Here is a 68,888-nt window from a genome sequence, read left to right as displayed (position 1 = left end):
GAGGACAGGGGACACTATGGGGGCATAGGACAGGGCACACTATGGGGGCAGAGGACAGGGGACACTATGGGGGCAGAGGACAGGGGACACTATGGGGGCAGAGGACAGGCGGCACTATGGGGGCAGAGGACAGGCGGCACTATGGGGGCAGAGGACAGAGGGCACTATGGGGGCAGAGGAAAGAAGACACTATGGGAGCAGAAGACAGGGGACACTATGGGGGCAGAGGACAGGGGACACTATGGGGGCAGAGGACAGGCAGCACTATGGGGGCAGAGGACAGAGGGCACTATGGGGCAGAGGAAAGAGGACACTATGGGAGCAGAGGACAGGGGACACTATGGGAGCAGAGGACAGGGGACACTATGGGGGCAGAGGACAGGGGACACTATGGGGGTAGAGGACAGGGGACACTATGGGGGCAGAGGACAGGGGACACTATGTGGACAGAGGACACTATGGGGGCAGAGGAAAGAGGACACTATGGGAGCAGAGGACAGGGGACACTATGGGGGCAGAGGACAGGGGACACTATGGGGGAAAGGGAACACTATGGGGGTAGAAAAATGGGGACACTATGGGGAAAGAGGACACTATGGGAGCAGAGGACAGAGGACACTATAGGGGCAAAGGACAGGGGACACTATGGGGGCAGAGGAAAGAGGACACTATGGGAGCAGAGGACAGGGAACACTATGGGGGCAGAGGACAGGGGACACTATCGGGGCAAAGGAAAGAGGACACTATGGGAGCAGAGGAAAGAGGACACTATGGGAGCAGAGGAAAGAGGACACTATGGGAGCAGAGGACAGGGGACACTATGGGGGTAGAGGACAGGGGACACTATGGGGGTAGAGGACAGGGGACACTATCGGGGCAAAGGAAAGAGGACACTATGGGAGCAGAGGAAAGAGGACACTATGGGAGCAGAGGAAAGAGGACACTATGGGAGCAGAGGACAGGGGACACTATGGGGGTAGAGGACAGGGGAAACTATGGGGGTAGAGGACAGGGGACACTATGGGGGCAGAGGACACTATGGGAGCACAGGACAGGGGACACTATGGGGACAGGGGACACTATGGGAGCAAAGGACAGGGGACACTATGGGGACAGGGGACACTATGGGAGCAGAGGAAAGAGGACACTATGGGAGCAGAGGACAGGGGACACTATGGGGGCAGAGGACAGGGGACACTATGGGGGCAGAGGACAGGGGACACTATGGGGGCAGAGGACAGGGGACACTATGGGGGCAGAGGACCGAGGACACTATGGGGGCAGAGGACCGAGGACACTATGGGGGCTGAGGGCAGGGGACACTATGGGAGAAGAGGACAGAGAACACTATGGGGGGCAGAGGACACTATGGGAGCAGAGGACAGGGGACACTATGGGGACAGAGGAAACTATGGGAGTAGAGGACAGGGGACACTATGGGGACATGGGACACTATGGGGGTAGAGAAATGGGGAAACTATGGGGACAGGGGACACTATGGGAGCAGAGGACAGGCGGCACTATGGGGGCAGAGGACAGAGGGCACTATGGGGGCAGAGGAAAGAAGACACTATGGGAGCAGAGGACAGGGGACACTATGGGGGCAGAGGACAGGGGACACTATGGGGGCAGAGGACAGGCAGCACTATGGGGGCAGAGGACAGAGGGCACTATGGGAGCAGAGGACAGGGGACACTATGGGGGCAGAGGACAGGGGACACTATGGGGGTAGAGGACAGGGGACACTATGGGGGCAGAGGACAGGGGACACTATGGGGACAGAGGACAGGGGACACTATGGGGACAGAGGACACTATGGGGGCAGAGGAAAGAGGACACTATGGGAGCAGAGGACAGGGGACACTATGGGGGCAGAGGACAGGGGACACTATGGGGGACAGGGAACACTATGGGGGTAGAGAAATGGGGACACTATGGGGAAAGAGGACACTATGGGAGCAGAGGACAGAGGACACTATAGGGGCAAAGGACAGGGGACACTATGGGGGCAGAGGACAGGGGACACTATGGGGGCAGAGGACAGGGGACACTATCGGTGCAAAGGACAGGGGACACTATGGGGGCAGAGGAAAGAGGACACTATGGGAGCAGAGGAAAGAGGACACTATGGGAGCAGAGGAAAGAGGACACTATGGGAGCAGAGGACAGGGGACACTATGGGGGTAGAGGACAGGGGACACTATGGGGGTAGAGGACAGGGGACACTATCGGGGCAAAGGAAAGAGGACACTATGGGAGCAGAGGAAAGAGGACACTATGGGAGCAGAGGAAAGAGGACACTATGGGAGCAGAGGAAAGAGGACACTATGGGAGCAGAGGACAGGGGACACTATGGGGGTAGAGGACAGGGGAAACTATGGGGGTAGAGGACAGGGGACACTATGGGGGCAGAGGACACTATGGGAGCACAGGACAGGGGACACTATGGGGACAGGGGACACTATGGGAGCAAAGGACAGGGGACACTATGGGGACAGGGGACACTATGGGAGCAGAGGAAAGAGGACACTATGGGAGCAGAGGACAGGGGACACTATGGGGGCAGAGGACAGGGGACACTATGGGGGCAGAGGACAGGGGACACTATGGGGGCAGAGGACAGGGGACACTATGGGGGCAGAGGACCGAGGACACTATGGGGGCAGAGGACCGAGGACACTATGGGGGCTGAGGGCAGGGGACACTATGGGAGAAGAGGACAGAGAACACTATGGGGGGCAGAGGACACTATGGGAGCAGAGGACAGGGGACACTATGGGGACAGAGGAAACTATGGGAGTAGAGGACAGGGGACACTATGGGGACATGGGACACTATGGGGGTAGAGAAATGGGGAAACTATGGGGACAGGGGACACTATGGGAGCAGAGGACAGGCGGCACTATGGGGGCAGAGGACAGAGGGCACTATGGGGGCAGAGGAAAGAAGACACTATGGGAGCAGAGGACAGGGGACACTATGGGGGCAGAGGACAGGGGACACTATGGGGGCAGAGGACAGGCAGCACTATGGGGGCAGAGGACAGAGGGCACTATGGGAGCAGAGGACAGGGGACACTATGGGGGCAGAGGACAGGGGACACTATGGGGGTAGAGGACAGGGGACACTATGGGGGCAGAGGACAGGGGACACTATGGGGACAGAGGACAGGGGACACTATGGGGACAGAGGACACTATGGGGGCAGAGGAAAGAGGACACTATGGGAGCAGAGGACAGGGGACACTATGGGGGCAGAGGACAGGGGACACTATGGGGGACAGGGAACACTATGGGGGTAGAGAAATGGGGACACTATGGGGAAAGAGGACACTATGGGAGCAGAGGACAGAGGACACTATAGGGGCAAAGGACAGGGGACACTATGGGGGCAGAGGAAAGAGGACACTATGGGAGCAGAGGACAGGGGACACTATGGGGGCAGAGGACAGGGGACACTATCGGTGCAAAGGACAGGGGACACTATGGGGGCAGAGGAAAGAGGACACTATGGGAGCAGAGGAAAGAGGACACTATGGGAGCAGAGGACAGGGGACACTATGGGGGTAGAGGACAGGGGACACTATGGGGGTAGAGGACAGGGGACACTATGGGGGCAGAGGACACTATGGGAGCACAGGACAGGGGACACTATGGGAGCAAAGGACAGGGGACACTATGGGGACAGGGGACACTATGGGAGCAGAGGACAGGGGACACTATGGGGGCAGAGGAAAGAGGACACTATGGGAGCAGAGGACAGGGGACACTATGGGGGCAGAGGACAGGGGACACTATCGGTGCAAAGGACAGGGGACACTATGGGGGCAGAGGAAAGAGGACACTATGGGAGCAGAGGAAAGAGGACACTATGGGAGCAGAGGAAAGAGGACACTATGGGAGCAGAGGACAGGGGACACTATGGGGGTAGAGGACAGGGGACACTATGGGGGTAGAGGACAGGGGACACTATCGGGGCAAAGGAAAGAGGACACTATGGGAGCAGAGGAAAGAGGACACTATGGGAGCAGAGGAAAGAGGACACTATGGGAGCAGAGGAAAGAGGACACTATGGGAGCAGAGGACAGGGGACACTATGGGGGTAGAGGACAGGGGAAACTATGGGGGTAGAGGACAGGGGACACTATGGGGGCAGAGGACACTATGGGAGCACAGGACAGGGGACACTATGGGGACAGGGGACACTATGGGAGCAAAGGACAGGGGACACTATGGGGACAGGGGACACTATGGGAGCAGAGGAAAGAGGACACTATGGGAGCAGAGGACAGGGGACACTATGGGGGCAGAGGACAGGGGACACTATGGGGGCAGAGGACAGGGGACACTATGGGGGCAGAGGACAGGGGACACTATGGGGGCAGAGGACCGAGGACACTATGGGGGCAGAGGACCGAGGACACTATGGGGGCTGAGGGCAGGGGACACTATGGGAGAAGAGGACAGAGAACACTATGGGGGGCAGAGGACACTATGGGAGCAGAGGACAGGGGACACTATGGGGACAGAGGAAACTATGGGAGTAGAGGACAGGGGACACTATGGGGACATGGGACACTATGGGGGTAGAGAAATGGGGAAACTATGGGGACAGGGGACACTATGGGAGCAGAGGACAGGCGGCACTATGGGGGCAGAGGACAGAGGGCACTATGGGGGCAGAGGAAAGAAGACACTATGGGAGCAGAGGACAGGGGACACAATGGGGGCAGAGGACAGGGGACACTATGGGGGCAGAGGACAGGCAGCACTATGGGGGCAGAGGACAGAGGGCACTATGGGAGCAGAGGACAGGGGACACTATGGGGGCAGAGGACAGGGGACACTATGGGGGTAGAGGACAGGGGACACTATGGGGGCAGAGGACAGGGGACACTATGGGGACAGAGGACAGGGGACACTATGGGGACAGAGGACACTATGGGGGCAGAGGAAAGAGGACACTATGGGAGCAGAGGACAGGGGACACTATGGGGGCAGAGGACAGGGGACACTATGGGGGACAGGGAACACTATGGGGGTAGAGAAATGGGGACACTATGGGGAAAGAGGACACTATGGGAGCAGAGGACAGAGGACACTATAGGGGCAAAGGACAGGGGACACTATGGGGGCAGAGGAAAGAGGACACTATGGGAGCAGAGGACAGGGGACACTATGGGGGCAGAGGACAGGGGACACTATCGGTGCAAAGGACAGGGGACACTATGGGGGCAGAGGAAAGAGGACACTATGGGAGCAGAGGAAAGAGGACACTATGGGAGCAGAGGACAGGGGACACTATGGGGGTAGAGGACAGGGGACACTATGGGGGTAGAGGACAGGGGACACTATGGGGGCAGAGGACACTATGGGAGCACAGGACAGGGGACACTATGGGAGCAAAGGACAGGGGACACTATGGGGACAGGGGACACTATGGGAGCAGAGGACAGGGGACACTATGGGGGCAGAGGACAGGGGACACTATGGGGGAAGAGGACAGGGGACACTATGGGGGCAGAGGACCGAGGACACTATGGGGGCAGAGGGCAGGGGACACTATGGGAGAAGAGGACAGAGAACACTATGGGGGGCAGAGGACACTATGGGAGCAGAGGACAGGGGACACTATGGGGACAGAGGAAACTATGGGAGTAGAGGACAGGGGACACTATGGGGGTAGAGAAATGGGGAAACTATGGGGACAGGGGACACTATGGGAGCAGAGGACAGGGGACACTATGGGGGTAGAGGACAGGGGACACTATGGTGGCAGAGGACAGGGGACACTATGGGGACAGGGGACACTATGGGGGTAGAGAAATGGGGACACTATGGGGACAGAGGACACTATGGGAGCAGAGGAAAGAGGACACTATGGGGGCAGAGGACAGTGGACACTATGGGGGCAGAGGAAAGAGGACACTATGGGAGCAGAGGACAGGGGACACTATGGGAGCAGAGGACAGGGGACACCATGGGGGCAGAGGACAAAGAACACTATGGGGGCAGAGGACAGGGGACACTTTGGGGGCAGAGGACAGGGGACACTATGGGGGCAGAGGACAGGGGACACTATGGGGGCAGAGGACAGGGGACACTATGGGGGCAGAGGAAAGAGGACACTATGGGAGCAGAGGACAGGGGACACTATGGGAGCAGAGGACAGGGGACACCATGGGGGCAGAGGACAAAGAACACTATGGGGGCAGAGGACAAAGAACACTATGGGGGCAGAGGACAGGGGACACTATGGGGGCAGAGGACAGGGGACACTATGGGGGCAGAGGACAGGGGACACTATGGGGGCAGAGGACAGGGGACACTATGGGGGCAGAGGACAGAGGACACTATAGGGACAGAGGTCACTATATGGACAGAAGACACTATGGGGGCAGAGGACAGAGGACACTATGGGGGCAGAGGAAAGAGGGCACTATGGGGGCAGAGGACAGGGGACACTATGGGGGTAGAGGACAGGGGACACTATGGGGGCAGAGGACAGAGGACACTATAGGGACAGAGGTCACTATATGGACAGAAGACACTATGGGGGCAGAGGACAGAGGACACTATGGGGGCAGAGGAAAGAGGGCACTATGGGGGCAGAGGAAAGAGGGCACTATGGGGGTAGAGGACAGGGGACACTATGGGGGCAGAGGACAGGGGACACTATGGGGGCAGAGGACACTATGGGGGCAGAGGACAGGGGACACTATGGGGGCAGAGGACAGGGGACACTATGGGGGTAGAGGACAGGGGACACTATGGGGGCAGAGGACAGAGAACACTATGGGGGCAGAGGACAGGGGACACTATGGGAGCAGAGGACAGGCGGCACTATGGGGGCAGAGGACAGAGGGCACTATGGGGGCAGAGGACAGGGGACACTATGGGGGCAGAGGACAGAGGGCATTATGGGGGCAGAGGACAGGGGACACTATGGGGTTAGAGGACAGGGGACACTATGGGGGCAGAGGACAGAGAACACTATGGGGGCAGAGGACAGAGGACACTATGGGGGCAGAGGACAGGGGACACTATGGGGGCAGAGGACAGGGGACACTATGGGGGCAGAGGACAGAGAACACTATGGGGGCAGAGGACAGAGGACACTATGGGGGCAGAGGACAGGGGACACTATGGGGGCAGAGGACAGGGGACACTATGGGGGCAGAGGACAGGGGACACTATGGGGGTAGAGGACAGGGGACACTATGGAGGCAAAGGACAGAGAACACTATGGGGGCAGAGGACCGAGGACACTATGGGGGTAGAGGACAGGGGACACTATGGGGGCAGAGGACAGAGAACACTATGGGGGCAGAGGACAGAGGACACTATGGGGGCAGAGGACACTATGGGGGCAGAGGACAGGCTTGTTGACCCACCATCTCAGAGCAAGACGTGGCGGGCCACATCAGAGCGTGCTGCGGGCCACATGTGGCCTGCAGGAGGCCAGCGGTTAGGCACTCCTGGCCTAGAGCAAGGAGCAATAACAGGAGGATGGGGGAGCGAGGTTGTGATCTCCCACAGAGATTGGGACACTGAGAGATTTTTCTTCTTTTCCTTCTTCTTCATTTCCTTCTCCTTCTCATTCTTCTCCTTCTCATTCTACTCCTCCTTTTTCTCCTTCGTCTTCATTTCTGTCTCCTTCTCATTCTTCTTCGTTTCCTTCTCCTTCTCCTCCTTCTCCTCCTTCTCCTCCTCCTCCTCCTTCTTCTCCTTCTTGTTCTTCTTCTTTTCCTTCTCCTTCTTCTCCTTCTCCTTTTTCTTCTTTTCCTTCTTCTTCATTTCCTTCTCCTTCTCATTCTTCTCCTTCTTCTCCTTCTCCTTCCTCTTTCTGTAAGTATGGTGGTCCTGTGGTGGACATGGACTCCTCTGTAGTAGATTGAATTTTCCTGCTGGACACACACAACCCGTCTTCCCCTCCATCCCATTCACCTGAGGCTCAGGATTCTCTTGCCGAGACCCAGAAGACCGATTTTCTTCTCTCTCCAACTCCACACTGTCTTTAGGTCTATCGCCGCGTACGCACGACCGGACTTTCTGGCAGACTAGGTCCGACTGACTTTCGGCGGAGTTCTGACGGACTTTCCGAACTAATGGATTTGGCCACACGCGACTAAGTTTGTTCGAACGTCCGGTCGTATTGAACGTGATGACGTAAGATGGGACTAAACAAGGAAGTTCATAGCCAGTAGCCAATAGCTGCCCTTGCGTCATATTTGGGCCGTTGGACCAGCATACAGACGAACGGTTTTCCATGATTTTAGTCCGTCGGAATTGAGTGCGTCAGATAGATTTGAAACATCTTCTATTTCTAGGCCCGTCTGATTTTTTTTTTCAAAAAACGATCGGACTAGCCCACATGCGATCGGATTGTCCGACGGACTAATCCCTTCGGACCTAGTCTACCAGAAAAGTCTGGTCGTGTGTACGCGGCATATGACTTCACTTGCCAATGATCCACCACAGCCGCTTCACTTCCTAGAATTTGTTATTATTAGTGGTGAGCCAAACGTACCCAGGTTCAGTTCAAGCAGGGTTCAGTAAACGTTGGTTGCCAGAGGTTACAGTGTATCATTACCGCTCACTGACTGGTTGCTAGAGGTTACAGTGTATCATTACCGCTCACTGACTGGTTGCTAGATGTTACAGTGTATCAGTACCGCTTCACAGTGTATCAGTACCGCTCACTGACTGGTTGCTAGAGGTTACAGTGTATCAGTGCCACTCAATGACTGGTTGCTAGAGGTTACAACACACATTAACAGCTCACTGATTAGTTGCTAGAGGTTACAGCACACAATTTCCGCTTGTTGATTGGTTGCTAGAGATTACCGTGGATACTGTGGGTACAACCTCAGGGGGGCATGATATAGATAGCTATGTCGATGGCTGCCGTAATTTACATGTAAACACAGGGACTGCAGGTGAGTCATCTGTACACAATAGGGCAGAGCTGGGCAGCATTAGTAGCAGCACTTCACACCGAGATATCGGGACACAGCACGGGACTAAAACCTCAAGGGACAGGGGGAATTTAAAGCAGGATAGTTGAAAGTATGAGGCAGCTGCTTTGGGCCCCACAAAAATGACAGCGCCCAGGGCAGCTGCCCCTTTTGACCTGCCTTAAAAACGGCCCTGGGTCCAGCAGTGCACCAACACCTTTGCTGCCATTATGCTCTCCCTGGGTGTTTGATGTGCTCCTGTACCTTTAAGGAGGGGTGGGCTCCCCTTCAGTCCACCCGCTCTCATCTATCCATCAGAATGCATGTGCCTCCACTGCGGGGGGGGGGGGGGACACTCATATTTTAGTGTTAGGACCACAGATACCAGGGTGCCTTGACGTGGCTCTGTGGCTCACGCAACCGGACTTTGCAGCAAATTTCATGTGGAATTATCTTTTGCTAAATGATTGTATAAACCCCCACAACTTCCCCAAAGGAGTGCTACACAAACAAGCTCCTAAATATCCCTGATGTCCGGCTTCTACCACTCCCATCGCTCTACCATCAGGATGAAAAAAAAGTTACAGAAGAAAATCCTAATCTGTTACAAATTCCAATAAAATAAATGTAGAATGTGGGAAGATTTGAGAGGGGGAGGGGGAGGGATACAAAGAAACTGCTATGAGCGCTGTGAAGGGAAGGGCCAGGAAGAGGGGAAGGGTGGGGGCCACACATTGTACAACGTCTTTCTGTCGTGTTGCTGTAGTGAGGATCGGGCTGAGGGTCAGTGATGAGGACTCTGGTGATCTTGGGGGTTCTCGTGGTCTGCGTTCTGCTGGTGACCCCATCTAATGGTGACCGGACGGGGGCTGGAAATAATCCCCACGATGGAGGAGGGGAGGTGAGCTCCAAGGGGGGATTGTACTGTGTGAGGGTTTTATACATTTAGGAACTTTCCGTCCACATCATAAGACCTTCTATGGACACGGCCAGAAATGTCCATACATAACAATTAATAGTTATTACCGAGCAATACAATGTATCAATACTTATCTGTCATTTATATATAATCATTACAATGCTCTACAGATCTCAGTACAGGAATAATGAGGACAATGTAGCAATATGTATCTGTCATGTATATAAAATGCCTCAGGCCACCACCAATAATCATTGTAGTCTGTCTAATGCCGCGTACACAGGAGCGGACTGTATGGCGTACTTAGTCCGTCACACAATCCGACGGACAGTCCGTCGTACTTTCCACTGAACGGACTTGACCACACACGGATACACAAACAGTCCGTCGAAAGCTTGCGCGATGACGTGTACGGCACGTACGACGGGACTAGAAATAGGAAGTCCAATACACAGCAATGCACCCTTCCGCCGTGTAAATCCTTTCTGAGCATGCGCCATTCTTAGTCCGTCGAACTAGCCTACTGATGACCGAATTGTCCGCTGAAACCAAAGTACGACGGACAGAATTTCGAAAAAACCGAAATACTTAGTACTCCGGACTGCGCGCTGAAAAAGTCCGCTGAAGCCCACACACGAGCAGATTGTTCGCTGAAATGTGTTTCGACAGACTAAGTACGCCATACAGTCCGCTCGTGTGTACGCGGCATAATATTTGTGTTTCCTTTGAACAGCAGCTCCATCTAATGGCCAAAATTCCATATCTTCCTGATTGAGGCATTTCAGGAAAATACTGCATTATGACCACTAGAGGGAGCAAACTTGTTAAATTGTTTTCTAGCAGATGCTCTCGTGTGGGGTAATTTTTCTGAGTTTCTACATACAAATTATATGATGTCTCTGGCACCGTCTATGGAAATCCTACTGTCTCCCGTCATTGAAAGGAGTGCAGTTTTTTAAAATGTGGCATAAAAATGGAGGACCCTCTACACGCTGTATGATAGTTTTAAAGAAATATTTGGCAATCCGTTGCCTAATAGCCTTAGAAATTACGAGAACGGATTATCAATATTCACCCCGGTGACTTCAATAGGGTCCCGAATGAACATTTGCAATTTCTGGAATTTATGATGACGTCAATGAACAGCGAGGCACTGACGCTCACCTCTCATTGTAAGACTGCTGTGCGTTTTGTATAATCTTGGATGGTTGTTGATGTTGTTGAGTAGTGTGGAAGCACAGGGTGCTCTTTAACCTGTTCCTGCGCAAACCCAGGGTTAGTGTTCTTGTCTTCATAGTGTACAATAGGCACGGAGACCCCCCCAGGAAAACTATCCTTCTTTCCCTTGTCCTGCGGGGCAACTCACCCTGACTTAACTGGTACCTGTTGACACATTCCTCTGCACACTTGCTTCAAGCCTTACACCAATGGATCTGACGCTGCACCTTGGGCGCACGTTTAATTTTTAGGAGACATCCCCATATAAAAACTAGGAGAAGCCTGCTAGGAGACGTCCCTATATATATATATAGAGACTAGGAGAAACCTCCTAGGAGATATCCCCAAATAGAGACTAGGATAAGTCGTCTAGGAGACTTCCCCATATAGAGATTAGAAGAAGTCTATTAGGAGATATTCCAATATAGAGGAGAGGAGTAGCCTCCTAGCAGACATCCTTATATAGAGACTAGGAGAAGCCTCCTAAGAGACGTTCCTATATACAGACTAAGAAAAGCCTCCTAGGAGACATCACTAGATAGAGACTAGGAGAAGCCTACTAGGAGACACCCCCATACAGTATAGAGCAGTGGTCATCAACCCTGTCCTCAGGGCCCACTAACAGGCCAGGTTTTATGTATTACCTTGGGGGAAATGCAGACTAGAATACTGCAATCACTGAGCAGCAAATGATATCACCTGTGATGTTTTTCAGTTATCTTTCAAACCTGGCCTGTTAGTGGGTCCTGAGGACAGCGTTGATGACCACTGGTATAGAGACTAGGAGAAGCCTACTAGGAGACATCCCCAGATAGAGACTAGGAGAAGCCTACTAGGAGACATCCCCAGATAGAGACTAGGAGAAGCCTACTAGGAGACATCCCCAGATAGAGACTAGGAGAAGCCTACTAGGAGACATCCCCAGATAGAGACTAGGAGAAGCCTACTGGGAGACATCTCTACATAGAGATGTAGATTCCTTCCTCATGGAACGGAGTCCGCTCCAATCAGCAGAGTAATTGGACTCCATTGTCTGTTTACATCTGTTCACTGACAGTGAAAATGAGGTGGGAAGTGGACGTAGGCCCACTAGATGAGGACTGGTGGGAGGAGGCCCTACAGGCAGCGACTATTTGCTCCCTAAATGTGACTCAATGGCTGACACAGCTATACACTCTCCTGGTGTGATAGGGGGGACCTCTGGTGTGATGGAGAGGATTCTTTGATGTGATGGAAGGGACCTCTGATGTGATGGAGGGACCTCTGATGTGATGGAGGGACCTCTGATGTGATGGAGGGACCTCTGATGTGATGGAAGGGACCTCTGATGTGATGGAGGGACCTCAGATGTGATGGAGGGACCTCTGATGTGATGGAAGGGACCTCTGATGTGATGGAAGGGACCTCAGATGTGATGGAGAGACCTCTGATGTGATGTAAGGGACCTCTGATGTGATGGAGAGGATTCTTTGATGTGATGGAGGGACCTCTGATGTGATGGAGGGACCTCTGATGTGATGGAAGGAACCTCTGATGTGATGGAAGGACCTCTGATGTGATGGGGGGGACCTCTGATGTGATGGAAGGGACCTCTGATGTGATGGAGAGACCTCTGATGTGATGGAAGGGACCTCTGATGTGATGGAAGGGACCTCTGATGTGATGGAGAGGATTCTTTGATGTGATGGAAGGGACTTCTGTTGTGATGGAGGGACCTCTGATGTGATGGAGAGGACCTCTGATGTGATGGAGTGACTTCTGATGCGATGGAGAGGATTCTTTGATGTGATAGAGGGACCTCTGGTATGATGGAGAGGATTCTTTGATGTGATGGAGAGGACCTCTGATGTGATGGAGGGACCTCTGATGCGATGGAGAGGATTCTTTGATGTGATAGGGGGACCTCTGGTGTGATGGAGGGGACCTCGGATGTGATGGAGAGGACCCCTCATGTGATAAAGGGACCTCTGATGTGATGTAGAGGATCTCTGATCTGATAGAGGGGACATCTGATGTGATGGAGAGGACCCCTCATGTGATGGAGAGGGCCCCTCATGTGATAGAGGGACCTCTGATGTGATGGAGAGGACCTCTGATGTGATGGAGAGGACCCCTCATGTAATAGAGGGACCACTGATGTGATGGAGTGGATCTCTGATGTGATGGAGGTACCTCTAGTGTAATGGAGAGGACCTCTGATGTGATGGAGGGACCTCTGATGTGATGGAGGGACCTCTGATGTGATGGAGGGACCTCTGATGTGATGGAGGGACCTCTGATGTAATGGAGGGGACCTCTGATGTAATGGAGGGGACCTCTGATGTGATGGAGGGACCTCTGATGTGATGGATGGACCTCTGATGTGATGGATGGTCCTCTGATGTGATGGAGAGGACCTCTGATGTGATGGAGGGACCTCTGATGTGATGGATGGACCTCTGATGTGATGGATGGACCTCTGATGTGATGGAGAGGACCTCTGATGTGATGGATGGACCTCTGATGTGATGGAGGGGACCTCTGATGTGATGGGGGGACCTCTGATGTGATGGAGAGGACCTCTGATGTGATGGATGGACCTCTGATGTGATGGAGAGGACCTCTGATGTGATGGAGGGACCTCTGATGTGATGGAGGGACCTCTGATGTAATGGAGGGGACCTCTGATGTGATGGAGGGATCTCTGATGTGATGGAGAGGATCTCTGATGTGATGGAGGGGACCTCTGATGTGATGGAGGGGACCTCTGATGTGATGGAGGGACCTCTGATGTGATGGATGGACCTCTGATGTGATGGATGGACCTCTGATGTGATGGAGGGACCTCTGATGTGATGGAGGGACCTCTGATGTGATGGAGAGGACCTCTGATGTGATGGATGGACCTCTGATGTGATGGAGGGACCTCTGATGTGATGGAGAGGACCTCTGATGTGATGGAGGGACCTCTGATGTGATGGAGAGGACCTCTGATGTGATGGAGAGGACCTCTGATGTGATGGAGAGGACCTCTGATGTGATGGAGAGGACCTCTGATGTGATGGAAGGGACCTCTGATGTGATGGATGGACCTCTGATGTGATGGATGGACCTCTGATGTGATGGGGGGACCTCTGATGTGATGGAGAGGACCTCTGATGAGATGGATGGACCTCTGATGTGATGGAGAGGACCTCTGATGTGATGGAGGGACCTCTGATGTGATGGATGGACCTCTGATGTGATGGAGGGACCTCTGATGTGATGGAGAGGACCTCTGATGTGATGGATGGACCTCTGATGTGATGGAGGGGACCTCTGATGTGATGGAGAGGACCTCTGATGTGATGGATGGATCTCTGATGTGATGGAGAGGACCTCTGATGTGATGGAGGGACCTCTGATGTGATGGAGGGACCTCTGATGTGATGGAGAGGACCTCTGATGTGATGGAGAGGACCTCTGATGTGATGGAGAGGACCTCTGATGTGATGGAGAGGACCTCTGATGTGATGGAGGGATCTCTGATGTGATGGAGAGACCTCTGATGTGATGGAGAGGATCTCTGATGTGATGGAGGGATCTCTGATGTGATGGAGGGATCTCTGATGGGATAGGGATATTATGATGTAAAGGATGTAAAAATAAAACAAAATAATGAAATAAAACATAGAGAAGTGCACACCTTGTGGCGGGGGTGGGTAGTGTACAGTGACATGAACATGAATCACACACCACAGACTGGAGATGATAACGGTGGTTTACCTACAATCATTCGTTTTTATAACTTTCTATTTTCTTAAGAATTATATTTGTGAAATATTTCTATGTCAATAACAAAAAAAGAGGAAGTTCATTCACAGAAAAGTGACAAAGAATCAGCAGGAAAGCGATTACTCTTCTAACTCTAATCTATTAAATCTTGATATATTTTGTAATTCTGTGTGACCTCATAGTGGATCACCGCCCCTTTAACCACCTCAGTACAGTGCAGTTACACCCCCTTCCTGACCAGACCAATTTTCAGCTTTCAGCGCTCTCACAGTTTGAATGACAATTACTCAGTCATCCAACACTGTATCCATATGAAACTTGCGTCCTTTTTTCCACACAAATAGAGCTTTCTTTTAGTGGTATTTAATCACTAATGGGGTTTTTTATTTTTTGTGCTATAAATAAAATAAAACGTAAATTTTGTGAAAAAAATGCCTTTTTCTTAGTTTCTGTCATAAATTATTGCTAATTAGTAATTTTTCTTCATAAGTTTTGGCCAAAATTTATACTGCTACATATCTTTGGTAAAAATAACCCACATTAGTATATATTATTTGGTCTTTGTGAAAGTTATAGAGTCTACAAACTATGGTGCCAATCACTGAAAATTCATCACTTCTGATCAGGCCTTCAGTGCATCAGGTGTACCTCATTTCTTGAGACACTAACAAGTCAGGAAAGTAGAAATACCCCCCAAATGACCCCTTTTTACAAAGTAGACATTCCAAGGTATTAAGTAAGTAGCATGGTGAGTTTTTTTAAGTTGTCATTTTTTCCCACAATTCTTTGCAAAATGAAGATTTTTTATTTTTTTTAATTTTTTTTTACTAAATTGTCATATTATCAGGTTATTTCTCACACACAGCATATGCATACAACAAATTACACCCCAAAATACATTCTGCTCCTCCTCCTGAGTATGGCGATACCACATGTGTGAGACTTTTACACAGCCTGGCCACATACAGAGCACTAACATTGATGTAGTACCTTCAGACGTTCTACAAGCAAAAATGACGCATCTCATTTCTCAACCACCTATTACACTTCTGAAGGCCCTGGAGTACCAGGACAATGGAATTTCCCATAAAATTACCCCATTTTGGAAAGCAAACACCCCAACGTATAATCTGTGAGGCATAATGAGTCTTTTGAATGGTTAATTTTTTTCCAGAAGTTTTTGGAATATGTGGAAAAAAATTAAAACGCATTTTTTTTTACACAAAATTGTCAATTTATAAGATATTTCTAACACATAGCATGTATATAGCAAAAATTACACCCCAAAATACATTCTGCTACTCCTCCCGAGTATGGCGATACCACATGTGTAGGACTTTTACACAGCCTGGCCACATAGAGAGGCCGAACATTGAAGTAGTACGTTCAGGCGTTCTAGGAGCATAAATGACACATCTCATTTCATTCCTACCCATCACACTTCTGAAGGTCCTGGACCACCAGGACAGTGCAATTACCCACAAAATGACCCCATTTTGGAAAGCAAACACCCCAACGTATATTCTATGAGACATGGGCTGCAAATAGGTACTCGGGTACTCTGATGGGCTGGAGATAGGTACTCGGGTACTCTGATGGCCTGGTGACAGGTACTCAGGAACTCTGATGGCCTGGTGACAGGTACTCGGGTACTATGATGGCCTGGTGACAGGTACTCGGGTACTCTGATGGCCTGGTGACAGGTACTCGGGTACTCTGATGGCCTGGTGATAGGTACTCAGGTACTCTGATGGCCTGGTGACAGGTACTCGGGTACTCTGATGGCCTGGTGACAAGTACTCAGGTACTCTGATGGCCTGGTGACAGGTACACGGGTACTCTGATGGCCCGGTGACAGGTACTCGGGTACTCTGATGGCCCGGTGACAGGTACTCGGGTACTGCGATGGCCTGGTGACAGGTACTCGCGTACTCTGATGGCCTGGTGACAGGTACTCGGGTACTCTGATGGCCTGGTGACAGGTACTCGAGTACTCTGATGGCCTGGTGACAGGTACTCAGGTACTCTGATGGCCTGGTGACAGGTACTCGGGTACTCTGATGGCCTGGTGACAAGTACTCGGGTACTCTGATGGCCTGGTGACAAGTACTCTGATGGTTTGGTGACTGGTATTTGGGTACTCTGAAGGGCGGTGACAGGTACTCATATGGACTGTGACAGGTACTCGGGTACTCAGATGAACTGTGACAGATACTCGGGTACTCAGATGAACTGTGACAGGTACTCGGGTACTCAGATGGACTGTGACAGGTACTCGGGTACTCAGATGAACTGTGACAGGTACTCGGGTACTCAGATGGACTGTGACAGGTACTCGGGTACTCAGATGGACTGTGACAGGTACTCTGGTATACAGATGGACTGGAACAGGTACTCGGGTACTCTGATGGACTGTGACAGGTACTCGGGTACTCTGATGGACTGTGACAGGTACTCGGTACTCTAATGGACTGTGACAGGTACTCGGTACTCTAATGGACTGTGACAGGTACTCGGTACTCTAATGGACTGTGACAGGTACTCGGGTACCCTGATGGACTGACAGGTACTCGGTACTCTAATGGACTGTGACAGGTACTCGGGTACCCTGATGGACTGTGACAGGTACTCGGGTACCCTGATGGACTGTGACAGGTACTTGGTACTCTAATGGACTGTGACAGGTACTCGGGTACCCTGATGGGCCGTGACAGGTACTCGGGTACCCTGATGTGCCGTGACAGGTACTCGGGTACCCTGATGTGCCGTGACAGGTACTCGGGTACCCTGATGTGCCGTGACAGGTACTCGGGTACCCTGATGTGCCGTGACAGGTACTCGGGTACCCTGATGTGCCGTGACAGGTACTCGGGTACCCTGATGTGCCGTGACAGGTACTCGGGTACTCTGATGTGCCATGACAGGTACTCGGGTACTCTGATGGGCCGGGACAGGTACTCGGGTACTCTGATGGGCCGGGACAGGTACTCGGGTACTCTGATGGGCCGGGACAGGTACTCGGGTACTCTGATGGGCCGGGACAGGTACTCGGGTACTCTGATGGGCCTGGACAGGTACTCGGGTACTCTGATGAGCCAGGACAGGTACTCGGGTACTCTGATGAGCCGGGACAGGTACTCGGGTACTCTGATAGGCCGGGACAGGTACTCGGGTACTCTGATGGGCCGGGAGAGGTACTCGGGTACTCTGATGAGCCGGGACAGGTACTCGGGTACTCTGATGAGCCGGGACAGGTACTCGGGTACTCTGATGGGCCGGGACCGGTACTCGGGTACTCTGATGGGCCTGGACAGGTACTCGGGTACTCTGATGGGCCTGGACAGGTACTCGGGTACTCTGATGAGCCGGGACAGGTACTCGGGTACCCTGATGTGCCGTGACAGGTACTCGGGTACCCTGATGTGCCGTGACAGGTACTCGGGTACTCTGATGTGCAGTGACAGGTACTCGGGTACTCTGATGGGCCGTGACAGGTACTCTGATGGGCCGGGACAGGTACTCGGGTACTCTGATGGGCCGGGACAGGTACTCGGGTACTCTGATGGGCCGGGACAGGTACTCGGGTACTCTGATGGGCCGTGACGGGTACTCGGGTACTCTGATGGGCCGTGACGGGTACTCGGGTACTCTGATGGGCCGGGACAGGTACTCGGGTACTCTGATGGGCTGTGACAGCTACTCAAATACTCAGATGGGCTGTGACAGGTACTCTGATGGACTGTGATTGACAGGTACTAAGAGGGGTGGTGACAGGTCCTCTTTATTGGGGGGGGGGGGGGCAATCAGTATGTTTGGTGTACACTGTATGCGGTAACGAGATGTTACCGCAATCTCCTCCTCACACACGATCGGTGTGTGAGGAGGAGAACCCGGTAACATCCCGTTACCGCGGTTTGTTTACATTTGAGTGATCGGCTGTGAAAGGATCACAGCCGATCACGTGGGTAAACAGCCGGCCAATGGCTGTTTACCAGCGTCGGTGACGAGCAGTGTTCCCGGGGAACACGCCGCCACCGACGTGCACGCGCAGCGCGCTCGCGATCGCGCGCATGCGCCGTGCACGTTCGGGGTGTTACCATCTGTGATCGGCCGTGACTTCATCACGGCCGATCACGTGGTAAACAGCCATAACGAATGGCTGTTCACCCCCTTCGGTGACGAGCGGTGTCTCCGTGACACGCCGCCACCGAAGAAACAGGGATGCGCGCGCACGATCGCGCGCATTCCTGTTTAAACGGGAGGCCGTCATATGATGGCCTCCTGCCACGATAGGTGCGCCGCCTGGCCGTCATTTGACGGCCGGTGGTCTGCAACTGGTTAAAGTCCCACCCGGAGGAAAAGTGCCTTTAGGCTCCCCCTGCTGATGGGAGTTGGTAGTGCACTGAAGTCTACCTGGCCTGTTTGCTCCCACTGTATGGGTGGCTCCTGGTGACGTCACGCCTTAGTTCTTGGCTCCACACTCATATCATATTTTAACAAGATATTTATTGTCCTGGAAGCTTTAAGGGGCGGAGTTTTAGAAAAGCGAATTCTTTTTGGTTGCATAAAAGTGGGGTTGGATTTCCATTGTGGAAGAACTCCCGATCCCTCTCGTTACGTCACGTCGCTGGGAAATATATTTGTGTTTGGTTTTGTAGATGGAGATGATGGATGATGGACACCAAGATCTGACCGTACGAAGACTCGCCAAGCGGAATACGTCCAAACCGAGATGCTGTCCGTGCCACGGCAAAGGACCAAAGGGATGCCGGGTACGGTATAAGAGCTTACACTTTATTTCTGGGCTGCCTATCTGCAGTGTCTCTGAAGGCCACCTACTCACACCTCCAACCCTTCAATAAACTCCACCCCTTCTCTCTCCACAGTATTGCCCGGGAGTGTGTAGACTAGCAAAATCATCTCCAGTCATGGAGTCCCACAAAGAAGAATAGGTAACCTGAATGTCTCCATCATTATTTCCTGGAACGTATTCAGATCATTTAACCATTTGTTTACTGGGCACTTAAACCCCCCTCCTGCCCAGACCAATTTTCAGCTTTCAGTGCTGATGCACTTTGAATGACAATTACGCGGGCATACAACACTGTACCCAAATGAAATTTTTATCATTTTCTTCCCACAAATAGAGCTTTCTTTCGGTGGTATTTAATCACAGCTCGGAGTTTTATTTTTTGCTAAACAAACAAAAAAAGATGCAAAATAAAAAATCAAAAAATAAAATCATGTTTAATAGTTTGTTATAAAATTTTGCAAACAGGTCATTTTTCTCCTTCATTGAAATGCGCTGATGAGGCGGCACTGGTGGGCACTGATAGGCTGCACTGGTGGGCACTGATAGGCACAGTTAAGGTGGCACCGATAGGCACAGATAAGGCAGTACTGATGGGCACAGATAAGGCGGCACTGATGGGCAAAGATGGGCACAGATAAGATGACACTGATGGGTGGCATGGATGGGTGGCACTAATGGGCACTGATAGGTACCACTGATAGATGGGACTGATGAGCACTGATAGGTGGCACTGATCGGTGGCTCTTATAGGTGGCACTGTTGGGCACTGGTAGATGACACTGATGGGCACAGATATGTGGCACTGAGGTGCAGCACTGTTTGTTGAGGCAGATTGTGGGCACTGATAGGTGGCACTATGGGCACTGATGGGTGGCACTATGGGCACTAATGGGTGGCACTCATGGGTGGCACTTTTTCCTATACTTAGGTGGCACTGGCAGGGGGCAGGTGGGCACTGATGAGCTGGCCCCAGCTCGCCATCATTGGGACTGAAGACCCTCTCACGGCCGCCGGTGATTTTTTTTTTCTCCTCGGAGGAAAAATAGCCGATTACCGGCTCTGTTGTGATCACATGATCAGCTGTCATTGGCTGAGAGCTGATCACGTGGTAAGGGGTCGGGATCGCTCCCTTGCTCCGATCCGTGATCATGCGAGAGTCTCATAGACTCGCTGATCACAGAGCGTGCGGCGCGCTCCCCTCATGGGGCACGCAGGCGGCTCGTGAAAAGCAGGGATCTCAAGCAGTAAAGGGATCTTCTTCGCCTCAAAATGGCGATTCTGCGTGAACGAGGCCTACAGGCTCTTTCTTTTGGGTTAATTTCCTCATAAAATAGTCACTTAAAGACCCGGCCTTTTCTGATACTTTTTATTTACACGTAAAATTACTTACAACCCCCAACCATTATGGATTTTTTTTTTTTGCAGAAACCCTAGAGAGTAAAAATGGCGATTGTTACAATTTTTTTATGTCACGCGGTATTTGCGCAGCGTTTTTTCAAGCGCAATTTTTTGGGAAAAAAATATATTTGAATGAGTTTTAATGAAGAAAAAAAAAAAAAGAAAAACACAATATATAGCCCAATTTTTGGGGGGTAAAACATAAAAAGATAATGTTACGGTGAGTAAATAGATACCTAAAATGTCACGCTTTAAAATTGCGCACACGCTCGATGTCCGATGTCCGGTGGCCCGCAACCGTGACACGGAGAGGCAGAACGTGGAGACAAGGCATTTCCCTGTTCTGCCTAGCAACATGACAGGGATCTACTGCTCCCAGAGATCTCAGCTCCCCCCCCCCCACAGTTAGAACACACTGAGGGAACACACTTAACCCCTTGATCGCCCCCCTAATGTTTAACTCCCTTCCCTGCCAGTGTCGTTTACACAGTAATCAGTGCATTTTTACAGCACTGATCGCTGTATAAATGTCAATGGTCCCAAAATAGTGTCAAAAGTGTCCGATGTGTCACAATGTCGCAGTCCCGATTAAAAAGGTAAAAAGATTTTAACATTTGCATTAGTGTCTGTAATTCTACCTCTATCTATATTTGTTTTGTGTCTTGTTTTATGTAGAGTGCTTGAGACGTGGAAGGATAACCATCAGCAGCGACAAAGAATACTACCTATGTAGTGTTATACTACTCATCCAGCTTCCTCTACCTATTTTTATACATTTAAACACAGACTCGTTTTGGCTCTCTAATGCAGGCCATACACGGTCGAATATCGAACGAATTTTCTTTTCAAAATCAGAAAATTCGTTTTTTTTGTGATCCGATGATGCCACCATTGATTTTCGAAATTCGGCCGACCAAGCCTTCAATTTCACCTCATGTTGCTACAGAAAAGAATTTTCTTGGCTGGGAATTTTCTTTTCTCTCCGTACATTTTCTTTTATCTCCGTACATTTTCTTTTATCTCCGTACATTTTCTTTTCTTATTACGTTTCTCGCACGATTCTCCCATCATTGATTAGAAAATCGTTTGTTTTTCTAAAAATTTCCAACATGTCCGATTCCTCAAATTTTATTTCCGCACGAAAATCGGCTGTTGCTGCAGCCCACTAATGGTGCGATATTCATACGAAAATTCTTAGATACGATTTTCGAAAGAAAATTCTTTCGAAATTCGAACCGTGTATGGCCGGCATAAGGCTCTGATGAAGAGGAAAACCCTCGAAACGCGTTATCCAACCATTCAAGTATCCCTTCTGTGTATAACATCACATATCAATCTACTAAATGTCTAACATCACTTTTATTCACATGTACGAATACGTAGTATTTCTTTGTATATACCCATTTTGTTTATAATAAACTCCTTTTCATGCAACAAGCCACGCCCCTTTATTTTCCTTCCTTACATAATACTTCAGACTTCCCCTAGTTGGCATAGGCAGCGAGGCTTGCATGATCTCTTCACACATGCACCATTAAGAAATACTACCACCCCTACCAAGGCCCTCTGCACCCAGCGCAGGAGAATATCTTTTCTGCTGACACTTTTACACCGACCACCAATGTTAGGGGGGATTTACACTGACCACCAATGTAAAGACTGATTTACACTGATCACCAGTGTAAGGGAAATTCTGCACTTACCACCAATGTAATGAAATATTTACACTGAAAACCAATGTGATGGGGGATTTTATATTAACAACCAATAAAGGGGTATTTCTACACTGACCACCAGTGTAAGGGCAATTCTGCACTTAGCACCAATGTAATGAAGAATTTACACTGAAAACCAATGTGATGGGGGATTTTACATTAACAACCAAAAGGGGATTTCTACATCGACCATCAATGTAAGGGAGGATTCAAAACTGACCACAAAGACAAGTTTGGATTTTTTTTCAGATTACTAATATAAAGAGGAGTTTCTACACTGACCACTAATGTAATTGGGATTTACACTGACCACTAATGTAATAGGAGCATTCACAGTAACCACCAATGTAAGGAGGGATTTACAGTGACCACCAATGTAAGGGGGACCTTCACACTGGCCACTAGTGTGAATGAAAGGATTGTACACCAAGCTCCAATATAATGAGAAGTTTTCCACTGACCACCAATGTAACTGGACATTTAGCCTGCGTTCGCATTTGTGTGTGTCGGGCAGCGGCAATGGGGCAGAGCTGGGCAGCATTAGTAACAGAACTTCACATTGAGATATGGGGACACAGCACAGGACTAAAACTTCAAGGGACAAGGGAATTTATACTAGTTCCCTGCTTCTCTCTGTATGCTGTATTGTCGATTATATATCTCGGCTGCCTTATTCTGCATGCTGTGCTGTGCATCACATACTTTGGACTTCTTCTTTCTGTATGCTGTGTTGTACATTGCACACTCTTGACTGCCTTAGTCTGTATGCTTTCCAATGATCATCAGCTCCACCTAGTGCCCATAATGCGATATTTATACTGATTCTGGTATTTCGTTAAAAAAAAATAAACCTTATTATGGGCGCTAGATGACAGTCATCGGAAATCACCGCATTAAGAAAAATACAACCAGAGTTCATCGAGGATGGGGGATACTTGTCACATTCCTCCAACAATGTTTCTAAAAAAAGATACATAGGATTCTTTTTTTCACTTTCTACATTTTATTAATATTTGTATCACGTTTCTTTATCACCTTCCCTGAGAAAATGTCAGCTTTTTGCAGCATGTCCTCTGATATAGCTCCTCCTTTTCCTATGCAGCACTTTTCTATTTCCCTTTAAAATATCATTCCACCCACAATGTATACTTGTCCTTGTACTGTGGAGAGCGATTCTCTGCATTGCTGTGCCCATTATGAGGAGTTCCCACCATCCCTGTGCTGAGTTCCCGGGTCTGTACACCCGCTGTGCCCATTATGAGGGGTTCCCACCATCCCTGTGCTGAGTTCCCGGGTCTGTACACCCGCTGTGCCCATTATGAGGGGTTCCCACCATCCCTGTGCTGAGTTCCCGGGTCTGTACACCCGCTGTGCCCATTATGAGGGGTTCCCACCATCCCTGTGCTGAGTTCCCGGGTCTGTACACCCGCTGTGCCCATTATGAGGGGTTCCCACCATCCCTGTGCTGAGTTCCCGGGTCTGTACACCCGCTGTGCCCATTATGAGGGGTTCCCACCATCCCTGTGCTGAGTTCCCAGGTCTGTACACCCGCTGTGCCCATTATGAAGGGTTCCCACCATCCCTGTGCTGAGTTCCCAGGTCTGTACACCCGCTGTGCCCATTATGAGGGGTTCCCACCATCCCTGTGCTGAGTTCCCGGGTCTGTACACCCGCTGTGCCCATTATGAGGGGTTCCCACCATCCCTGTGCTGAGTTCCCGGGTCTGTACACCTGCTGTGCCCATTATGAGGGGTTCCCACCATCCCTGTGCTGAGTTCCCAGGTCTGTACACCCGCTGTGCCCATTATGAGGGGTTAATTTTGTTTTATTGAAAATCTTACAAACAACAACTTATATACAATAAAACCATAATAAATAAATAAAAACATATTTACAAAATAATTGAATATAATTATACAAACCAGAAAGAACAAGAACAAAATAAACAGTGCAAAAACAAATTGCGCACAACATAATCCCTATGGGAGAGCCAGACTAAGGAACATCACCGTCACCATGCATGTAGCCTTTTATCAAAATTGTATTTGATCTGAAAATCTAAGGGAGTGAAAGAAGAATACAAAGAAAGCCGCACACCACGAGATCAACAGGCAGCCGCTACAGAGCCCTGATATTCCTCCACGCCTTTATCCAGGCCTCCTGACGCCACCTGTCTTTCTCAAGACCCCGAATCTTCCCAACCTCACCCAGAATGTTCTGCACCACCACTTCCACAGGGAGGATTTTACCCCGTAAGGATACCTGACACCGTGCACTCCACGTGAAATAACGGACTACTAAACTAACTAAAAAAAGTGTTTCCAAATCATAATCCCGACGAGTCTGGAAAGCCCCATACACCCACTCTGCATAAATCATATGGGGGAGGAAGGGTATACTCAGAGCCCTCCCCACCCTCTTGTACACCTCTATATTAAAAGGGCACTGAAGTAGAAAGTGATCCATGGACTCCACCACTCCTCCACACTCCACTCTCGGGCAGCCCCGATCACTCATGGAAAGAAACTTCAAGTTGCCCTTCACATATAGTTTTCCATGAAAGGCAAGCCAAGCCTGATCCCTAAACTTCATTGGGATTCTCTCCAAATTAATCAACCGCAAACCCACCCCCAAAACCAGGCTTGGGCAATCCCTCAAGGCCAGTGGCTCGCAAAAAACAGAGCTCATGATCCGCTTCTCAAGAAGTTTCCTTGGAAGAGATCTGACTTATCCTGCCGTTACTTGCCACTGCCGAAGTATTTTCAAACACGGGGCAACATAAGCCGGGAGCTTATCATGCTTGACCCTCAGGCTTTTCACTGGCCCACCATTTTCCCAGTCTCGCAGAAAGGGCCTAAACCAGGACTGGAAAATACCAACCCACCCAGGCGGTCTCTCTGCCAACATGTTACCAAGATTGTACTTCACAAACATCAGAGAGAAAAAGACTACAGGGTTGATCATCCCTAGACCACCCTCCCGCCTAGAAAGGTAAGTCACATTCCTTTTGACAAGGTTTATTCTGTTCCCCCATAACAGCTGGAAGAAACAAGTATAGACCCTGGTATAGAGAGAAGCTGGCAAAACGCAAACAAAACTGACATATAGAAAAATCGGAATCAGGTAAGTCTTGATCAGATCAACCTTTTCCCTCAAGGAAAGCTGCCAACCTTTCCAGCTTGCCACCTTGGCATCGGCATTCTCCAGCCTGTTCACCCAATTTGCATGACCATAGTCACCTGGGCCAAATTCAATGCCTAGAACTCTAATTTTTTGCTGGGGCTCCGGGAAGTCATCCGGGAGAACAAAGCTCTCACCTTCCACGCCCATCCAGAAAGCTTCACACTTGTCCTGGTTGACCTTTGAACCTGATGCCTCTGAATACTGCGTTATCACTGAGACCACCTCCTGCGCCTCCCCAGTCCCAGAGACAAAAACAGAAACATCATCAGCATAGGCCACAACCTTCAAAGGAGGCTCACCAGCGATGCCCAAAGGTACCCCACACAATGGCCCATTCTCCAGCCTTCTGACGAAGGGGTCGATTGCAAATGCATATAACAGAGGACTCAATGGGCACCCCTGACGCACACCTGAGCCAACCACAAAGGGTTGCCCGACCCAACCATTAACTAGCGGAAAGCTTTCAGCCCCTTTGTACAAAATCTTGAGCCAATCAATGAAACCCCCCCCCCAGGCCATATCTGCCAAGAAGGAGCCATAAGTACTCATGATTAACCCTATCAAAGGCCTTAGCCTGATCCAATGTCAGCAAAAATTTACCCCAACCAGCAGCCCTACAACGCTCCAAGGCCTCCCGGACGGCTAACACTGCTGAGAAAGTGCTTCTACCTTGGACCGAACAGTGCTGGTGGTGGGATAACAAACTGCCTGCCACTGGCGATAATCGCCAGAAAAAAATCTTTGCCAGTATCTTTCTATCGACATTAAGAAGGCTAATGGGGCGCCAATTCTCAATAATCGAAGGATCTTTACCCTTTGACAGAAGGATCACTGCAGATTGCCTCATGGAGGGAGGGAGAGAACCCTCCTGCAAACAGCTATTAAAAACCTCCGCAAGGTAGGGAGCCAGGATCGTCTTAAAACATTTATAAAACTCAGCTGTCAACCCATCTGGCCCTGGCGTTTTCTTGATGGCCAGTTTATCAATAGCCTGGACTACCTCATCTGCAGTGATTTCATCTGTCAAATTCATCAAAGGAACATTACTCTCCAGTCCTGGTGTAGAGTCCAAAAAACCCAACATCCTTGTCCGATCAAGGTTCCTTCCTCCCAGGAGATCGGCATAGTATGACCTGACAACCTCCAGGATCCCTGACCTAGACTTCGTCAGGGAGCCCGTACTGTCCTTCAGGCCATGGACCGTCTTAACTGCTACGCTCTGTTTACAGTTCTGGTAAGGGTCAGGCGAATGGTATTTTCCGTAATCCCTCTCCTGAACCAAAGAGGCGTGCCGGTCATATTCATGTCTCCTAAGGAGGAGCTTCACCTCAGAGATCGCCCCAGAATCTCCTCCATTCGAAACAAGACGGTCAAGTTTCCTCCGCAAACGCTGGTAGGTGATATACTTATCTCGCTGCTTCTTTCTTCCTATGGCCTTGAAAAGCCTAACAGTCCGCTGTTTTACAAGCTCCCACCATTCTGACTTGCTGTTGCAAAAGTCTAGGATCGTTACCTGTGCTTGAAAAAAGTCCTCAAAGGATTGTCTTACTCTCTCGTCTTCCAGGAGGGCCGAATTCAATCTCCAGATACCCCTTCCCCTAGGTGGCATGTCTGAGGCATTCAGAGTCACAGATAGAATACAGTGATCAGAAAACTCCACTGCCCGGCACACAGGTGCCGAAAAAGCAGAGTCTCCCTTTAAAAAAAACCTATCTATCCTACTCTGACTACTACCTCTCTGAAAAGTGAACCCCGTGCTGTCTGGGCAATGCTTAATGTGCGCATCTACCAGACCTGCTTCCCTAACTATCGCATTGAGAAAAAGGGTGTCATAGCCCAGCTTATCTCTGAAACCTCTCCTGTCTTTAGACCTAGTAATGGTGTTGAAATCACCTCCAAAGATAACCTGCTGGGCCGTAAAAAGAAAAGGCTTAATCTTTGTAAAGAGGCATTTCCTGTCCCACTTCGTCTGGGGACCATAGATGTTAATCAGGCGCAAGTCCTGCCCCCCTACAGAGACGTCCAAGACCATGCATCTCCCAATCTCTACCTCAATTACCCGCCGGCACGTTACCATACCAGAAAAAAGGACTGCAACCCCGCTGTAAGGCTCGGCCGCAAGAGACCAAAATGAGGGACCACGTCTCCACTCCTTCTTTGCCAGATGTATATCAGCCAGACTACTCAGATGGGTCTCTTGTAAAAACAAAATGTCAGCATCAAACTCGCTGAGCAAAAATAAGGCCATATGACGAGCGCTTACTGATCTCAAGCTGGCAACATTAATGGTTGCCACTTTTATCGGAGTGGGAACTGCCATTAGGGTAATTGAGGCAGACGTTTCTTAGCCTGACTACTCCCTCTGCCTGGAGAACCAGCACGCTTTGTTGCGCCCTGGCACTCATCATCCATGGAGGACGCTGAACTGAACGAGTCCCAATCATCATCATCATCATCATCATCGTCCGACAGGACCTTAAACTTATTTTCCAAAGGCAAAACTACAGGATTTAAGGGAACTGAACCCCTTTTTTTCCTTCTTTTGCCCCTCCTCCTCCTATCCTCCAACCACTCCATATCATCTTTGGATAAACCACAACCAGCCTCCCCACACCTATCCTCCCCTTCAACCCCCTCCCCCCCACTCTCCCTTCCCTTATCTACCACCAGGCCAGCCTCCCCACTATTTTCCCCACTCCTCTGGCCCCCACGATCTGCAATAGGAACCCTGCAGCGTCGGGGGAGGGGGACTGGCACCACACTTGATGCACCAGCCTCAGCACCTCTTGCTGCCTCTGCAATTTTAGAAGACACAGAAGGATTGGAAACAGAAGGATTGGACACATTCTTGGCAACTGAAACTTTACATACAGGCTGGGCGGACACAGACACATTGGGTACTGGCACAGACTGGGAGGACACAGACACATTGGGTACTGGCACAGACTGGGGAACCACAGACTGGGGAGACACGGACCCATTGGGTATGGGCACAGACTGGGGAGACACAGACACATTGGGTATTGGCACAGACTGGGGAGACACATTGGGTATGGGCACAGACTCCGATGGAATCACAGGCCCTCCAGCTGATGAGCTCTGTGCATCCTCCATGTCCAGACGGAAGAACTCCCTCATGAGCTCAGGCTTATTGTGCATTGCCTCAGGACACTGACTATAAGGATGTCCCACTGCATTGCACAGATTACATCTTATAATGTTACAATCCTTTGCCAAATGTCCTATACCCTGACACAGGGAGCACTTCATCACTGGACAGGAGGATGCAAGATGCCCTTTATCTCCACATTTATTGCAGAGCTTTGGCTGGCCCGGGTAGAAGATGGTCAGCCTGTCCCTCCCCAGGAAAGCTGAGGATGGCAGATGCTGGACAACATTATCAATAACCTTTAGTTTCAGCTGCACAGACCATCCCCCTGTCCATATTCCCCGATCGTCCAAAATCTTTCTCAGGGGGCTCAGGACGTCCCCATACCTCCTCAACCATACAGTCAGATCCCCTTGGGGTATAGATTCATTGCGCACAAGTATTGTCACCATCTTAATGAGGGGCTGGCGGGAAATAAGTTTGGGGATGAGCCCTTTCCAGTCCGGCAGGCCCCTACACACGTGTTCATACTTCTCCCAAAATATGTCCAAAGACTCGGGACGGATAAAGGACAAATCATATTCATAGGAACCTGCCGGACTGATCAGGGCGAAGATATCCGCAGGCCTAAACCCCATCTGCAGGATTTTATCCACCACAGTCCTCCTATGTGGGGGGTTTCCATCACCTTCCCATTTCAATTGTACAACATTCCTCCTTTTAAACAGGGAGAAAGATAGAACGTCCCCATGTTCCCTCCCTGCTTGCTCCCCCTTCCCAGAACCTGTGGCAGCAACACCAGCATAAGTTTTTCTTCCAGCTTTTGCAGTCTTGTCCTCAGATACATTCAAACCTGCTGGCAGAGAGTCTGAATCAGCTGGGATAGCAGTCTTCTGATTAGCAGGACCCACCCCCTCCCCCGAACACTCTGCTTCAATCCTGGGAGCCATCACAGTCTTGGCTGCTGCAGACTCCTGGAGAGCTGTAGTACTACTGCTCCCAGCATGTCCTCCACCATTCACAGGAACAGCCGCTGTGCCTGGTCCAGGCAAAGTCACTGTATTGTCCATGGACCTCTCTGCAGACTGAAGCTGACAGTTATTAGCAGATGTTATTGCTTGCAGTACATTGTCTATGGGTCTGGGCTGACTGTCTGCAGTACCACAACCCTCAGCAGGCCCATTGTTATTAAAGATCCCACCATCCTGCACACACACAGTACCTGCACCTGCTCTCTCCACAGGACTTTCTTTCACAGGGCTGGGAACGGTGTCCATCTTCTCCTCACCTTCCTGGGGAGCTGAATCTGGACTGGACTCCAGTTTGTTGATCAGATCCAGCATGTCAGAACCTTCAACCTCCGGCTCAGATGTTCCATATTGCTGGGGAGGGAAGGGGACAGAGGCCTCCGCCATTGAGGGCTCAGCAGGTGTCTGAGATGTTGAACAGCTGGGCTCATCCTCCGGGCCCACTTTCTCACTCTCTGCTTCCATCTCCTCGCTCTCCATGCAGGAAGAAGCTCCTTTCCTCATTTGATTAAATCGCTCCTCATTTTTATATTTTTCTTTAAAAGCTCCACTATTCTCCTTCAGAGAACTCACCAATTCCTTCTGCTTCCGCAGAGCTTGTTCCAGGTCCTTCAATTCAGGCCTCAGAGCCGGTCTCTTCTTACTGAAGACTTTGGCACAAATCTGCTTCTTCTTTTTAAATTCAGCTTTCAAAGCTCCCAACTTCTCCTCTTCCTTCTCAATCCGCTTCAGCGTTTCCACAATCCTCCGTCTAAAGGCAGACAGAGATTCATCCTTCCTTGGGCCAGGCCCAGAATCTTCCGCAGGTTGAGGCCTATCCAGGGGGCCCCCGCCAGGGTCCTCCCCAGGATCCAGCATCCTTCCTGGGGCAGAGGAGTAACTCTAGCCCCTGGTCTCTGGAAGCACAGGAGCAAAGGAACTAGCAACCTCTCACCTCGCTGTCAAGGAGAGGAATGGCAGTTTCCCACCATCCCTTGCTGAGTTCCCGGGTCTGTACACCCGCTGTGCCCATTATGAGGGGTTCCCACCATCCCTGTGCCGAGTTCCCGGGTCTGTACACCCGCTGTGCCCATTATGAGGGGTTCCCACCATCCCTGTGCTGAGTTCCCGGGTCTGTACACCCGCTGTGCCCATTATGAAGGGTTCCCACCATCCCTGTGCGGAGTTCCCAGGTCTGTACACCCGCTGTGCCCATTATGAGGGGTTCCCACCATCCCTGTGCTGAGTTCCCAGGTCTGTACACCCGCTGTGCCCATTATGAGGGGGTTCCCACCATCCCTGTGCTGAGTTCCCAGGTCTGTACACCCGCTGTGCCCATTATGAGGGGTCCCCACCATCCCTGTGCTGAGTTCCCGGGTCTGTACACCTGCTGTGCCCATTATGAGGGGTTCCCACCATCCCTGTGCTGAGTTCCCGGGTCTGTAAACCCGCTGTGCCCATTATGAGGGGTTCCCACCATCCCTGTGCTGAGTTCCCGGGTCTGTACACCCGCTGTACCCATTATGAGGGGATCCCACCATCCCTGTGCTGAGTTCCCGGGTCTGTACACCCGCTGTGCCCATTATGAAGGGTTCCCACCATCCCTGTGCTGAGTTCCCAGGTCTGTACACCCGCTGTGCCCATTATGAGGGGGTTCCCACCATCCCTGTGCTGAGTTCCCGGGTCTGTACACCCACTGTGCCCATTATGAGGGGTTAATTTTGTTTATTGAAAATCTTACAAACAACAACTTATATACAATAAAACCATAATAAATAAATAAAACATATTTACAAAATAATTGAATATGATTATACAAAACAAGAACATAATAAATGGTGCAAACCAATAAGCATACAACATAATCCATACGGGAGAGCCAGACTAAGGAACATCACCGTCACCATGCATGGAACCTTCTATAGAAACAGAGTGGGAACTGCCATTAGGGTAATTGAGGCCGACGCTTCTTAGCCTGACTACTCCCTCTGCCGGGAGAACCAGCGCGCTTCACTGCACCCTGACACTCATCGTCCATAGAGGATGCTGAACTGAACGAGTCCCACTCATCATCATCATCATCATCATCATCATCATCGGGTATTTTCTACATGCAAAACCTCAGGACTTCTGCAAGTGCCCCGCTGCCTGCTGGGAAACACACAGATCCCAGAGGCAGCGGGGACCGTCCTCATTGCGCAGCGCGGCTCGCGCATGCGCAGTAGGGAACCGGGAAATGAAGCCGAAAGGCTCCATATCCTGATTCCCATACCCAAGATGGTGGCGGCAGCACTCGAGTGTCGATCTAGGGTGCCGACATCGCGGGCGCACTGGACAGGTAAGTGTCACTATTTTAAAAGTCAGCAGCTGTAGTATTTGTAGCTGCTGGCTTTAAAAAAAAAAAAAAAAAAACGCGGAGTCCCGGCGGACTCCCGCTTTAAGGTAACTGCACCTCTTTTCTTCCCCTTCCTTTTGCCCCTCTTCCTTTTATCCTCCAACCACTCCATATCATTCTTGGACAAATCAGAGTCAACAGCCTCCCCACACCTATCCTCCCCCCCACTCTCCCTTCCCTTATCTACCACCAGGCCAGCCTCTTCACCATCCACCCCATTCCTCTGCACCCCATGACCCATAACAGAGACCCTGCAGCGTCGGGGGAGGGGGACTGGCACCGCACTTGATGCACCAGCCTCAGCACCTCTTGCTGCCTCTGCAATTTTAGAAGACACAGAAGGATAAGACACAGAAGGATTGGACACATTCTTGGCAACTGAAACCTTACCTACAGACTGGGGAGACACAGACCCATTGGGTATGGGCACAGACTGGGGAGACACATTGGGTATTGGCACAGACTGGGGAGACACATTGGGTATTGGCACAGACTGGGGAGACACATTGGGTATTGGCACAGACTGGGGAGACACATTGGGTATTGGCACAGACTCAGATGGGATCACAGGCCCTCCAGCTGATGAGCTCTGTGCATCCTCCATGTCCAGACGAAAAAACTCTCTCATGAGCTCAGGCTTGTTGTGCATTGCCTCAGGACACTGACTGTAAGGATGTCCCACTGCATTGCACAGATTACATCTTATAATATTACAATCCTTTGCCAAATGTCCTATACCCTGACACAGAGAGCACTTCATCACTGGACAGGAGGATGCAAGATGCCCTTTATCTCCACATTTATTGCAGAGCTTTGGCTGGCCCAGGTAGAAGATGATCAGCCTGTCCCTCCCCAGGAAAGCTGAGGATGGCAGATGTTGGACGACATTGTCAATAACCTTTAGTTTCAGCTGCACAGACCATCCCCCTGTCCATATTCCCCGATCGTCCAAAATCTTTCTCAGGGGGCTCAGGACGTCCCCCATACCTCCTCAACCATACAGTCAGATCCCCTTGTGGTATGGACTCATGGCGCACAAGTATTGTCACCATTTTAATGAGGGGCTGGCGTGATATAAGTTTGGGGATGAGCCCTTTCCAGTCCGGCAGGCCCCTACACACGTGTTCAAACTTCTCCCAAAATATGTCCAAAGACTCGGGACGGATAAAGGACAAATCATATTCATAGGAACCTGCCGGACTGATCAGGGCGAAGATATCCGCAGGCCTAAACCCCATCTGCAGGATTTTATCCACCACAGTCCTCCTATGTGGGGGGTTTCCATCACCTTCCCATTTCAATTGGACAACATTCCTCCTTTTAAACAGGGAGGAAGATAGAACGTCCCCATGCTCCCTCCCTGCTTGCTCCCCCTTCCCAGATCCTGTGGCAGCAACACCAGCATAAGTTTTTCTTCCACCACCAGCATTTGCAGTCTTGTCCTCAGATACAGGGCCGCTGTTAAAAATCATGGGGCCCCATACAGTCTACCTGGCGGGGCCCCCCACATAAGCCTGAACCCGAGCACCCCTCCCTCTAACCCGTGGACTGTGTACAATGGAGAAATGCAGGGTTTAATATACATATGCAAGAATCAGAAGTGGGTAATGTTCATGTTTTAGGGGTCAGGAGTGAGTAATGCATATAATGCAGGGGGTTGGAATATGTAACATACAGAATAAAGGGGTCAGGAGTGGGTATTGATTAGTTCAGGGGTCAGGAGTGGGTAATGCATATAATGCAGGGGGTTTGGAATATGTAACATACAGGCATACCCCACTTTTAAGTACACAATGGGGTTTATTTACTAAAGCTGTAAAGTGAAAAACCAGGCTCACTTCTGCATAGAAACCAATGAGCTTCCAGGTTTTATTACCAAAGCTTAATTGAACAAGCCGAGGTTAGAAGCTCATTGGTTTCTATGCAGAAGTGAGCCTGATTTTTCACTTTCCAGCTTTAGTAAATAAACCCCATTGTGTTCTTAAAAGTGGGGTATGCCTGTACAGAATAAAGGGGTCAGGAGTGGGTATTGATTAGTTCAGGGGTCAGAATTGGGCAATACATAGAATACAGAGGATCTGGAGTATGTAGCATACAGAGTGCAGGGGTCAGGAGGGGGTAACAGGCAAAAGTAGCAAATAGGGTAGGGTTGCCACCTGTCCAGGATTCACCCGGACAGTTCGGGTTTTGAATCATGTGTCCGGGTTTCAGTCCACTTGAAACCTGGACACAATATTAAGGCTGTAAGGCAGTGCAGAACAGTGAGGGTGAGGGGGCACTATGCAAGCCACATTACTATTCTCCTTGGAGCGCCCAAAGGTGTCCTAGGTCTTTTGCAATCCTTTACAGAATCCCCCAAAAAATTTTTTTTGCTGTGCACCACTAAAGTGTTTGGGTTTGGCTTGAAGAAAAAGTGGCAACCCTAAAATAGGGGTATACAAATGTTATCTCCCGTGTGGCATTTGATATCCCAAAATGACCCATACCATTAAAGGGGACCACTTGCAACTGTGTACAATGAATGTAGTTGCAGCCAGGTACAGGTTTTATTGGATTAAATCAGGAGGCAAATTATTGCTTCCCCACCACCTAGCAAAAACCCACTGAAAAGTGATCCACTGTGGATGACTCTTCAGTGGCCAACACAAGCATTCACTAATACACAGAAATTATGCCCCTGAGATGTGTCACTCCAGCCATGTAGTTACTGTGGCAGCATTAATACTGTATATTAACGCAATAGAAAGTACAGCAGGGAAAAGACTTTCACTCTGGGCACGGTGAATACCCACAATATTTTAGATATGTGGGAGAGCAGTATGCAGTATGGCCAACTTTATGCTCAGAGCCCGGGCCCAGTCTCTACCTCCACCTAACATCCCCCGACTTCACAAGTACCTGGTCCTGCTGGCTTCTTTTATCTGGGGTCCTTATGCAGTGCTTCTCCTGGGGTGGGGGGCTTGGATCCTCTGGATCTGGGAGCGTGGGGACCGGCCAGAAGCTGAGCTCCTCTAAAACCTCTGCTCCTTCCACCTGGGCATGAAGTTGGACAGCCGGAAGCAGAAAGCAAAGTATTTAAACACTTTCGGGAGTGATCTGCAGCCGTATGTCCAAACAATTACATTACACAAGTCCCGGCCGGCGTATTGATATAGAAGAGACTGGGACTTGTGTAATGTACTGTATGTAATAGTCTGGACATACGGCTGCAGATTACTCCCAAAAGTGTTTAAATAATTTGCTTTCTGCTTCCTCCCATGCACACTACATGGGACCCTAGCTCAGGATTAGTATAGTCCCTATAATGTGGGAGTCCCCCCTCTGCCTCTGGGCCCCCCTACAGGGCAGGGCCCAGTACAGGAGGGCTGGTGGTCCCCCCCTATCAGCGGCCCTGCTCAGATACATTCAAACCTGCTGGCAGAGAGTCTGAATCAGCTGGGATAGCAGTCTTCTGATTAGCAGGACCCACCCCCTCCCCCGAACACTCTGCTTCAATCCTGGGAGCCATTACAGTCTTGGCTGCTGCAGACTCCTGGAGAGTTGTAGTACTACTACACCCAGCATCTCCTCCACCATTCACAGGAACAGCCGCTGTGCCTGGTCCAGGCAAAGTATCTGTATTGTCCATGGACCTCTCTGCAGACTGAAGCTGACAGTTATTTATTGCTTGCTGTACATTGTCTATGGGTCTGGGCTGACTGTCTGTAGCACTACAACCCTCAGCAGGCCCATTGTCATTAAAGTTCCCACTATCCTGCACACACACTGTACCTGCACCTGCTCTCTCCACAGGGCTGGGAACGGTGTCCATCTTCTCCTCACCATCCTGGGGAGCTGCATTAGGACTGGCCTCCAGTTTGTTGATCAGATCCAGCATGTCAGAACCTTCATCCTCCTGCTCAGATGTTCCATATTGCTTGGGAGGGAAGGGGACAGAGGCCTCTGCCATTGAGGGCTCAGCAGATGTCTGAGGTGTTGAAGAGCTGGGCTCATCCTCCGGGCCACTTTCTCACTCTCTGCTGTCTGTACTTGCATCTCCTCACTGGTTGGATCACCTTCCTCATGCGATTAAATCGCTCATCATTCTTATATTTCTCTTTAAAAATGCCACTGTTCTCCTTCAGAGAGCTCACCAGCTCCTTCTGCCTCTTAACAGCTTGCTCCAAGTCCTTCACCTCAGGCCTCAGAGCCGCCTCTTCTTGCTGTACAATTTAGCACAAACTTGCTTTTTCTTCCGAAATTCAGTCATCAACAATCTCTCCTCTTCTTCCTCAATCTGCTTCAGCTTTCCAACAATCCTCTGTCTAAAGGCAGGCAGGGACTCATCACTCCTTTGGCCAGGCCCAGAATCTTCCACAGGCCTAGCCAGGGGGCCCCCGCTGGGGTCCTCCCCAGGATCCAGCATCCCTCCTGGGGCAGAGAAGCAACTCTAGCCCCTGGTCTCTGGAAGCACAGGAGCAAAGGGACCAGTGTAAGGATTAAGGTATATGTTGAAACAAAATGGTTGACCGTATGTCTTACTAAATACATGTATTTTTCTATCCTTCTCTGTAAAATAAGGATTCGTCATCTATTGTCACGTACTCATCAAGAAGAGGCCGCATCAGCCCTAAAAAGCAGTCTACGCCCAGAAGATTGTCTTATCAGCTGATAACACCCGGAGAATTGTCTTTCCTTTGCAAAAATGTTTTTTTTTTTACATTTGCTGATGTTTGCCCTTTTCTGTCTATAAAAGATGTAATAAAGAAGCCTCAGAGCCAGAGTCAGTCAGAGACAGTCAGAGTTAACGACGGACTTCTGAGCAGAAATACTGAAGAATACCTCTGTGTCTCTTTGCTTGGATAAGAACTCTAACTAACAATTGGGAAACGGTAACATAACCTGACAAATAGGTGACTTGTTGAGGTCACACCTAACATTTCTGGCGCCGCGAATAGGGACTCGCTGAAGAAACTACAAGAGGCGAACGAACATAAGGACGGAACGAAATGGTCGGGCACATCAAGAACCACAGACAAATCCTGCGCAGGTAAGAAAAGCTTTATTTTCTTATAAACTCTGTGCTTCTTAGATCTGTGCCCTACCTGATCTGTCTGAATTGTTCTTCAGGTAAACACCAACCTCTGTAGTAAGCGGGTCTTGAACTTAATATTTTGGCTTATGTTACCGTTGTTTCTTGTCTGTCTACTTGTCATCTGTCTGTTGTGACTGAGATAAGCCCTGTTTGTATGGTGTGAATTGAAACATATATCATCCCAATGGGTAACGGAATGCGCCCTTAACTCGTAAGAGTACTTTGGGGGTCCGACACTTAAGTTTGATATACGCTTTTTGATTCATGAGCCTAAAAACGGGTTGAAAGTATAAGTCCTGACTGCCTCAATAAAGCAGGAATAAGAAACGAATGCTGAGAGATTCCATGGTAATGGGAAGGAAATAAGGTCTCCACAAAGCCCGGAGACCTAGTCATATGTGTTTGGCCACCAAAAGGGAATGCTTGTATATGTTGTAGCCGTCAGTCTGGTCATAATATTTGTCAGTTGGCTAGCATATAAGGTAATTCGATTTCAGAAATCTCATCTAGGAGAGGGTTTTTAGTATTTTGGCACCCTAGGAGGAGAAGGCAACGAGACACTTAGTAAGTGATCCAAACGCCACCTAGGCAGGACTGTCAAAATGGGCCAGACACATGGAAAACCCCAGGAGGAATCTCAGAAATGTTATGCTGTTAAAGACATAATTACAATGTTGTATGGGAAGGATAAGGCACAGGGCACGAATAGGATTCTCAAGAAATTGGGGATGGATGGAGAAAATGGATTAAGTGTAGAAGGTTGGGAAGAAATAAAGAGAGACAGACAGGGAGAGATATTGAAAAACGGATGGGTATCACAAATACAATGTTTAATTAAGGTTTCCAACAGGGCTGAAGAGGAGGGATGGGAGTATTGTCAGGAAAAGGGTGGATGGGATATGAAGGTCCGACACAAAAGTCTTCCTTCTGCTCCCGGCGATAGGGTTAATACGGGAGATACTCCACCTCCTTATAACACCACCACACCAGGTAATGAAAGACCAAAACTTTATCCTTCCTTAAGAGGAAGAGGATGGGTATGCCGAGTATGCGGTACCCAGAACCCAGACTGGGCACAGGAATGTGTGCATTGCGGCGCTCAAAGACCAGAGCCCGTAGCTCCAGTCCATAGTCGGACTAGGGTAATACAAGTAAATAATCCAAATGCGGGTCAAGCAGGACAGCCACCTACAGTGACCCGACAAGTCGTTCTGAGGACATGGACACCTTGGTCGGCTGACACTCTTATGGCATTAATACAGAATGCTCCTGATCCCGTAGCAAAACCTGCCGCATTCTGTAGATTCGTGACACAATTACTAGACACACATGAAGCAACTTGGCAAGATGGGGAAGATTTGTGTAGACATAAAATGACACTAACGATGTTTAATCAATTTATGAATGAAATTGCTCCACATAGACCACAAGGGGATCCAGCGGCAGATCCACCAGGAGTACATCCTCGTCATATAGACTCTAGACCCCTGTTTATTGCTCAGTTACGAGAATTTTGCCAAGGGAAACAGCAGGAAAGGGGTTCGACAGCGCCCATAAAACAGGCCCCAGGTCAGACTGTTACAGAATTTTACCTCAACATGGAAAGCATGATGGCTGACGAAGGTCTAGATTTAGCCTTACCCGTCACCATTAGGGCTTTCAATCGACAGTTTATGGAAGGACTAGTACCCCAAATAGGTGACAAACTGAAGGCATGTACTCCCGAATGGAGAGCCATACGGGACAGAGGAACATTGTTGCAGAAAGCACAAGGCATAGAGGCTGATTTAGCAGAAACTAAACACAGAAGGACACCGGGAGTTAACACTGTTGCCCGGGTCAATGAAGGAGGGAATTCCTCCCGTAAACCTCTTACCTGTTATTACTGCAACAAGGTGGGACATATAAAAAGAGACTGTAGGAAAAGGATAAAAGACGAACAGGAAGGAAACACGGACAGAGACACGAGGGACTACAGACAGAGGCGTACCAATGATAGGGACGATCCGACCGCATGACTTGCCCCAGTCCTAGCTGAATCAGAGAACAAAATGCTCCACATGTTGATGAAGGTGGAAGGTAAACATATTCCTTGTTTGGTTGACACAGGAGCGTCACGCAGTCTGTTGTCTGATTCAGTAGTCCCTCCACACATGACGTCCCGTGACACCATACCCATAAGTGGTTATGACGGTCTTTTGTCCGATGCCCCACTGACTAAACCTTAAAAAGTAAAAATAGGGGGAATGGCAACCGCCTGACACTTGTGTATTGTTGCAATATGTAGATGACCTATTGTTATGTTGTCCGGATAACGATACTTGTTTAAAAGCCACTCTCTCATTGTTACAATTCCTGGCTGAAAAAGGGTGCAAGGTGAATAGAACTAAGTTACAGGTATGTCAGAAAAAGGTTGTCTTTTTGGGCCACTGTATATCCCAGGGTACTCGACACCTCACTGAAGACCGAGTCCAGGCCATAAGACAAATGAATATCCCACGCAACTTTAAGCAACTTCGTATGTTTCTGGGAATGGTGTCATATTGTAGACAATGGATACCACATGCCAGTTCTCTGATGCAGCCATTATATGATTGCTTGAAAATAGTACCCTATGTACTCACAGAAGCAGGTCATGAATCTTTTAGCACCTTAAAAAGGTTACTGATTTCGGCACCTGCGATCGGGATCCCTGACTATACCAAAACATTTCATTTGTACATTGCTGAAAGCACGGGACACGCAACAGGGGTGTTGACACAACAACACATCAAACAAAGGCCGGTAGCATACTTCTCAGCGGCTCTCGATCCTGTCTCTAGAGGATCACCGTCCTGTGTACGAGCAGTTGCAGCAGTGTCAATTATCATTGACAAATCCTCAGAAATTGTCTTAGACAATCCTGTAGTGGTACATACCACACATGACATACACGCCATCTTGTCACAGGTCCAGCCAAAACACATATCAATGGCAAGGCAGCTGCGTCTACAATGCACTTTGCTCCTACCCCCCAATGTTACCTTTCAGCGATGCACTTCTTTTAACTTAGCACAGCTTTTACCATTACAGAAAGATTTGACAGGGGGGAGTAATGATGATAATGGTGTAGACACAGCACAAGATACTCAGGATTCTGACACACTTTCATTTCATGACATAACATCTGATGAACACGATTGTTTCCAACTTATGGAACAAGAAACCACGGGGTTCCCACATGTCACAGACATACCCATTGCAAATGCAGAACACACACTGTATATAGATGGTAGTAGATTTGCCGATGACAAAGGTAAATATCACACAGGTTATGCTGTGGTAACGGACACACAGGTAATTGAGGCAAAGTCACTACCAGCACACATGTCGGCACAAGAAGCGGAACTAACCGCTCTAGAGAAAGCCCTAGAACACTTAGAGGGACAAGAAGGGAACATTTACACTGATTCCGCATATGCCTACGGTGTGGCACATGATTATGGCCACATATGGAAAGCTAGAGGTTACCTTACAGCAGCAGGCACACCTGTTAAACATGGTGAAGGAATCAAAAGAGTCCTGAACAATCTTCAAAAGGTTATAAGAGTAGCCATCATGAAGATAGCGGCACACACGAGCGCAAAAACAACTGAGGCAAAAGGAAACGCATTTGCAGATTTGACTGCAAAGAAGGCAGCTCTAGGGGAAGTAAGCCCTGAGACCTTAGCCACGGTACAGGTGAGTATGCCCGAAACCACATGGCAGCAGCTAATGGAACTACAGGAACAAGCAGGGGCTATTGAGAAGGACCGTTGGGTTAAGGAGGGAGCTGCACCAGGCCTTGACAATGTATGGAGAGAAGGAGACAAAATATGTCTACCCGCTTCTCTATACCCAGCAATGGCAGCGGCTGTCCACTTACCCACTCATGTCAGCTCCAATTCTATGTATAGGATTGTAAGCCAAGGATGGCTAGCCCCTGGATTCAGTAGTACTGCAAGGAACTACTGTGCTGCATGCCAAATCTGTCTGATTAATAACCCAGGACAGAGAGTGAAAACCCCACGTAAACATCAGGTCCGGGCCCAATATCCCTTTCAGAGACTGCAGATTGACTACATACAAATGCCTAAGAGCGGCCCCTTTGAATTTGTTCTCGTGTGCATCTGCCTATTTTCAGGCTGGTCCGAAAGTTATCCTGTGAAATCAGCTACGGCAAAAGCCACCGCCAAGAAACTGATTACTGAGCTGATACCTAGGTTTGGTCTCCCAGAAACAATAGAATCAGATAGGGGGACACATTTCACGGGAGAAATAATGCAAAATGTGATGGCAATGTTAGGGGTTCAACAAAGTTTTCATACTCCTTACCACCCACAGAGTTCAGGATCAGTAGAAAGAGTAAATGGTACAATCAAGCTGAAAATACAAAAAGCTATGCAAGAGTTAAATAAACCATGGCCTGAGTGCCTACCCTTAGCTTTGTTCTCTATTAGGTACACCCCAACAGGAAAAACAGGGTTATCCCCATATGAAATACTGTTTGGAAGTGCACCTAGATTAGGTTTATATTTTCCTCAAAGTATGCAATTACAATGTGATAGTTTAACTACGTATGTAATGCAGTTGCAACAGCGTCTGACTAAAATCCACAAGAGTGTGTATTCTTCTCTTCCAGACCCTAATTCTGTCACAGGTACACACGATCTACAACCAGGAGACTATGTGTATGTAAAGAAACATACCAGAAAGACACTGGAACCAAGGTTTGAAGGTCCTTTCCAGGTGCTATTGATTACAGCAACCTCAGTGAAATTGGAAGGGAAACCTACCTGGATCCACGCTTCTCATTGTAAAAAGGAGCCAGTTGGCAAAAGACAACATGTATCTTTTTATTGTTTCAGTAATCCTGGCTAATAGTTTGGTTACCTCACAGAATAAAATACACAAGGATGAAGGATTTTCTAAAAAAATGTTATTACTGAAGTTTAAATATGCTTATGCCCAGAAGTCAGGATATGAGAAATGTTGGATTTGTAGCAAATTACACCCCAGCACAGCAAGTATACCACTGATGGCAGTTCCTATAAACTATACTGATCTTGCTAACAGTAGCATTAACATAATTAGAACAAATACCAGCGAGACAGTAATGTTTAAGTCAAATGGTCTCGCCTTTTCCCCTGATTGGTGTTTCAACTTAGGGAACACAACGGGAGGAAATGGAGAATGCCAAGACAGCAAGTTTAATTTGTCCATTGTCGTATTAAATGGAAGCTTCTACCCCAGTAATTCCAGCACACACCAGACATTATCTGACTTCCTCACTAACATTGTGGATAATAATGTTAGGTGGTTAGTATCCAACTTATCCCTCTATGGATACACCTCTCGTTATAGAAATGATATCAGTTCAAGATCAGTAGCTCTAGGAAATAACATATATATCTGTTGTGAGGATAAATGTTATACTTGGATACCTAGAAGAGCTCAGGGATGGTGCTACCTCGCAAGTTTAGTACCAGTAATGGGAGTAGTAGGTGATGAACGAGGTGATCACCTATTAGAAGCTAGCATGCATCCTAGATATCCCCTCAGGTATCGTAGTAAAAGAGAAATATTCCTGAAGAAGGACATGGCATGGGCTTGGTTCCCGTCCTGGACAGGATGGGGTATAGACTTAATGAAAAGACTAAATAACTATACAGGAATTATTAATGATGTTTTGGAGAAAAACTCTGATGACATTACTAAGTTAAATCTGGAGACCAGAGCCATCAGACAACAATTAGAATTACATGAATTAGCAATTGAAAGTATGAGTGCAGCACTGACAGGACTCTGTGAAACTACTGAGGACTATGAGTGCTGTACTTGGATACATAACACCAGCATTGAGGTACCTGATTATTATGACATCATTGCACAACACCGTACGGAAGTAAAGAATTTACAAGAGAAGGCCCGAAATATTGGTCGCGACTGGGATCCGTTTGGTGGAACTTTTAGTTTCTCGGGGTTATTCTCTTGGGTTAAGAAGGCAGCAATGACGATTATAGTGGTGCTCTTATTCGTATTTTTCTTTTATGCATGCTTTAAACTGCTCATGTGCTTTTGCAAGAAAGCCAAGGTAAATGATGCGGAAAAGATGGAACTTTTGTGAAGATAGGTAGATTTAGTTTCTTGACATCACCCATCTGTCAGAAAAGCCACTCTTCCTGAATTTTAGATGTTGGTACTGTCCAGGGGGATGGGTGTATACCCCTCTGACAACTCGCGGTCAGGGAGAGTACTCTGGATATAGGCTGACTAGAACTTGTTCAGGTGGACCCAGGGCAAGAGGGAGGGGTGATGTCAAAGGGGGAAATGTAAGGATTAAGGTATATGTTGAAACAAAATGGTTGACCGTATGTCTTACTAAATACATGTATTTTTCTATCCTTCTCTGTAAAATAAGGATTCGTCATCTATTGTCACGTACTCATCAAGAAGAGGCCGCATCAGCCCTAAAAAGCAGTCTACGCCCAGAAGATTGTCTTATCAGCTGATAACACCCGGAGAATTGTCTTTCCTTTGCAAAAATGTTGTTTTTTTTACATTTGCTGATGTTTGCCCTTTTCTGTCTATAAAAGATGTAATAAAGAAGCCTCAGAGCCAGAGTCAGTCAGAGACAGTCAGAGTTAACGACGGACTTCTGAGCAGAAATACTGAAGAATACCTCTGTGTCTCTTTGCTTGGATAAGAACTCTAACTAACAATTGGGAAACGGTAACATAACCTGACAAATAGGTGACTTGTTGAGGTCACACCTAACACCAGCAACCTCTCACCTCGCTGTCAAGGAGAGGAATGGCAGTTTCCCACCATCCCTGTGCTGAGTTCCCAGGTCTGAACACCTGCAGTGCCCATTATGAGGGGTTCCCACCATCCCTGTGCTGAGTTCTCTGGTCTGTACACCCGCTGTGCCCATTACGAGGGGTTCCCACCATTCATGTGCTGAGTTCCCGGTTCTGTACACCCGCTGTGCCCATTATGAGGGGTTCCCACCATCCCTGTGCTGAGTTCCCGGGTCTGTACACCTGCAGTGCCCATTACGAGGGGTTCCCACCATCCCTGTGCTGAGTTCCCTGGTCTGTACACCCGCTGTGCCCATTACGAGGGGTTCCCACCATTCATGTGCTGAGTTCCCGGGTCTGTACACCCGCTGCGCCCATTATGAGGGGTTCTCACCATCCATGTGCTGAGTTCCAGGGTCTATACACCCGCTGTGCCCATTATGAGGGGTTCTCACCATCCATGTGCTGAGTTCCAGGGTCTGTACACCCGCTGTGCCCATTATGAGGGGTTCCCACCATCCCTGTGCTGAGTTCCTGGGTCTTTACACCCGCTGTGCCCATTATGAGGGGTTCTCACCATCCCTGTGCTGAGTTCCAGGGTCTGTACGCCCGTTGTGCCCATTATGAGGGGTCCCCACCATCCCTGTGCCGAGTTCCCGGGTCTGTACACCCGCTGTGCCCATTATGAGGGGTTAATTTTGTTTATTGAAAATCTTACAAACAACAACTTATATACAATAAAACCATAATTAATAAATAACAAAATAATTGAATATGATTATACAAAACAAGAACAAAATAAACTGTGCAAACCAAATTGCGCACAACGTAATCCCTACAGGAGAGCCAGACTAAGGAACATCACCGTCACCATGCATGGAGCCTTTTATCAAACTTATATTTGATCTGAAAATCTAGAGGAGTGAAAGAAGAATACAAAGAAAAGCCGCATCAGGTAAGTCTTGATCAGATCAACCTTTTCCCTCAAGGAAAGCCGCCAACCCTTCCAGCTTGCCACCTTGGCATCGGCATTCTCCAGCCTGTTCACCCAATTTACAAGACCATAGTCACCTGGGCCAAATTCAATGCCTAGAACTCTCATTTTTTGTTGGGGCTCCGGGAAGTCATCCGGGAGAACAAAGCTCTCACCTTCCACGCCCATCCAGAAAGCTTCACACTTGTCCTGGTTGACCTTTGACCCTGATGCCTCTGTATACTACCTTATCACTGAGACCACCTCCTGCGCCTCCCCAGTCCCAGAGACAAAAACAGAAACATCATCAGCATAGGCCACAACCTTCAAAGGAGGCTCACCAGCTATGCCCAAAGGTACCCCACACAATGGTCCATTCTCCAGCCTTCTAATGAAGGGGTTGAGTTGATTGCAAACACATATAGCAGAGGACTCAATGGGCACCCCTGACGTACACCCGAGCCGACCACAAAGGGTTGCCCGACCCAACCATTAATCAGATGAAAGCTTTCAGCTCCTTTGTACAATTAACCCCTCCCCCCCCCCCCCGCCATATTTTCCAAGAAGGAGCCATAAGCACTCATAATTAACTCTATCAAAGGCCTTAGCCTGATCCAATGTCAGCAAAAATGTACCCCAACCAGCAGCCCTACAACGCTCCAAGGCCTCCCGGACGGCTAACACTGCTGAGAAAGTGCTTCTACCTTGGACCGAACAGTGCTGGTGGTGGGATAACAAACTGCCTGCCACTGGTGATAATCGCCAGAAAAAAATCTTTGCCACTATTTTTCTATCGACATTAAGAAGGCTAATGGGGTGCCAATTCTCAATCACTGAAGGATCTTTACCCTTTGACAGAAGGATCACTGCAGATTGCCTCATGGAGGGAGGGAGAGAACCCTCATACAAACAGCCATTAAAAACCTCCGCAAGGTAGGGAGCCAGGATCGTCTTAAAACATTTACAAAACAGTCGGCTGTCAACCCATCTGGCCCTGGCATTTTCTTGATGGCCAGTTTATCAATAGCCTGGACTACCTCATCTGCAGTGATTTCATCTGTCAAATTCATCAAAGGAACATTACTTTCCAGTCCTGGTGTAGAGTCCAAAAAACCCAACATCCTTGTCCGATCAAGGTTCCTTCCTCCAAGGAGATCGGCATAGTATGACCTGACAACCTCCAGGATCCCTGACCTAGACTTCGTCAGAGAGCCCGTACTGTCCTTCAGGTCATGGACCGTCTTAACTGCTACGCTCTGTTTACAGTTCTGGTAAGGGTCAGGCGAATGGTATTTCCCGTAATCCCTCTCCTGAACCAAAGAGGCGTGCCGGTCATATTCATGTCTCCTAAGGAGGAGCTTCACCTCAGAGATCGCCCCACAATCTCCTCCATTCGAAACAAGGCGGTCAAGTTTCCTCCGCAAACGCTGGTAGGTGATATACTTATCTTGCTGCTTCTTTCTTCCTATGGCCTTGAAAAGCCTAACAGTCCGCTGTCTTATAAGCTCCCACCATTCTGACTTGCTGCTGCAAAAGTCTAGGATCGTTACCTGTGCTTGAAAAAAGTCCTCAAAGGATTGTCTTACTCTCTCGTCTTCCAGGAGGGCCGAATTCAATCTCCAGATACCCCTCCCCCTAGGTGGCATGTCTGACGCATTCAGAGTCACAGATAGAATACAGTGGTCAGAAAACTCCACTGCCCGGCACACAGGTGCCGAAAAAGCAGAGTCTCCCTTTTAAAAAAACGATCCTACTCTAACTACTACCTCGCTGAAAAGTGAACCCCACGTTGTCTGGGCAACGCTTAATGTGCGCATCTACCAGACCTGCTTCCCTAACTATCGCATTGAGTAAAAGGGTGTCATAGCCCAGCTTATCTCTGAAACCTCTCCTGTCTTTAGACCTAGTAATGGTGTTGAAATCACCTCCAAAGATAACCTGCTGGGCCGTAAAAACAAAAGGCTTAATCTTTGTAAAAGGCATTACCTGTCCCATTTCATATGGGGACCATAGATGTTAATCAGGTGCAGGTCCTGCCCCTTTACAGAGACGTCCAAGACCATGCATCTCCCAATCTCTACCTCAATTACCCGCCGGCATGTTACCATACCAGAAAAAAGGACTGCAACCCCGCTGTAAGGCTCGGCCGTAAAAGAGACCAAAATGAGGGACCACGTCTCCACTCCTTCTTTGGCAGATGTATATCGGCCAGACTATTCAGATGGGTCTCTTGCAAAAACAAAATGTCAGCATCAAATTTGCCAAGCAAAAATAAGGCCATATGACGAGCACTTACTGATCTTAAGCTGGCAACATTAATGGTTGCCACTTTTAACGGAGTGGGAACTGCCATTAGGGTAATTGAGGCAGACGTTTCTTAGCCTGACTACTCCCTCATCCTGGAGAACCAGCGCGCTTCATTGCACCCTGGCACTCATCATCCATAGAGTGTGTCGTACTCAATGAGTCCCACCTATCGTCATCATCTGACAGGACCTCAAACTTATTTGCCAAAGGCAGAACCTTAGGATTTAAGGTAACTGAACCCATTTTTTTCCTTCTTTTGCCCTTCCTCCTTCTATCCATCAACCACTTCATATCATCATATCAAACCCTGCAGGCAGCATGGAGGGGAGGGGGAGGGACTGGCACCACACTTGACGCACCTGCTCCAGCACCTCTTGCTGCCTCTGCAATTTTGGAAGACATAGACACAGAAGGATTGGACACAATTCTCAGTAACTGATACCTTACATACTGACTGGGAAGACACGGGCACACTAGGCAAACACACAGACTGGGAAGACACGGCACACTAGGCACATGCACAGACTGGGAAGACACGGCACACTAGACACATACACAGACTGGGAAGACACGGCACACTAGGCACATGCACAGACTAAGAAGACACAGACACATTGGGTATTGGCACAGACTCAGATGGACTCACAGGCCCTCCAGCTCCTGAGCACTCAGCATCCTCCATGTCCAGGGGGGAAGAACTCTTTCATTAGCTCAGGCTTGTTGTGCATTGCCCCAGGACACTGACTGCCAGGGTGTCCCACCGCATTGCACAGATTGCACCTTATAATGTTACAATTCTTTGCCAAATGTCCTACACCCTGACACAGAGAGCACTTCTTCACCGGACAGGAGTATGCAAGATGCCCTTTATCCCCACACTGTTGCAGAGCTTTGGCTGGCCCGTGTAGAAGATGGTCAGCCTGTCCCTCCCCAGGAAGGCTGAGGATGGCAGATGTTGGATGACATTGATAATGACTTGATGATTAATGATTAATTTTAACTGTGCAGACCACCCCCCGTCCATATTCTTTAGGGGGCTCAGGATTGTCACCATTTTAATGAGTGGCTGGCACAATACAAGCTTGGGGATGAGCCCTCTGCAGTCCGGCAGGCCCCTTCACACGTGCTCATATTTCTCCCAAAATATGTCCAAAGACTCCAGACAGATAAAGGACAATTCATACTCAAAGGAACCGGCCGGACTGATAAGGGTGACGATATCTGTGGGGCTAAACCTTATCTGCAGATAACCACTGCCCTCCTATGCGGAGGAAGACCTCCACCCTCCCATCTAAGCTGCACAACATTCCTCCTTTTAAACACTGAGGAAGATAAAACATTTCCATATTTCTTCGCTGCTTGCTCCCCCTTCCCAGATCCTGTAGCAGCAACACCAGGATATGCACCAGTAACTGCAATCTTGTCCTTAGACACAATCAAACCAGTTGGCAGACAGTCTGATTGAGCTGGGATAGCAGTCTTTGGATCAACAGAGGTGAGACCCGCCCTTTCCCCCTGCTCTGAACACTCAGCTTCTTTCCTGGGTTCAAGCACAGTCTTGGCTACTGCAGACTCCTGGAGAGTTGTAGCACTACTGCTCCCAGCATCTCCTCCACCATTCTCAGGAACAGCCGCTGTGTCTGGTCCAGGCAAAGTCTCTGCATTGTCCATGGCGCTCCTCTCTGCAGACTGAAGCTGACAGTTATTCCCAACACTCTCACCAATTTCTTTTGCATCTGAAGCTTTGTTTTCACCAGATAAAGCAGAGGGTATTGTATGTTGGACATTGTCTATGGGTCTGGGCTGACTGCCCGTAGCACTACAACCCTCAGCAAGCCCATTGCGATTAAAGTTCACACCGCACACACACTGTACCTGCTTGCTGTGCTGTTACTTCTGCAATGTGTGTAGGAGAGTGCCAATAGAATAGAAAAGTTAATTGGGGTACCTTCGTCCCATCAAAATATGAGCAAAAAGGAGAGAGGCTGTATTCGGACTTTAGTGGTAACATACGATTGGCTGTTAATGAACATTCAATAATAAAATTATTCAAGATATTTTATTACGAAGAGAAAATACATTCATTTAACACAGGTAAGTATAAAACCAAATCACGACAATCAAAAAATTCTTAACAATTAGAACATTTATACCCAGGGCAGGACTTAGGGTGGTGGGGGCCCCTGGGCTTGAGTCACTTTGGGGCCCTACCTTCTATACATTACCGTATTTATCAGTGTATAACACGCGCCGGAGTATAACACACACCACAAGTTTAGGAGGGAATTTTAAGGAAAAGAACTTACATTTAAATGCCCATCAATGCAGCCTTATCAGTATCCATCTGCAGCCTTGCCCCAGTGTAATTTGCAGCCTTTTCATTGCAGTCTTGAAGTTTAAAAATGGTGCCACCGAGATGCTGTGTATTTTGACAGCCCTCGGGTCCTCTTGGCGGCCCTCGGGTCTTCCCGGCGGCTCTCGGGTCCTCTCACAGTCCCGAGTGTACCCAGTCCCTGTGTTATGTCCATCATAGGGCGTGACTGGGCGTGACCGTGAGCGGAGCCGAGCTTAGTACACTCGGCTATGTATCTCGGCGGGGCCCCCTATTGAGCGGGGCCCATGGGCTTGAGCCCAGTCAAGCCCAATGGTAAGTCCGGACCTATTTATACCATCTTAGTAGTAATTACTCTACATGTTTCATGGACTTGGCCGCTTCTTCAGGAGCTTATTTGTTATTCAGATGCTATGTAGAAAGGGATTGTCATATAGCTAAGAGATAGAAAAATACATATTATTATTCACAGGAAAAAAACATTATGTGATTACAACCAATAACAATTCATGTAATTATTAGACATCCACTGCAAAACACCCACCATCTACACGTCTTGGAGGGGGGGGGGCGTCGATGAGCCGGGCGCCCTGGAACAAAAAGTGTCCCACCCCGGAGAGCCGGTTATAAGGCACTGAATACGGCTAATACTTAGCCTAGTTGGAAGAGAACAAAAAGGTATAGTCAAATGTCTATAAGGTCATCAAAGATAAGATGACGTATGTGTGATACATTTAAACATATATGCATATTTAGACAGGGTTCTATCATGCCTGGAGTGGGCGTGTTAACAACTGGGCAGGCTCAATAGGAGGATGTGGTTTATCACTATGAAGGGAGTTGTATCTAGAAGGTAGGGATACATAACTGAATTCTATAGGGAGCACACTATATATATATATATACAAACTACAGACAGCTGCGTACACATAGACACACAGCTAAAACTGCGTCCATAGAAAACAATGCAGTCTCTTTATGGGGAACCTTATAGTAGTATCAAAGCACCAGAGTCCGTTTGCTGGATACTGAAAACTGCACTAGTCACATAGAAAGTGTATACTCCTATAAGAGATATGACATAGGGTGTAATTAGTAATGTTTGCCTCCACCATGGTGTGTGCCTATTCATGTGCCCACACCGGTCGTGCAACGCATAAATCAATCTGTAGTTCTTTAGTATGGAAGATGTTCTTACCTTTGCAGCTGGTAAGTAATCTCTATACTTGCAGGGAAACCACATCAGCAGTACACATAGACAATGGACAGAACCATATCAATGGGTAAAATAAGATATCCTGAAAGCAGGACAAATGACAAGATCAGGACCTGATCCAAATATCAAAGTGTATAGTAAAGCCGTTGTTAGTGAGGGAAGAGCGCTTACCAAATAGCTTTCATCCAGTTGTGTCCCCCACAGAGACATAGTTACTAAGGTTGAATAAAGACACCAGTCCATCCAGAGTGAGTGTCTACAATTGTCCCTATCCCTGTACATTGCACACTCACATTGGTTCCTACCCCCAAGGAGCCCACAATCCAAGGTCCCCATTCATATACTAGGGGCCAATTTTCAACAGAAGCCAATTAACCTACCTGCATGTCTTTGGAGTGTGGGAGGAAACCGGAGTACCCGGAGGAAACCCACGCAGGCACAGGGAGAACATGAAAACTCCAGGCAGGTGGCGTTGTGGTTGGGATTCGAACCAGCGACCCTTCTTACTGCTAGGTGAGAGTGCTAACCACTACACCACTGTGCCGCCCTAAAGAGATGGAGACGGACAGCTAATATTGCTATCATCGTCTCTGTTTAAATCATATGTGCCAGCAACGCGACTCCTATCTGGGGACGTCCACGACGTGATAGGCGTCCGACGTCACCGGACCCAGACTTGTAGTGCGCATGCGCCGAGTAGCGCATGCTCAGTGCCCCAAAAACAGCAGAGACCTCCCACTGATGTAGGCGCTCTGCTATTCAGACACCGGGATACGAGCAAGCCAAAAAGCAGCTCGGCTCCCCCTACAGGACCGCACACGCCCACCGGGGTGGGAGCACAAAAAGACCAAGTCCAACCTACAGGCCAACGCCTCCCCCGAGCCGAGTTAGGGTGCGCCATGTTGGAAAAGGGAAGGCTGCCCATAACTCTGAAAAAAACGTGGGGAAGAATGAGGCCTCCTAGTGGGGGGAGTCGGGACTATCACAAGGAAGTCCGGAACCTCCCAAGGGGAAAAATAATACAGCAGATGTCTGTACAGCTTATAATACAAAAAATATAGCATAAACATAACATACTAAGAAAACTTGTTCTACATATATATGTACACGCATCATATAAGTCTAAAAATAGGCCAACTTAACCACTTTCAGACCGGACCATTTTGCTGGTCAATGACCAGAGGTCTTTTTGCAATTTGGCACTGCGCTGCTTTAGCTGGTAATTGCGCGGTCATGCAATGTTGTACCCAAACAAAATTTGCATCCTTTTTTTCCCCACAAATAGAGCTTTCTTTTAAAGGTATTTGACTGACTCTGCGATTTATTTTTTTTTGGGATATAAACGTAAAAAGATCGAAAATTTGGAAAAAAAAATGATATTTTCGACTTTTTGTTATTAGAAAAATCCAATAAACTCAATTTTAGTCATACATTTAGGCCAAAATGTATTCAGCCACATGTCTTTGGTAAAACAAAAAAAAAAAAAAAATTAATAATTGTATATTTATTGGTTTGCGCAAAAGTTGTCACGTCTACAAACTAAGGTACATTTTCTGGAATTTACGCAGCTTTTAGTTTATGACTGCTTATCTCATTTCTTGAGGTGCTAAAATGGCAGGGCAGTACAAAACCCCCCCAAATGACCCCATTTTGGAAAGTAGACACCCTAAGGAAATTGCTGAGGGGCATGTTGAGCCCATTTTTTTTTATTTTTTTGCGATTGAATAATGACAAAAAAATGATATATTGCTCACACATGCCATGATTATATGTGGAATTGTACCCCAAAATACATTCTGCTGCTTCTCCTGAGTACGGGGATACCGAAATGTTCGAACGTCTGGTCGCTTTGAACGTGATGACGTAAGACGGGACTAAACAAGGAAGTTCATAGCCAGTAGCCAATAGCTGCCCTTGCGTTGTAATTGGTCCATCGGACCAGCACACAGACGAACGGTTTTCCACGATTTTAGTCCGTTGGAATTGAGTGCGTCGGATAGATTTGAAACATGTTCTATTTCTAGGTCCGTCTGATTTTTTTTTTTCAAAAAACGATCGGACTAGCCCACGCGCGATCGGATTGTCTGATACACTGATCCCTTCGGACCTAGTCTTCCGGAAAGTCCGGTCGTGTGTATGCGGCATATGACGTCACTTGCCAATGATCCACCACAGCCGCTTCACTTCCTAGAATTTGTTATTATTAGTGGTGAGCCAAAACATACCCAGGTTCAGTTCAAGTCCGTCGGGAAGTCCGTCGGACCTAGTCTGCCCGGAAAGTCCGGTCGCGCGTACGCGGCGTTAGGGACTGAGCAGCAGAACGGATAGGTTGATGTTGAGTCCAAATGTCACATCGCAGACTTCGTCAGTAAGAAGCTGCTTCTCTGGCTGGTTGAGTGGCGATTGGAGGAATTCCAAATCACTTCTGACCCACAATTCAACTCTTTAGGACCAGAATGGACATTGAACTTGCTGTGATCATCTCCCAGGGGCCCCTCCAACCGGACTTTGCAAAGGAGTGCTACACAAACAAGCCCCTAAATATCCCTGATGTCCCGCTTCTACCATTCCCATCGCTCTACCATCAGGATGAAAAAAGAAATTCCTCACATTACATCCTAATCCGTAACATATTCCAATAAAATCAATGTAGAATGTGGGAATTCGAGAGGGGGAGGGGGAGGGATACAAAGAAACTGCTATGAGCGCTGTGAAGGGAAGGGCCAGGAAGAGGGGAAGGGTGGGGGCCACACATTGTACAACGTCTTTCTGTCGTGTTGCTGTAGTGAGGATCGGGGTGAGGGTCAGTGATGAGGACTCTGGTGATCTTGGGGGTTCTCGTGGTCTGCGTGCTGCTGGTGACCCCATCTAATGGTGACCGGACGGAGTCTGGAAATAATCCCCAGGATGGAGGAGGGGAGGTGAGCTCCAAGGGGGGATTGTACTGTGTGAGGGTTTTATATATTTAGGAACTTTCCGTCCACATCATAAGACCTTCTATGGACACGGCTGCACTACCAGATATGTCCATACATAGCAATTAATAGTTATCACCAAGCAATACAATGTATCAATACTTATCTGTCATTTATATATAATCATTACAATGCTCTACAGATCTCAGTACAGGAATAATGAATGAATGAATGAATGAAATATTTGTATAGCGCACAATGCGAACTGAATCCCCTCAAGGCGCTGTGGCGAGCTTTGATCATCGGCTAGAAGAGGAAGGTCTTGAGTTTTTTCCTAAAAGCCAGGTGGTTTTCTTCCAGACGGATGTTGATTGGTAGAGCATTCCATAGCCGAGGACAATGTAGCAATATGTATCTGTCGTGTATATAAAATGCCTCAGGCCACCACCAATAATCATTGTAGTCTGTCTAATATATGTGTTTCCTTTGATCAGCAGCTCCATCTAATGGCCAAAATTCGATATCTTCCTGATTGAGGCATTTCAGGAAAATACTGCATTATGACCACTAGAGGGAGCAAGCTTGTGATATTGTTTTCTAGCAGATGCTCTCGTGTGGGGTAATTTTTCTGAGTTTCTACATACAAATGATGTGATGTCTCTGGCACCGTCTATGGAAATCCTACTGTCTCCTGTCATTGAAAGGAGTGCAGTTTTTTTAAAATGTCACCTAAAAATGGAGGACCCTCTCCACGCTGTATAGTAGTTTTAAAGAAATATTTGTCAATCCGTTGCCTAATAGCCTTAGAAATTACGAGAACGGATTATCAATATTCACCCCGGTGACTTCAATAGGGTCCCAAATGAACATTTGCAATTTCTGGAATTTATGATGACGTCAATGAACAGCTCGGCACTGACGCTCACCTCTCATTGTAAGACTGCTGTGCGTTTTGTATAATCTTGGATGGTTGTTTATGTTGTTGAGTAGTGTGGAAGCACAGGGTGCTCTTTAACCTGTTCCTGTGCAAACCCAGGGTTAGTGACCTTGTCTTCATAGTGTACAATAGGCACGGAGACCCCCAAGGAAAACTATCCTTCTTTCCCTTGTCCTGCGGGGCAACTCACCCTGACTTAACCACTACCTGTTGACATAGTCCTCTACACACTTGCTTCCAGCCTTACACCAATGGATCTGACGCTGCACCTTGGGCGCACGTTTAATTTTTAGGAGACATCCCCATATAAAAACTAGGAGAAGCCTCCTAGGAGACGTCCCTATATAGAGACTAGGAGAAGTCATCTAGGAGACGTCCCCATATAGACACTAGGAGATATCCCCAAATACATAGTAGGGTAAGTCATCTAGCAGACATACCTATATAGGGACTAGGAGAAGCCTCCTAAGAGACCTTCCTATATACAGACTAAGAAAAGCCTCCTAGGAGACATTCCCATATAGTGACTTGGAGAAGTTTCGTAAGAGACGTCCCCATATATACACTAGGAGACATCTCCATATGGAGACTAGAAGAAACCTCCTAGAAGATATCCCGAAATAGAGACTAGGATAAGTTGTCTAGGAGACATCCCCATATAGAGATTAGAAGAAGTCTATTAGGAGATATTCCAATATACAGGAGAGGAGTAGACTCCTAGCAGACATCCCTATATAGGGACTAGGAGAAGCTCCCTAAGAGACGTTCCTATATACAGACTAAGAAAAGTCTCTCTGAAGACATTCCCATATAGCTACTAGACATGTGCAGAGTAAAATATTTCGTTTCGGAATTTCATTTTCGTCCGAAAACTTAATTTATTTAGTTACTCCCGAAATTTGTTTTTATTTATTTCGTTTTTCGTTCAAAAATTGCATTCGTCCGAAAATCCACATGAATTACGGTCGAATCTGTCTTGGAAGGCTTATGGTGTCTGTCGAATGTATAAAGAAGATTCGACGGAGCTAACTATATAGCATACTTTAGAACCCTATTAAAGTCTATTGGACTCCAACGTTCAAAATCTAAAGTGCTAATTTTAAAGGCTAATTTGCAAGTTACTGTCCTAAAAAGTGTTTGGGGACCCGGGTCCTGCCCCAGGGGAGTGTTTGGGGACCCGGGTCCTGCCCCAGGGGAGTGTTTGGGGACCCGGGTCCTGCCCCAGGGGAGTGTTTGGGGACCCGGGTCCTGCCCCAGGGGACATGGATCAATGCAAAAAAAGTTTTAAAAACGGCCGTTTTTTCGGGAGCAGTGATTTTAATAATGATTAAACTGAAACAATAAAAGTGTAATATTCCTTTAAATTTCGTAGGGGGGGGGGGGTGTCTATAGTGTGCCTGTGAAGGGGCGCATGTTTCCCGTGCTTAGAACTGTCCCAGCACAAAGTGTCATTTCTGCAGGAAAAAAAGTCATTTAAAATCACTCGCAGATATTATGAATTGTCGGCTCCGTAATACAGAGAACACTCATTGAAAGTCATTGATAAAATAAATAAATAAATAAATTAAAAAAAAAGCGTGGGGGTCCCCCAAATTCAATTACCAGGCCCTTCGGGTCTGGTATGGATATTAAGGGGAACCCTGCCTCAAATTTAAGAAAAAATTTGACGTGGGGTTCCCCCTAAAAATCCATACCAGACCCTTTATCCGAGCACGCAACCTGGCAGGCCGCAGGAAAAGAGGGGGGGACGAGAGAGCGCCCCCCCTCCCTCCTGAACCGTACCAGGCCACATGCCCTCAACATTGGGAGGATGCTTTGGGGGTCCGTGACCCCTCAAAGCAGCTTGTCCCCATGTTGATGAGGACAAGGGCCTCATCACCACAACCCTGGCCGGTGGTTGTGGAGGTCTGCGGGCGGGGGGCTTATCAGAATCTGGAAGCCCCCTTTAACAAGGGGACCCCCAGATCCCGCCGCCCCCCCCGTTTGAAATGGTAAGGGGGTACAAAAGTACCCCTACCATTTCACAAAGAAAGTGTAAAAAATGGTTAAATAAAACAATCACACTTTTGAAAAATTCCTTTATTAAAAATAAAAAAATAAAAAAAAGATTCCAGCGGTGGTAATCCACTCTTGCTATCCAGCGATGGACGGTCATCTCTCCAGCGATGTCTCATCTCATCCAGCGCAGCGCAGCATCCTTCTTCTGTCTCCGTGGAGGAGACACTGCAGGAATTCCGGCGGCTGACGTTTCTTATATACGGAGGGCGGGGCCACCCATCACCTGACCCCGCCCCCCCCTGACGCAAGGGGAACACTATAGACACACCCCCCCTACGAAATTTAAAGGAATATTACACTTTTATTGTTTCACTTTAATCATTATTAAAATCACTGCTCCCGAAAAAACGTCTGTTTTTAAAACTTTTTTTTGCATTGATCCATGTCCCCTGGGGCAGGACCCGGGTCCCCAAACACTTTTTAGGACAGTAACTTGCAGAATCTTTTCTCTCTCTCAAATCTTTTTTCTCTGTCGAATATTTTCTCTATATAATCTTGGACTAATAGAGGTAAGGTTAGGCACATTCGACCACAGGTTCTATAGACACATTGTTATTGTCAGAGTCACATCGAATCTCCTATTCTATATCGAACTGTTGTAACAATGAAAACGAAAATAAAGCATTGGACTCCATTGTCTGTACACATCTGTTCACTGACAGTGAAAATGAGGTGGGAAGTGGACATAGGCCCACTAGATGAGGACCAGTGGGAGGAGGCCCTACAGGCAGCGACTATTTTCTCCTTAAATGTGACTCAACGGCTGACACAGCTATACACTCTCCTGATGTGATAGAGGGGACCAGTGGCGGAAATATCAGGGTCGCAACAGTCGCAGTTGCGACTGGGCCCTGGAATTCCATCACTGTCGGGGGGCCCCGGCGTGGTTGCTTTTCACAGGGCTGTGAGTGAAGCGCGTGTCTCATGTAAACAGCAGCACAGAGACACCGGCACTCGGGAGTGAAGTTTCATTTTCCCTTGTCCGCTCGCAAAACACACAGCTGATCTGCTCCCCCTTCGGCCCCCCTCCCCTCCTCTCCTCTCCTGTGTTCTCCGCGGGCATTCAGGTGTGAAGCTAACAAGCTCACATTTCCCGCGGAGAACACAGGAGAGGAGAGGAGGGGAGGGGGGGCCGAAGGGGGAGCAGATCAGCTGTGTGTTTTGCGAGCGGACAAGGGAAAATGAAACTTCACTCCCGAGTGCCGGTGTCTCTGTGCTGCTGTTTACATGAGACACGCTCTTCACTCACAGCCGTGCTGACTCCTCTCCAGTGTGTAGACTCTGGAAGATCCCACCGCCCATCAACATCCATAGAGCTGCTGATCGCTGCCTCCCCCCAGGTGCGTGGGGGGGGGGAGGTACAGAGATCTGCTGGGGGCCAAGGTGCACAGCGGAGTCCAGCAAGGTACAGCGAAACCTCTTTAAGGGGGGTGACTGTCTAGGGACCCTAAAGTAAGGGGGGCTCTCTGGGGACCCTAAAGTAAGGTGGGGTATCTGGGGATCCTGATGTCCAGTACCACCGCCACCCCTCCTCCAGTGCCACCCCTCCTCCAGTACCACCACCACCACCGTGCTACCCACCTTCAGTACCACCGCCACCCCTCCTCCAGTACCACCACCACCCACCTTCAGTACCACCGCCACCCCTCCTCCAGTACCACCACCACCCACCTTCAGTACCACCGCCACCCCTCCTCCAGTACCACCACCACCCACCTTCAGTACCACCGCCACCCACCTCCAGGACCACCGCCACCCCCTCTCCAGTACCACCACCATGCCACCCCCTCTCCAGTACCACCACCATGCCACCCACCTCCAGTACCACCGCCACCCCTCTCCAGGACCACCATGCCTCTCCAGTACCACCACCCACCCTCTAGTACCACCACCGCCACCCACCTCCAGTACCACCGCCACCCCTCTCCAGGACCACTATGCCTCTCCAGTACCACCACCCACCCTCTAGTACCACCACCGCCACCCCTCTCCAGGACTACCATGCTGCTCCAGTACCATCGCCACCCTCCTCCAGTACCACCACCACCCACCTCCAGTACCACCGCCACCCCTCTCCAGGACCGCCATCCCTCTCCAGTACCACCACCCCCCCTTCAGTACCACCACTGCCACCCACCTCCAGTACCACCACCACCCACCTTCAGTACCACCGCCACCCACCTCTAGTACCACCACCACCGCTCTCCAGGACCACCATCCCCCTCCAGGACCACTATCCCCCTCCAGGACCACCACCGCCACCCACCTCCAGTACCACCGCCACCCCTCTCCAGGACCACCATCCCCCTCCAGTACCACCACCACCCCTCTCCGGGACCACTATCCCCCTCCAGTACCACCAATGCCACCCCTCTCCAGGACCACCATCCCCCTCCAGGACCATCACTGCCACTCCCCTCCAGGACCACCACCGCCACCCACCTCCAGTACCACCATCCCCCTCCAGTACCACCACCGCCACCCACCTCCAGTACCACCACCCCTCTCCAGGACCACCACTGCACTGGTGACACAGGTTCCACTGGGGACACAGGCTGCACAGAAATGTTTTACTTTGTTGTACAGTGGAAAAAAAATATAGTATCAAAATCATGCTTTTCGGGGGGGGGGGGGGGGGCCCTTCCTGATTTCTTGCACCGGGGCCCTGAGGTTTCTAGTTACGCCTCTGGAGGGGACCTCTGGTGTGATGGAGAGGATGTCTGATGTGATGGAGAGACCTCTGATGCGATGGAGAGGATTCTTTGATGTGATGGAGGGGACCTCTGATGTGATGGAGGGACCTCTGATGTGATGGAGAGGACATCTGATGCGATGGAGAGGACCTCTGATGCGATAGAGAGGATTATTTGATGTGATGGAAGGGACCTCTGATGTGATGGAGGGACCTCTGATGTGATGGATGGATCTCTGATGGGATAGAGTGGACATCTGATGTGATGGAGGGACCTCTAGTGTAATGGAAGGGGCCTCTTATGTGATGGAGGGCACCTCTGGTGTGATGGGGGGACCTCTGATGTGATGGAGGGGACCTCTTATGTGATGAGGGGACCTCTAGTGTGATGGAGGGGACCTCTGATGTGATAGAGGGGTCCTCTGATGTGATGGAGGGACCTCTAGTGTAATGGAAAGGACCTCTGATGTGATAGAGGGGACCTCTGGTGTGATGGAGAGGACCTCTAATGTGATGGAGGGACCTCTGATGTGATAGAGGGACTCTGATGTGATGGAGGTGACCTCTGATTGGATAAGGGGACTCTGATGTAATGGAGGGACCTCTGATGTGATGGAGGGGCCTCTGGTGTGATGGAGAGGACCTCTGGTGTGATGGAGAGGACCTCTGATGTAATAGGGGGATTTTGATGCGATGGAGAGGACCTCTGATGTGATGGAGGGACCTCTGATGTGATGGAGGTATCTCTAGTGTGATGGAGAGGACCTCTGGTGTGATGGAGAGGACCTCTGATGTAATAGGGGGATTTTGATGTGATGGAGGGGACCTCTGATGTGATGGAGGGATCTCTGATGTGATGGAGGGACCTCTGATGTGATGGAGGGATCTCTGATGTGATGGATGGACCTCTGATGTGATGGAGAGGATCTCTGATGTGATGGAGGGACCTCTGATGTGATGGAGGGGACCTCTGATGTGATGGATTGACCTCTGATGTGATGGAGAGGATCTCTGATGGGATGGATGGATCTCTGATGTGATAGGGATATTATGATGTAAAGGATGTAAAAATAAAACTTGGACAAGTGCACACCTTGTGGCGGGGTTGGGTATCGTACAGTGACATGAACAGGAATCACACACCGCAGACTAGAGACGATAACGGTGGTTTACCTAAAATAATTTGTTTTTATAACTTTCTATTTTCTTGAGAATTCTGTTTGTGAAATATTTCTATGTCAATAACAAAAAAAGAGAAAGTTCATTCACAGAAAAGTGACAAAGAATCAGCAGGAAAGCGAATTACTCTTCTATCTCTAATCTATTAAATCTTGATATATTTTGTAATTCCGTGTGACCTCATAGTGGGGGAAAACTGTCTTTAGGCTCCCCCTGCTGATTGGAGTTGGTAGTGCACTGAAGTCTACCTTGCCCGTTTGTTCCCACTGTATGGGTGGCTCCCGGTGACGTCACGCCTTAGTTCTTCACTCCACACTCATATCATATTATAACAAGATATTTATTGTCCTGGAAGCTTTAAGGGGCGGAGTTTTAGAAAAGCGAATTCTTTTTTTTCTTTCATAAAAGTGGAGTTGGATTTCCATTGTGGAAGAACTCCCGATCCCTCTCGTTACGTCTCGTCGCTGGGCAATATATTTGTGTTTGGTTTTGTAGATGGAGATGATGGATGATGGACACCGAGATCTGACCGTACGAAGACTCGCTAAGCGGAATACATCCAAACGGAGACGTTGTCGGTGCAGCGGCAAAGGACCAAAGGGATGCCGGGTACGGTATAAGAGCTTACACTTTATTTCTGGGCTGTCTATCTGCAGTGTCTCTGAAGGCCACCTACTCACACCTCCAACCCTTCCATAAACTCCACCCCTTCTCTCTCCACAGTATTGCCCGGGAGTGTTTGGAGTAGCAGCAAGATCCTCCCCAGTCATGGCGTCCCACACAGAAGAATAGGTAACCTGAATGTCTCCATCTTTATTTCCTGGAAATCGGGGAGGATTTTTACTTAAAGGGACCTTCACCTCCTCAAAATGGCGATTCTGCGTGAACGAGGCCTACAAGCTCTTTCTTTCGGGATCATTTCCTCATATAATAGTCACTTATAGCGGGGTGCCCCCTAAAAAAAAAAAAATTAAAAGTCAGCAGCTACAAATACTGCAGCTGCTGACTTTTAGAAACCGGACACTTACCTGCCCCAGGGTCCAGCAATGCGGGGGAACAAAGCCCCCCCCCCCGTTCCCCACTCCGCTCGCGGCGGCGTCATTCGTACTGTGGGCACCCGGCTGTGGCTTCACAGCTGGGCACCCACTGCGCATGCGCGAGTGGCGCAGTGCACCGTGATACGCAGTCACCTGGGACACGTGACAGGTCCCAGGTGACTGTGCGGCGCGAGGGGAAGTGATGTCACCAGCCCGGGCAAGGAAGAAGGTAGACTACGAGGGACCCCCCTAGCAACAGGTATATAGAGGTGAGTAAAAAATATTTTTTTTTTCCCAATTATTTTTTTATTTTTTTTTAAAGATTTTTAAACACTTTTTTAATTTTTGGTGGCAACACCACTTTAACCGTTTCTGGCACGCCAAAGTACGTCGGCAGAATGTCACGGGCAGGCATATTGGCGTACAGGTACGTCCAATCTTTAATGCCGCCCTGCCATCGCGAGCGCGCCGCCGGCGGCAGCGCACTTGCCTGCCGGTCGGGACCCCCCGTGAGTCCGGTCGCGGGTCCCGCGGACTCGATCGCCGCGGGCATACCCGCGATCGTCTCACGGGGAGGCTGAACGGAGAGCTGCCGTTGTAAACAGCATCTCCCCATTCTCCCTAGCAACTAGTGTTGCTGATCTCTGCTCCATGTGATTGGAGCAAAGATCAGTGTTCACTAAATGAAAGCCCAACCCCCCCACAGTTAGTAACACGCCCCTAGGAACACTTAACCCCTACACTGCCACCCACTGGTTAACCCCTTCACTGCCAGTGTCATTTACTCAAGAATCACTGCATTTATATAGCACTGATTGCTGTAAAAATGACAATGGTCCCAAAAATGTGTAAAAAATGTCCGATGTTTCCGCCAAAATGTCGCAGTCACAATAAAAATCGCTGATCGCCGCCATTACTAGTAAAAAAAAAAAATTATTAATAAAAATGGCATAAAACTATCCCCTATTTTGTAAACGCTATAACTTTTGCGCAAACCAATCAATAATCGCTTATTGTGATTTTTTTTTACCAAAAATATGTAGAAGAATACGTATCGGCCTAAACTGAGGGAAAAATATGTTTTTTTTGTATATTTTTGGGGGATATTTATTATAACAAAAAGTAAAAAATAATGCATTTTTTTTCAAAATTGTCGCTCTATTTTTGTTTATAGTGCAAAAAATAAAAACCGCAGAGGTGATCAAATACCACCAAAAGAAAAATCTCTATTTGTGGGGAAAAAAAAGGACGCCAATTTTGTTTGGGAGCCACGTCGCACGACCACGCAATTGTCAGTTAAAGCGACGCCGAATCGCAAAAAAGTGGTCTGGTCTTTGGCCAGCAAAATGGTCCGGGGCTGAAGGGGTTAAGGACCCGGCCTTTTATTTACTCGTAAAATCAGTATTTGTTTTGTCTGGAAAATTACTTACAACCCCCAAACATTATAGATTTAAAAAAAAAAAATTTTTTTAGCAGAAACCCTAAAAATGGCGATTGTTGCACTTTTTTATGTCATGCAGTATTTGCGCAGCGGTTTTTTCAAGCGCAATTTTTTGGGAAAAAAATATATTTGAATGAGTTTTAATGAAAAAAAAAAAACAATATATAGCCCAATTTTTGTTGGGTAAAATATAAAAAGATAGTGTTCCGGTGAGTAAATAGATACCTAAAATGTCACACTTTAAAATTGCGCACGCGCTCGATGTCCGCCGGTGGCCCGCGACCGTGACACGGAGAGGCAGAACGGGGAGATGCTTATGTCAACAAGGCATTTCCCTGTTCTGCCTAGCAACATGACAGGGATCTACTGCTCCCGGTGATCTCTGTCATGTGAGCCCCCCCCCCCACAGTTAGAACACACTGAGGGAACACACTTAACCCCTTGATCGCCCCCCTAATGTTTAACTCCTTTCCCTGCCAGTGTCGTTTACACAGTAATCAGTGCTTTTTTACAGCACTGATCGCTGTGTAAATGTCAGTGGTCCCAAAATAGTGTCAAAAGTGTCCGATGTGTCACAATGTCGCAGTTCCGATAAAAAAAGATAAAAAGATTTTAACATTTGCATTAGTGTCTGCAATTCTACCTCTATCTTTATTTGTTTTGTGTCTTGTTTTATGTAGAGTGCTTGAGACGTGGAAGGATAACCATCAGCAGCGACAAAGAATACTACCTATGTAGTGTTATATTACTCATCCAGCTTCCTCTACCTATTGTTATACATATAAACACAGACTCGTATTGGCTCTCTAAGGCTCTGATGAAGAGGAAAACCCTCGAAACGCGTTATCCAACCATTCAAGTATCCCTTCTGTGTATTACATCACATATCAATCTATTAAATGTCTAACATCACTTTTATTCACATGTACAAATACGTAGTATTTCTTTGTACATACCCATTTTGTTTTTAATAAACTCCTTTTCATGCAACAGGCCACGCCCCTTTCTTTTCCTTCCTTGCATAATACTTTGGAGTTCTCCTAGTCGGCATAGGCAGCGAGGCTTGCATGATCTCTTCACACATGCACCATTAAGAAAAACTACCACCCCCTACCAAGGCCGTCTGCACCCAGCGCAAGAGAATATCTTTTCTGCCTACACTTTTACACCGAACACCAATGTTAGGGGGGATTTACACTGACCACCAATGTAAAGAGGGATTTACACTGACCACCAATGTAAAGAGGGATTTATACTGACAACCAATGTAAAGAGGGATTTACACTGACCACCAATGTAAAGAGGGATTTACACTGACCACCAGTGTAAGGGAAATTCTGCACTTAGCACCAATGTAATGAAGAATTTACACTGAAAACCAATGTGATGGGGGATTTTACATTAACAACCAATAAAGGGGTATTTCTACACTGACCACCAATGTAAAGAGGGATTTACACTGACCTCCAGTGTAAGGGCAATTCTGTACTTAGCACCAATGTAATGAAGAATTTACACTGAAAACCAATGTGATGGGGGATTTTACATTAACAACCAAAAGGGGATTTCTACACTGGCCACCAATGTAAAGGGGGATTTACACTCACCACCAATTTAAAGGGGGCTTCTACATCGACCACCAATGTAAGGGAGGATTCAAAACTGACCACAAAGACAAGTTTGGATTTTTTTTTAGATTACTAATATAAAGAGGAGTTTCTACACTGACCACTAATGTAATGGGGATTTACATTGACCATTAATGTAATTGGGATTTACACTGACCACTAATGTAATTGGGATTTACACTGACCACTAATGTAATTGGGATTTACACTGACCACTAATGTAATTGGGATTTACACTGACCACTAATGTAATAGGAGCATTCACAGTAACCACCAATGTAAGGAGGGATTTACAGTGACCACCAATGTAAGGGGGACCTTCACACTGGCCACTAGTGTGAATGAAAGTATTGTACACCAAGCTCCAATGTAATGAGAAGATTTCCACTGACCACCAATGTAACTGGACATTTAGCCTGTGTTCGCATTTGTGTGTGTCGGGCAGCGGCAATGGGGCAGAGCTGGGCAGCATTAGTAACAGAACTTCACACTGAGATATGGGGACACAGCACAGGACTAAAACTTCAAGGGACAAGGGAATTTACACGGGTTCCCTGCTTCTCTCTGTATGCTGTGTTGTTGATTATATATCTCGGCTGCCTTATTCTGCATGCTGTGCTGTGCATCACATACTTTGGACTTCTTCTTTCTGTATGCTGTGTTGTACATTGCACACTCTTGACTGCCTTAGTCTGTATGCTTTCCAATGATCATCAGCTCCACCTAGTGCCCATAATGTGATATTTATACTGATTCTGGTATTTCGTTAAAAAAAAATAAACCTTATTATGGGCGCTAGATGACAGTCATCGGAAATCACCGCATTAAGAAAAATACAACCAGAGTTCATCGAGGATGGGGGATACTTGTCACATTCCTCCAACAATGTTTCTATAAATTGATACATAGGATTCTTTTTTTCACTTTCTACATTTTATTAATATTTGTATCACGTTTCTTTATCACCTTCCCTGAGAAAATGTCCCTTTTGCAGCATGTCCTCTGATATAGCTCCTCCTTTTCCTATGCAGCACTTTTCTATTTCCCTTTAAAATATCATTCCACCCACAATGTATACTTGTCCTTGTACTGTGGAGAGCGATTCTCTGCACTGCTGTGCACATTATGAGGGGTTCCCACCATCCCTGTGCTGAGTTCCCGGGTCTGTACACCCGCTGTGCCCATTATGAGGGGTTCCCACCATCCCTGTGCTGAGTTCCCGGGTCTGTACACCTGCTGTGTCCATTATGAGGGGTTCCACCATCCCTGTGCTGAGTTCCCGGGTCTGTACACCCGCTGTGCCCATTATGAGGGGTTCCCACCATCCCTGTGCTGAGTTCCCTGGTCTGTACACCCGATGTGCCCATTACGAGGGGTTCCCACCATCCCTGTGCTGAGTTCCCGGGTCTGTACACCTGCAGTGCCCATTATGAGGGGTTCCCACCATTCATGTGCTGAGTTCCTGGGTCTGTACACCTGCAGTGCCCATTATGAGGGGTTCCCACCATCCCTGTGCTGAGTTCCCGGGTCTGTACACCCGCTGTGTCCATTATGAGGGGTTCCACCATCCCTGTGCTAAGTTCCTGCGTCTGTACACCCGCTGTGCCCATTATGAGGGCTTCCCACCATCCCTGTGCTGAGTTCCCGGGTCTGTACACCCGCTGTGCCCATTAGGAGGGGTTCCCACCATCCCTGTGCTGAGTTCCCTGGTCTGTACACCCGCTGTGCCCATTACGAGGGGTTCCCACCATCCCTGTGCTGAGTTTCCGGGTCTGTACACCCGCTGTGCTCATTATGAGGGGTTCTCACCATCCCTGTGCTGAGTTCCCGGGTCTGTACACCCGCTGCGCCCACTATGAGGGGTTCCCACCATCCCTGTGCTGAGTTCCCGAGTCTGTACAACGCTGTGCCCATTATGAGGGGTTCCCACCATCCTTCTGCTGAGTTTCCAGGTCTGTACACCCGCTGTGCCCATTATGAGGGGTTTCCACCATTCCTGTGCTGAGTTCCCGGGTCTGTACACCCGCTGTGCCCATTTTGAGGGTTTCCCACCATCCCTGTACTGAGTTCCCGGGTCTGTACACCCGCTGTGCCCATTATGAGGGGTTCCCACCATCCCTGTACTGAGTTCCCGGGTCTGTACACCCGCTGTGCCCATATGAGGAGGTTAATTTTGTTTATTGAAAATCTTACAAACAACAACTTATATACAATAAAACCATAATTAATAAATAACAAAATAATTGAATATGATTATACAAAACAAGAACAAAATAAACGGTGCAAACCAAATTGCGCACAACATAATGCCTACAGGAGAGTCAGACTAAGGAACATCACCGTCACCATGCATGGAGCCTTTTACCAAAAATATATTTGATATGAAAATCTAGAGGAGTGAAAGAAGAATACAAAGAAAAGCCACATCAGGTAAGTCTTGATCAGATCAACTTTTTCCCTCAAGGAAAGCCGCCAACCCTTCCAGCTTGCACCTTGGCATCGGCATTCTCCAGCCTGTTCACACAATTTGCATGACCATAGTCACCTGGGCCAAATTCAATGCCTAGAACTCTAATTTTTTGTTGGGGCTCTGGGAAGTCATCCGGGAGAACAAAGCTCTCACCTTCCACGCCCATCCAGAAAGCTTCACACTTGTCCTGGTTGACCTTTGAACCTGATGCCTCTGTATATGTTACCGGCCTCAAAATGTGAATTAAGAGAGCCGATGATTGTAGACGCGATGAGATAAGGTGATCAGCTTGGCGTGGACTGCAAAGAATCACACAAACAGCATGAGATATGACCACTGACTTTATGGCTGGAAGTAGTTTAATTTTTACATAACAATACATCTTTTACATTTTTATAGTCACATGTTTATAACCATTAACAATATATATATAATACAGATTTTAACTAAAGTATTTTAAAACGTAGTTATAACAATGAACATTACTAAATTTAATAACATATATATCCCTGTTATTCACTGTTATAGATAATTATCTTTATCTCTCTGGTACACTTTAAGTGTGCAATAATCATACTAGCAATGCATTGCTTTAATACAAATATTTTCATGGTAGTACTCTTTTTTAACCACTAGATGGTGCACATTGCATGTCTGTATTATGCAATACATAAGCTTTACATACAATAGGTTTTTTTCTATATTAAATAACAGAAAACACGTGCTTCTATAAATCTATGAAATTTCCAATAAATCAGGTTTAAATATACCTATTTAGAAAGGTTTAGTGTTTATCATAGACATTTGTTCTGACTAATGCAGTATTTTCATGTTCTTTTGCCCTTTTCCCTTGTTTCTCACACATGCTGTTCTAAACGTCTAATTACAGCAAAACAATAGCATAAAATCTGCTGAGACTTTTTCTGCATCTGCTCAAGATGTTTAGGAATCTTTCTATCACAGGTTAATACAGACTAGGAACAATTTAGAGTACATACCTGCAAAGAATCACACAAACAGCATGAGATATGACCACTGACTTTATGGCTGGAAGTACCGTATATACTCGAGTATAAGCCGAGATTTTCAGCCTCTTTTTTGAGGCTGAAAGTGCCCCCCTCGGCTTATACTCGAGTCATCGCTGTCTGCCCGCTCGATCAGCGTGTCGAGCAGACAGACAGCGGCCATTCTATTCAAAAGCCGCGCCTCCGGCGCCGCCTTCGCCTGTGATAGGCGGAACACTGAATTTCCCAGCAGCCTGTGTTCCGCCTATCACGGACATCGTATCATCCTCGTACTACGGACGAGGATGATACGACGTCTGTGATAGGCGGAACACAGGCTG

At 48.4% G+C, this 68,888-nt stretch overlaps 1 long non-coding RNA gene across 2 annotated transcripts; it reads left to right on the top strand.

Annotated features, from left to right (window-relative positions):
* Window positions 1-9,679: 9,679 nt before the first annotated feature.
* LOC143997809 (uncharacterized) lies at window positions 9,680-64,435 on the top strand. Of its 2 annotated transcripts, none has more exons than XR_013277742.1 (4): window positions 9,680-9,857; window positions 61,463-61,576; window positions 61,691-61,759; window positions 64,126-64,435. It is a non-coding gene; the product is annotated as an uncharacterized LOC143997809 (long non-coding RNA). The 2 variants fall into 2 exon arrangements; XR_013277741.1 differs by lacking the exon at window positions 9,680-9,857 and adding an exon at window positions 53,931-54,107.
* The last annotated feature ends 4,453 nt before the right edge of the window (window positions 64,436-68,888 follow it).

The sequence above is a fragment of the Lithobates pipiens genome, unplaced genomic scaffold, assembly GCF_037356315.1.
Source record: "Lithobates pipiens isolate NorthernLeopardFrog02 unplaced genomic scaffold, aLitPip1_a1.2 Scaffold_19, whole genome shotgun sequence".
Lineage (NCBI taxonomy): Eukaryota > Metazoa > Chordata > Amphibia > Anura > Ranidae > Lithobates > Lithobates pipiens.
This window is presented reverse-complemented; position numbering and strand designations above follow the sequence as displayed.